Below are 72089 nucleotides of genomic sequence, written 5' to 3'. Positions count from 1 at the left end.
CGGCAGATGACCGTACTGACCGACGCAGTCAAAAGCCTCCAGCAACAACCGGCGGCCCAACCTATGCCTTCCAGGAGCAGCCGCCGACGGCCGCACCGACCCCTGTCGCCTCCATGCGAGCGCTCCCAACAGCGCTCCCACGGAGAGGAGGAGGGGCGACCACGGCGCGACGACCGACGGTCTCAGCGGCCCTCTCCTTCCCCGTTGGAACGGGCGAGGAAGGAAAAGCGGCCGCGCACACCGTCGGCCTCTCTTTTAGAATCCTCCGGAGGCTCCACCCCTGGGGTCTCCCAGCATCGACGAGCGGACGACTACGAGCGACGGTTCGAGGAGATCGACCGCCGACTCGCCCAACTGCAGATGGACGGCCAGAAGTCTTCGAACGACGTCGACTTCCAGACCGCCCAGCCTCTCTCTCGACTGGTCCTTGATGAGCCGATTCCCAGTCGGTTCAAAATGCCGAACGTGGAGCCATACGACGGCTCCACCGACCCAGTCGACCACCTCGAGAGCTATAAAGCTCTCATGACGATTCAAGGGGCAACTGACGCTCTTTTTTGCATCGGCTTCCCCGCCACACTTCGCAAGGCTGCCAGGGCTTGGTACTCCGGTCTTCGATCGGGCAGTATCCATTCCTTCGCGCAGCTCGAGCACTCGTTCGTGGCCCATTTCAGCACCAGCCGAAAGCCGCCGCGAACGTCGGATAGCTTTTTCTCCCTCAAGCAGGGGGAAAACGAGACGCTCCGACACTTCGTGGCATGATTCAACGCGGCCACGCTCGAGGTCCGGGACCTCAACGAAGACATGGCGGTTTCAGCCATGAAGCGGGGCCTGAGGTCGTCCCGGTTTACTTATTCTCTGGACAAGACCCTCCCCCGAACATACGCCGAGCTACTGGAGCGCGCATACAAGTATATGCGCGCGGACGAAGGAGCGTCCGACCGACGCTTGGTCGAGCCCAGAGGTCCGAAGGAGAAGCGAAGAAAAGGTCGGGAGCCTGTCGAACCAAGCAGGCCCCCGGCCAATAGTCGGCTTTCTCCACCCCGACAGATCCAAAAATCACCTCGCCGACAGACTCCGAGGCCGGTGCGTCCCAGGTATGACTCCTACACTCCTCTCTCCGCTCCCCGTGCGCAGATCTTGATGGAGATCGAAGAGGAAGAATACCTGCGACGGCCTCCGCCTCTGAAGGCAAAGGGCCTCGACCATCGGAAGTACTGCCGGTTCCATCGGAGCCACGGCCACGACACCGAGCGATGCATCCAGTTGAAGGATGAGATCGAAAATCTCATCCGCCGGGGGTATCTCGGCAAATTTCGAAAGGGTTCGCCGACCCGACCGACTGCCGATCGACGCCCCCAGCCGACTGAAGAGGCACCGACTAACCAGCCGACGGCTGGAGTCATCAACATGATCTCCAAGCGGCTGGGATCGGGGACGTCTACAGGGGGGAGCCGACGAAAAAGCCGCGCCCGGACGACGTGATTACCTTCTCAGAAGACGACGTTCGGGGCATCCAGACTCCCCACGACGACGCTGTTGTTGTGTCGGCGACAATAGCCAATTATGATGTAAAACGAATTTTTGTTGATAATGGAAGTTCGACAAATGTTTTGTTTTACTCGACCTTCTCCCGAATGCGACTACCGACTGATCGACTTAGTAGGGTCTCCACGCCCTTGATCGGCTTTGCCGGAGACACCGTCACGACAGAAGGAGAAATCACCCTGCCCGTGACGGTCGGCATCGAACCACGGCAAAGCACAGTCTCCCTCATTTTCGCGGTCGTCCAAGTTCCTTCGGCCTACAACGCCATACTCGGGCGACCCGGATTGAACGCCCTCAGGGCGATCGTCTCGACGTACCATCTCTTTGTTCGATTCCCGACCAAAAACGGAGTCGGGGAGATGCGCGGAGATCAACAGCTCGCCCGACGATGCTTCCAAATCTCCGTCCAAAGTGACGAGACAAAGGATCCCCTGACAATCGACAAGCTGGATCAACGGGAGGAGGAAGAGCGGGGTTCGCCGGCCGAGCAGCTCGAGGCGATCCCGATAGGAGAAAATCCCGACAGAAAAGTTTGGATCGGGTCTCAATTGCCCGACACCGAGCGCCACCGACTAGCGGAGCTGCTGACGACCAACGCCGACATATTCGCATGGTCGGCAGCAGATATGTCGGGCATCCTTCCAGAAACAATTACCCACCGACTCAACATCGACCCGACAATGAAGCCGGTGAGGCAGAAGAAAAGGTCCTTCGCCCCAGAAAGGCAGAAGGCCATTGACGAAGAAGTGGACAAGCTGCTCGAAGCAGGCTTCATTCGGGAATCCACGTATCCCGATTGGCTCGCCAATGTCGTCATGGTCAAGAAAGCCAACGGGAAGTGGAGGATCTGCATCGACTATACCGACCTCAACCGAGCATGCCCGAAGGATAGCTTTTCACTCCCGAAGATCGACCAGCTGGTGGATGCGACGTCCGGATTTCGACTGCTCAGCTTCATGGACGCCTTCGTCGGGTACAATCAGATCCGGATGCGCCTGAAGACGAGGAGCACACCGCGTTCGTGACCCCCAAGGGCCTCTACTGTTATCGGGTGATGCCCTTTGGATTGAAGAATGCCGGCGCCACCTACCAGCGACTCGTCAATAAGGTCTTCAAAGACCAGATCGGGCGTAACATGGAGGTATACGTGGACGACATGCTGGTAAAGAGCACGCAGATCCCGGACCATGTTCAGGATCTCGAGGAGACCTTCCGCACCCTTCGACGACACCGAATGAAGCTCAACCCGACCAAATGCGCTTTCGGGGTGACCTCGGGGAAGTTCCTCGGATTCCTCGTTTCTCAGAGAGGGATCGAGGCCAACCCTGAGAAGATAAAGGCGATCCTCGACATGCGTCATCCGAACACCAAGAAGGAGGTCCAATAGCTGAACGGAAGAATCGTCGCTCTTAGCCGATTCATTTCCCGATCAGCTGAAAGGTGCCTCCCGTTCTTCAAGACCCTGCGCCAGACGAATGGTTTCTCTTGGTCGGATGAGTGCGAACAGGCCTTTGAAGACCTGAAAAGGTACCTGGCTTCCCCGCCGCTGCTCGTAAAGCCGCAGGTCGGGGAGACCTTGTATCTCTACTTGGCCGCATCTTCTGAGGCGATCAGTTCGGTGCTCGTTCGAGAAAACGAGTGCCGAACCCATCAGCCCATCTACTACACCAGCAAAGTGCTCCACGGCGCCGAAGCCAGATACTCAGAGACGGAAAAGATGGTTTTCGCCCTGACCGTCTCCGCGCAACGGCTCCGACCATACTTCCAGGCCCACGCCATCGTGGTACTCACCAACCAGCCCCTGAGGGCCGTACTGCGCCGACCCGACACATCCGGACGACTCGCTAAGTGGGCGATGAAGCTTAGCGAGTTCGACATTCAGTACCGACCGAGGCCTGCCTTGAAGGCTCAGGTCTTGGCCGACTTCATCGCTGAATGCCCGACGACCGACCGAAGGTCGGGAGCTGAAGGCCCGGGACGAGATTCGGTCTCTGAGCCAGACCCGATCTCCACCTGGGTACTTCACATCGACGGAGCCTCCAACGCTCAGGGAAGCGGGGCCGGGCTCCTGCTCACGAATTCGGATGGGGTAGTCACTGAATACGCCCTCTGGTTCGACTTCAAGGCCTCCAACAATCAAGCCGAATACGAGGCACTCCTCGCGGGCTTGAGGATGGCGAAGGAACTGGGCGTCGACAGCCTCCGGGCATTCTCCGACTCTCAACTGATCGTGGGGCAGGTCAAGGGAGACTTCGAGGCGCGAGATCCGACCATGATCAAGTATCTTCAGAAGGTAAAGGATCTCGTGGCCCGCCTCGAGCATTTCGAGATCTCCCACATCCCCAGGACGGAGAACGCCCGTGCCGACGCTCTCTCCAGATTGGCAACGTCGGCCTATGATTCTTTGGGTCGGACGTTTGTCGAAAACCTCCAACAGCCGAGCATCGATCGGGTCGAAGAAGTACAGCAGCTAGCGTCTGAACCAAGTTGGATGGACCCGATCGTCCGGTACCTGTCCGACGGGACCAGTCCCGAAGATCCCGCGGAGGCCAAGCGACTCCGATGGTCGGCGTCGCAATATGTGATCATGGACGGCCGACTCTACAAGAGGTCGTTCTCCCTCCCTCTGCTCAGGTGCTTGGGACCGACCGACGCTGACTACGCCCTCCGAGAGGTTCACGAAGAAATTTGTGGGAATCACTTGGGGGGCAAGTCCTTAGCCTTCAAGGTCTTACGACAGGGCTACTACTGGCCGACCATGAGGAAGGATGCGGCAGAATTGGTCCGAAGGTGCGAGCCATGCCAGAAGTATGCCAATATTCAGCGCCAACCGGCCAGCCAAATCGCTCCCATTGTCGCTCCGTGGCCCTTCGCTCAGTGGGGAGTCGATATTCTCGGCCCCTTCCCACCGGCGTCGAGCCAAAGGAAGTTCATCATTGTCGCCATCGACTACTTCACGAAGTGGGTCGAGGCCGAGCCCTTGGCGCAGATCACCGAGCGGAAGATGGAGGACTTCATCCAAAAGTCCATCATCTTCAGGTTCGGATTGCCGCACACCATCATCACCGACAACGGACGACAATTCGACAACCAAGGCTTCAAAGACTTCTGCGCCAGGTTCCACATCCGTCATCGACTAACTTCAGTCGGGCACCCACAGTCCAACGGTGAGGTTGAGGTGACGAACCGAACCCTGCTCCATGGACTCAAGACCCGACTGAACGAAGCCAAAGGTCTCTGGGTCGACGAGCTGGGCTCCGTCCTGTGGGCTTACCGAACGACCCCCCGCGTCCCGACAGGAGAGTCGCCGTTCAGTTTGGCCTACGGGACAGAAGCTATGATCCCGCTCGAGATTGGCCTGCCATCTTCAAGGGTCGAGCAGTACCGCGAGCCGGACAACTCCGAAAGCCGGAGGGCCGACCTAGACCTGCTCTCCGAACTGCGAGATGAGGCTCAAATCCGAATGGCCTCATACCGACAGAGGGTCGCCCAGTATTACAACGCCAAGGTCAGACCAAAGCTCTTTAAGCCTGGCGACCTAGTCTTGAGGAAGGCAGAAGTGTCGAAGCCCTTGGACCAGGGGAAGCTGACTCCCAACTGGGAAGGACCCTACAAGGTTGCTGACACCTTCGGGCCGAGGGCCTACCGGCTGGAGACCCTTGAGGGGAAGCCCATTCCCCGGACTTGGAACGCCGACAACTTGAAGCTGTATTACCCGTGAATTCTGTAATTCAATCGTCGGAATACAAGTTCAGTTTGAAAAATCGGAGTTCTAACTCTTCGACTACTGATCGACGCTCAGCCCCGACGCATCGACGCTGACCTGGCACCGACGACACATCGGCCCCTTACATGGACCGATGCATCCACGATGACGGGAGTTCATACTCCTTCTACGGTCGAATTTTCGGGCAGAATCCATCGGCCGACTGACCGATCGGGCCCCGACCGAAGAAAGGCTAAAAGCCCACGCGGCTATTGCCGCGACTTCCGACCAGGCTACGGCCGGTCGAGGGATATTCGGCTTACCACCGTCTATCATATGACGCGACCTTAGTCGCACCCACTACTCGCCGACCGACCTACGGCCGGCTGAACGACACTCGGCTTGCCACCGTCTGTCAAAGGACATGAAACCCGACGCAAGAGCATGGGGACCCGACTTACTATCGTGCCCCCGACACTGCGCCGGACGATGATCGACTAAGTGCATCTACGGAGGTCCGGCTGCCGAACCTTGGCAGGTTCGGTCGGCTTCCGGCTCGACAGATGGACCCGACTGGCAACTTCGACTACCCGAAGCCGACCTAAAGTCGGGACCCATTCCGCTTTCAGGGCTATGCAAGTTGTCGGAGTCCTACCGACTCACGTGAGTTAGTGGCTTACTTAAGTTAGCAACTAAAGTTCGACATCGCAGCAATGGTCGGCATTACAAACAAGAAGGAAAAGAAGAAAATTTCATTCGTTGATAAAAAGAAATTACAGAGTCGGGACGAAGCCCGATTACATGTATTTTCAAAAAAGACAAAAATAAAGATGGTCGGCAGGGCCGATCACCCATCCTGATCGATCTCTTCGACCGATGGAGGATCAGGGATGATCGGCGTCTCGGCCATAAGCGACGATTGATCGGCCGCCGAGGGATGGGCTTCGGTCGACAAAGGAACTTCGGTCGGCACCTGCTCTGGGACGGCTTCCTCCACCACGATGACGCCTCCCGACGGCTGGTCGGCCATCTCTTCCGTTCCTTCTTCTTCGGCTCCTTCCTCGACGAACGGTGGGACGACGCGGCTGACGTCCACCTCCGGGTACAAGGCATGGACGGCGTCCCGACCATCCTCAAACCCAACCCGGTATGAGGCGAAGCCCGATTCGAGCATCTCCTCCCGGTATCGGTCGGAGGACCGGAAGTCCTCCACCGCCCGTACGGCCGACTCTCTCGCCGACACTGCCTCGTCCTCAGCTCGGGCGAGCTCCTCCCTCGCCGACTCCGCCTCGGCCTTCGCCATTTCGGCGTCGATCTGGGCGATGGACAGCTCCTCTTCGGCTTTCGTGAGCTTCTCCAGGCTGGCCCGGAGTTGCTCGCGTTCCCCTTTGAGTTCGGCGGTTGCACCATCCCGTTCGCGTCGAAGGCGGCGTACGGCCCGGCCTTTGTGCCTGGCCTCCTTTTTGGCCGACTGCAGTTCGGACCCAAGCCGGGAGACCTCGTCGACTAACTTGGCCTCCCGGTCGGCCGACTGCAGGAGTTGTTCGGCCAACATCGCCCTCTCTGCTTCGGCCGCCGCCGACCTCTCCTTGAAGGCTGCCCGAACGTTGCCGAACCTTCGGTACCCGGCCTCAAGTTCGGACATTGTGAAAATCAGCTGCCGATCAAAAAGCTTCGTCAGAATTGCATGATAAGCAAAAATTCCCAAGGAAAATCTCTAAGGAAGAGAGGACCCGAAGCTTACCTCGACCATCGTCGGGTAGAACCGAGACAACATCTCGGACACCTGCCGAGTTCGCAGCAACCCCACATCGGTTGGGAGGAGGATTCCTTGGCACAACCACCTCGCGAGATCGTGGTCGGCCAACGCCGACGAACCCTCGGGGTAGTAGTTGCTTGGAGGCATCGACCGGCCCCCCGATCTATCCTCCTCTGCGGGCTCCATCGGGGCTTTCCCCCGATCAGCTGCCCCGACCGACGGGACTGGCAGCGACGGGACGCTGGAGTTTGATCCGGCGCCCCCGGTTGCGCCGACGGACGCCGCCGGACGATGTTCGGTTTCCCGAACGTCGTCCGGCTCCACCCGCACAGGCGAAGACACCGATACTCCTTCGACCGCCTCTTCAGTCGGCCCCTCTTCGACTTGGACCGCCGGAGCCGCAAGAGCTATGACCGGCTCCGACCGGTCGGTTGCCGACGACTCGACGATCGACGGGGCCGGGGTTGGCTTCTTTACAGGACGCGAAGGGCCGGCCCCCGATGCAGGCCTCTTCCTCTTGGCGAACTGCCGAATCTCGGCATCAGTCGGCCTCATCCTCGGTTGAGTCCCTGCAATACCGACAAAAGAGTTAATGGCTGGACCAAAAGCCGACCAAAAGATGGATAAAAAAGAAAAGCCGGAGGATCGGGCGATACCTATTCGGGGGACCAGACTCAAGCCGGCGTCATAGAGAGCTTGTTCGGTAACAAGCTCCCTCTGCTTCGGTACCGACATGTCCTTCAGTCGGTGGAAGTCCTCCCGGTCGTCCGCATCCACCTGACTGTTTTCGTTGGCCTCGGTTCGGGGTGTACCCCAACGAGAAGGAAAGCCCCAAGAGGAGGAAGAGGAAACAAAGAAAAACTGGTTCTTCCATCCATGAATGGACGATGGAAGACCGGTTATGAAGGCAAGACCCTTCCGGGGGTTGAAGAGCCACCACCCTCGGGCTTTAGGGTGGGGTCGGAGCACAAAGAAGGCCCGGAAGAGGGAAACGCGGGGGTTGGTCGGCAAGAGCTGACACAACAGCGCGAAAGAAATGATTAGCCGGACAGAGTTCGGCGCCAGTTGCGCCGGACAGAGTCCATAGTAATCAAGCAGATTCCGGACGAACTCCGGAATCGAAAGTCGAAGACCCGCACGAAGGTCCTCAACATACAGCGCCAGGTCGCCAGGCGGAGGGTTGTTGACCCGACCGCCGGCCCCTGGAGCGGAGAGCCGAAACTGCTCTGGGATGCGATAGTGCTCCCGAAGCTGATCGACGTTCGGCCCTGAAAGCGAGGAGGCCTCATCTTCCGGAGCCGATCGGGTGTCGTCGGTCGGGTTCCCCGACCGAGCTCCCTGAGTCGGTTTCCTGGTCATTGTGCAGGGACCGAAAGAGGAGAAAGAGAAGAAAGGAAGGAAGAAGAGGAAGGAGGACCACGAACCAGATCCGGATGGACCCTCCGCGGGCGAAGAAGAACTCTGCCCGCGACGACTGAAAAATCGCCCGGACAGAGTTTCCCCAGCGAAATGTGGCAAAAGTGGGTCAGGGTCCGGGAGGTCCTATATATATAGGGCCGACCGACGGCCGAGATCCTTCCGCGCCGACCAAAGTCCTGCAGATGCGCGACGCGTGGCGCCCCCCGGTTGGCGGAAGATTCGGCGCGCCCCGCCCCGGGACGGCCGCACCGCCCGCATTAAATGCCGGAGCGGGCGCCAGCCAACCACCTTGACACGCGGCGCGCGGGGCGCGGTCCCGCATTCACGCACCCACGCCGGTTCGCGTTCCCGATGGGACGCCTGACAGCGGCCCACTCTTCCACAATCGGCGCCGAATATCCGATCGACTGACGCCGTATCGTCCGGAGCCCGATCTTCTGACACCGACGTGACGACTGATGACGACAAGACGTGGCGTCTGACGCCCGACGCCGACGTGACCTCTGACATCGACTGGACGTCCGGATCGCTGAGCATTCATGAGGCATCTGACATCGGACCATCCGACTGTACGGTCGGATCTACACGTGCGACAAATCCACTCCCAGTCGTCCGGGATTGCTGCCCGAATGAAGGCGTCGGCCAGCTCTCCACCCGACTTAGGAGTGGAGGGGGGCAACTGTTGGGGGATACCCACCGACCGACCGACCGACTATCGGAGGGACCGACCGGCTGGCGGCCCGACCGACCAGAGGGCCCGACCGACTGCCAGAGGGCCCGACCGACTACTGGAGGGCCCGACCGACTGCTGGAGGGCCCGACCGACTGGAGGGCCCGACCGATCGGAGGGCCCGACCGACTAGACGGCCCGACCGCCCCCGTTGGACGACTCTGACTGGCCGAAAGGCCGACCGATCGTCGGTCGACCGACTGACGGGACCCATCAGCGACTAATAACCGTCCATCCAACGGCCCATCGCCGACTGGGGGTATGTCGGGCGTATCCATCCCGACCGACCGAACCCCGAGGTTCGATGGCCGACTTACATGACGCTCGCCGACCAATGGAGGGGCCCGACACCACTTCGCTGGCTACCGACGTTGGGTCGGTCGGCTCCTCCAATCGCCGTACAGCCGCCAGACGTTGTCAGCTCTGACACGGACATGCGGCACAGTTACCTAGGGGCATTGTCCCGCCCGGAGCCGGGTCAACCCTGGTGATTAGACGGATACACGGCGACATGACGTTTTCACGGCGGCTCTGACAGCCTACAGTGAGTTGACAGTTCCTCACTTGTCCGCGCCATTAATGACGGCGCCATACCGTGCTCCACTATATATACCGGGGAAGGCAACAGTGCAAAGGATCGATCCGCCCGTCTCTCCCACATACGCAGGCTCGCTCCTCTCTCTCTCTCCCTCTCTCTCTTTCTCAGAGCTCTGTCTGCATTTCACTGTTGCCCAGTCACCTCTCTGACTTGACCGTCGGAGGGTCCCCGCCGGAGCCGCCTTCGGTCAGTGCGGACTTCCTTTTGCAGGTGCACGTTTCCCGGCGATCGGGCGACGAGGCGATTGGCCGCAACATGAACAATCAGAAAATTGAGATGGTGATGAATAATATTATAGGAAGCTTGAAAGTATAGGAATTGACAATCGAATTCTTTTATCCCCCCAGCCAATATGCTATATCATCTCCTGCTACTCCTACGGATGCCCCAACTCCATTTTCTTTGTGAAACATACATTTAAGGGGTTAGGATCAAGGGTTGGTTGAGCTAGCATTCGTTTTTTTACCTTTTTGCATCATGGGCCATAGTTGAAGCATGTATTTTTGCTGCTTTTCGCACTTATGGAACGCATCTTTAGTTTAATGACTGCTCTCACTGCTACTTTGGTGGTGTATTTATTATCTTTATAATCGCATACTTCCACTACTTGGATGCCGGTTGCACTTTTTAGCCCTGGATCTTTGTTTTCTAGAATTCAAATGTTTGTGGTTGCAAGCATGCTTTTTTTTTTTTTTTTCTCATATTCTACTCATATTCACCCCCTTAGTTCCACCTCCGTTTTAGTGTATATTATCTTCTGCTTTTGGGATGACTTCACTGTGTCATGCTTCTCTGTTTTCTAAGTTTCTTGTGCTATGAAGTTTTCATATGAGTTCTGGGTAGTAAAAGAATGCTATAACCTATGTTATTATATTTAATGAAAGTTCTTTTTTTGCCAAAAAAGAATATTCTCTCACTTGGCCTAATATCGCATTCATAGCAAACAAATTATTTCAATTCAGACATCAATCTTTAAAAACTCATTAAAGTGTTATAAAATATGTGCTTCGATATCACAAGAGAATCATTTATTATGGCCTACACTCAGGCACTATTTCTCTCCGTCTCTTTGTGCCTACTTTGACGCTAATTGGGCTGGTCACAAAGATGATCACAAATCCACCATGGCTTACATTATATAGTTCGAGAGCAATCCTATCTCATGGTGTTTATGAAAGTAGTAGTTTGTTGCCTGATCATCCATTGAGGCTGAAGATCAAGTTGTTGCTGCCATGACTTCGGAATTAGCTTGGATTCAGTCTCTTCTACATGAACTGAATGTCTCTATTTCCACATTCTTGACAATTTATTGTGATAATATTTGCCCCACCTATGTTCTAATCCCATATTTCACCTCAAGATGAAATATATTGCTATAGATCACTATTTTCTGCGGGACAAAGTTTACAAAGATTTTTTGAAAATCTCTCACGTATTTGCTTGAGACTAGTTTGCCGATATGCTCACTGAAGCTCTATCATGGAAATGGTTGGCCTTTCTTCATTCCAAGTATATGTGATGGATCCCCTATCTTGTAGGGGCATATTATCGAAATCATTGTAGCTCAAGAATCATAGACATCACGTTGACTAGAGAATTCTTGCATATTGTGCAACAATTCAAAAACTTTCCTCCTTAGCGAAAGCATTAGCTTAAGAATAATGGAGCATCTTATTGACTAACTTGCATTGTGCAGCTAACCAAAAATTTTTCTTATTGGCGAGAATCATGCAGCCCAAGAATCATAGAGCATCATGTTGACTAAGGGATCCTTACAAATTGTGCAGCTATTTAAAACTTCTCTTTACACTATGCCATAGTTTAGGAAAGTATATCTTACTTGTAAATCATTCTTATTTTTTTCTTTTCTAACATTAATCTTACGGGCTATAAATTTAGAAGCAATAGATGAATTATTTGAGACCTTTTATCTTCAATATGTCGTCTCAATAATTTCTTTAGCTTCAGTTTCTACACCATTGGCATGGTGGAAAATGGTGAAGGCAATGAGGATGGTGCAAGATTTTAGTATCATGCACCGTTGATCTTTGTTTTTTTCTTTTTTTGGATTGGAAAAGGAGGTATCAAATGATACCACCACTTTATTTATAGAAAAACTGAGTGCAGAGACAAGGTTTGCGGAGCAGGGAGAAGTTTTCAGAAGGTAGAGGGAGTGAAGTTACAGGAAGAAAATAGAGCAGTTAAAGCAACACGAGTGACAAGGACCAGAGAAACCCAATGGATCGAGGAGGCTTTTGGCACAAAGTTTGTAGCCTTGTAGATAAGCGCATGCGCTGGTCCTTCAGTTTCCTCGACCAGAGTACCTTCCTGCTCTGAAAAGTCCACAAGATCTTTTGAACGATGGAGTATACAGTTCCTTTCTTCTTCAAAAACATTCCAGCGTTCCTCCCACGCCATATCTCCCAGCAGATCGTAGATATCAACTGATCACCAGCTTCTCTGTCCAGCTTACTAAGATTTCTCAATCACCAATCAGTCCATACATCGTGCATAGTTACAGGTTTACTTCTCAACCCCAACCGTGTCTTAAGACGAACCAAATGGTTTTGGCAACAGGGCATCTGAAGAACTTTGATTGACAGATTAATTCCTCAGTGGCTCCACACGTCAAGCATCCATTACTTACATTCCAACCTCCTCTAGCAAGATATCTCCTGTATGCAAACGGTTTCTCAAGGCTAACCAAGGGAAAATTTTGATTTTCTCTAGGGAAGCTGTCTCCCAAATGCAATTGTGGTATGACCATCTAATTCCTCCAAAGTTGATGAATTTATAGAAAGATTCAATAGAAAAAGTCCATTCTGAGGCAATTTCCACACCGGCATATTCAGAAGAAATCTTGTCAGGTTCATGGGGTTTAGTAGGTTAGTAATCTATGCCAATTGGGTCACTCGAGAATGCGATAGACGACTAAGTCTGATACTCCAATTAAGTCCTGTTTCTCCAGTTCCATTGGGGGCGAATAGAAGGATTTTTTGTTGGGGCCCTTTCAAACAAGTCTTCGGACACGTTACATAAAGGGCTCTAGCCAAATCACACGTCTTTCCAGAAGCGCAAGTTCTCTCCATTACCAATGTTGAAAGAGATGCAATTCAAAAAGGCGAAAGAAGATTGTGCGCTGATGGGCGTGATAAATCAAAATCAGAACAATAAGATGCTACTCGCCCATCTTATTTATTTTATATAAAGATATAAAAAACTCTAGTTTGCAGAAAATGATCTAATTAAGTTGTAGAATATGGTGGAATACTTTGTTCATTCTGGAAATAGTTATCAGGATCAACTTTAGCCTTCACTTGTGCCAATCTTTTGAGGTTGTTGGTGTCACGCCCCGAACCCAACACCCGGATCGGATACGTGATGGTCGCACACTCTTTAGAGGAAGCCTTAAAGAATATACAAGGCCTAAAATAATTCATTACAACCTCAACATCCATAATGTCTAATTTCAATAATAATTAGTAAAATTTACATAATTATAAATTAAATTTCTTTAATCCCTTGATCAAGTATCAATGACACTCTATTTATATATCCGCTCACTTGCAAATCTATATCATAGCAAATTATGAGCATCCTGCAATTCTGAAAAATAAAAATAGAGGGGTGTGAGCTTTACAGCCCAGTAAGAATTCTGTATATCACACTAATATAATAATATAATCTGAAAATAAGAATAAGTAATAAAATATAAAATCTCATGTTCAATATCCAGAATGCTGCAAACATTCATAAATTATTTGTCTTATATCAAAAGAGATGCATCACCATATGTTAACAGATGAAACATTTTTATTCAATATTAATTTCATGTCTTGACTTTTATTTCTTTTTTTATAATCACATGATCTTTAATATTTTTTTTTCTGACTTTGGACTAACCAATATTATGCCTCAGTCTCCATCCGATCAAATTTTCAATCATAAGCCTATCAAGGTTGTGGCTCGTACTCCAGCGAGGTGCGGTGGCACGATCGAAAGTCCGACAGTGGCGGCCAACGGCGATGGGGGAAGAGACAGCTGACGGCGAGATTGTCCGGTGAGAAATCAAGAATGGGGCACAGAAAAATAGGGCACCTGGGTTTTCCTTCACTTTTGGTCGTTGACCATTCGCTGGCGGTCATGATCTCACTATGGAGGATTGTGGGGAGGCTAAAGGTTATAGTCTAGGGGTGTGGCATCGCGGGTGGTGGTGCCGGTGGCCGAAAAAATGAAAAAAAGACTCGATTAAAATAGGCAAAATGGAGCTTTGCTTTTTGCTTTTTTTTTTTTTTGGGGTGGGGTGGGGATGGGTTATTACAGTTGGCGAAGTACCTTCCCCCACCCCCCCACATTTAGTGGCTTCAGAGTTGTTATAGCCCGGCCCAATTAGGCCTTAAACCCAGCCCACAAAGCCCAAATGAAAAAAAAAGAGGAAGGGAAAACAGACGAGAAGACTCCTGAAGGGAGTCTTCTTCCTCCTTTCACCGGCTCCCAACCGGAGTCGAAAAGAGCCCCCTCCAGCTCTATTTAAGGAGGAGAACCCTCCTCTCTCCCTCTCATCGGAGAATCCGAAGTCCATTGACGGCAATCGTCGGAAAGCCACTGTGGAAGACCGTCCCTGTGCCCATCAAGATTTTTCATCAGAAAAGCTTCGCCGACGTCGAAGGTGAGCCTCCTCTCCTTCCTCTCTTCTCTTCCTTTCTTCTTGTGCCCGTGTGCACGATCGTCGATGACCGGAGTAGTCGGATTTTGTTACAGAAGAAACCTCTATTTTTATCCTTTTTTCTTTGGTTTTTTGGGCACTGGTGGTCGCCGTCGACCACCAATTTGGGTCCCTCCGAGCCGCCCATCGTTACCCTTTTGTCATCGGCCAGTCTCATGCCGATCGACCACCGGCCAGCCAAATAATCGAGGGGATTATGAGGTCCCCTGTTTCGGTCCAAAGGAAGCTGTGGAAAGAAGAAGGAAGAAAAAGAAAAAAAAAGAAAAAGAAAAAAAAGAAAAAAAGAAAAAGAAAAAGAAAAGAAAAAGAAAAAGAAGAAGAAGAAGAAAAATAGAAAAAAAATATGGACTCTCTCCTCTCTCTCTCCCTCTTTTCTTCTCTCTATTTTCTCTTTCTCTCTCTAGTCTCTCTCTATTTTTTCTCTCTCTATTTTCTCTCTCTAGATTATTTCTCTCTCCTAAGATTTTTTAGAATTTTGAGAAGAATGATGATGAATTTAAATGATCCTAGTGATGGATTTTTGATTTGTGATCACCGGACGGTACACCGGCACTCACTTTGATCAGATCAGGTATTTTTTTTAGATTTTATTTTTTATGATTTTATTAAATTATTCATATAATAATTTCAGTATGATTTGATCTTATCGATCGAATTTATTGAATCATATCGTCTGAAGAGTCCAAGATAAATTTTTTTCTCTAAATTTTTTTCTCTTTAGAATTTTCTCTCTCTAAGCCATTTCTCTCTCGATCGATTTCTCTCTCTAAAAAGATTAGTCAATGAAAGAATTTTTTTTAATATTTTTGATCTGATGAAGAATCCTTTTCTATGATTATCGGACAGCGTATTGACACTCATCTTGATCAGATCAAATATCTTTAGATTTTATCACCCATGATTCTATTGAATTATCTATGTGATAATTTCAGAATGATTTGATTAATTTATCTTGATCTGATCAATCAAATTTGTTGAACTGTATCATCTAATTAGTACAGATTCATCTTCATAAATTTCTCTCTCTAAAATTGTATCTCTCTAAAAATTTATTTTTTTAGAATTTATCAAGAAAAAAAAATTATTTTGATGAGTTTGAATGATTCTAGTGAAAGCATCTTGATTCATAGTTGTCAGATAGTATGCCAGCACCTTGATTAGACCATGAATCTTTAGATTTGATCATCCATGATCCCGATCTAGCCATGACTTGATTTGATCATATTCATTTCATCAATCGAGATATTCGACCAATCGTAATGTTGAATTGTGTCACCTGATCAATTCGAATTGTACCTCATAAATTCTCTCTCCTCTGATTTTCTCTCTTTACTTGATTTTATGAAATCAATGAAGAAACCTTGATCCTATCACTTCGAATCCGATTTGATCTGATAGTCAAACTTTGGATCGTCTATATCTTAATTAGATTTTGATTAGAAGAAATTAAATGATCGGATCCAATCTAAACTGTTGAAATATGATATTCGTATTCTTTCTGATTATTGAATTTGATCTCGTATAGGTATCATTGACACCTAATAATCGAATATTGTGATATGGTTTATGAACTGAAGAATTTTTGAAAAAAAAAAAATAGAATTATGGGGATTATTAAAATACGTTCGAGGTAAGTAATGTTTCACTTTTTTTATATTTATCGATAAATTATAATATATTTTTCTGATATGATTTGTGAAATGATGCATGAATTTGGATATTTTGTTATAAAAATATCTTATTTAAAATGTTATGATGAAGCATGATTGAACATATTAATTTCATGCCATTATATTGATTGATTTCGATACTACATGATTATATATTTTCTTATCAAAATTAGAATATAAAATATGATTTATGAAGAATTCTGATATAAAAATAATATGAATTGACAACCTGACTATGTAAAGGATCCCGTCAATGGAGGCATATACGTTGATAATTGATTTATCCTGAGGGTTTATGTCACCAGAGAGACTAGCGACAAACTGCCAGAGAGACCAGCAGTTCTGAAGGACTTTGTTGCCAGATGATTTGCAGCTCACCGCAAGAAGATATGTGGTGTTATGACCCTGTCACAGAAAAAATATGGTCATAGCTCATGGTTAATGAAAAGAACTTAAGAATGAAAGAAATTGAAATCTCGAAAGAAATTTGAATTTAAAAAAAAAAATTAGTATGAATTATATTGCATAGTCAAAATTGATTTCAAATTGATGAACTCTATATGCTTATTTTCTATAAATGATTATTTACTTTAATGCCTGATAAAATTTGTTGAAAGTGATCATTACTTATTGGGCTGTCTAGCTCATTACCTCCTATTTTATTATTTTTACAGATATTGAGAAAATTAAGATGATACAAGATGTAAATGGAAGATTGATTAGAAGTAGAATCTCTGTACTTTTATTTTAGGTTGAAAGTCTTATTGAATTTGATGTAAGGCCTATGGAACTATGTTGACTTTATTGAGATATTAAAGTTGAAATTTAAATTATTATATTTTAAATTTAAATTATTGACTAATTATTTTACTATTATTTTAGGATAGCATGATAAGATGCCTTGCATGCTTATGAGAAGAGTTTTCTATGAGTATGCGGTGGTTGTCATGATCCTCGATTCACAATCTCGGATCGGAGGCATGACAATTAAGATGGTATCAGAGCATTAGTGGATGAACTAAGATGTGTATAGAATGAGTGTCAATGGATAGACAATAGTGACATTATAGTGTAAATCTTTGATGATTATAGTGAGAGAAATCTTTATAATTTTTGATTAAATATTGAAATTATGTATGAAAAGATCATAAGAGATTATGACATATAGAGTTTGAAATATGATGGATGATCTATAGATCATGATATGATTAGTTAGATTTTGATCGAAAGTAATCACGAAAGGATTGACATGAAATTTTATTGTGCATTATGGTTATTAATTTGATCATTAGTTATTCAAGTGAATTGTAAGTTCAAATTTGATGTGAGAATAATACTATGATATTACTTCTAGTTGAAAAGTTGACTATTATTGGCAAGATAAAGATTTGATGATAAAAATATTTTTCCAAGATGGACTAAGAAGATCTTTTATGATGCTTGATTAGAATATTTATCGAAATTGAACTTGGTATGTGGATCATATATAAAGTGACATATTAGGATGAATGCATATTGGGAGATATTGCAAATAAGCCTATTTCTTATTGATGAAATGGATTATGAGATTGTAGGATATTCATTGTACTGAAATTTTTAATCATCATCTTTGGATCTAAATAATAGATCTTATTATATCTCTTGGAAACTATATGATGTGTATAAAATTTTAATTTAAAAATTTCGTATCTAAGTTGATTAAGAGATTTTCTGATATTATTGTTGAGGTTGTTAATAAAAAATTGATATCTTTAGATTAAGAAAAAAAGATTCGATTTATATTTATTTGAGATTATGGGATCCATGTAAATTTATAATTTAAAAATTTTGGATTTAGAAATTGATATAGAGTTCCTTTACTTTGGTTAATGAGGTCCCTGATTGAATCTATTAAGTGGGGATTTGATTTTTTTGAGGCTTGTATGATTGTTATGAAAGGATACTTGATATATATTGAAGATCTTGATGATAAAATTTTTTTAAAAAAAGATAATGATTTGAAATTCTTATATGTTCTGATTATGTCCTAACTTAATGGACCATTGAAGGATTTTCTCATTGATTTGATTTATAAAGATTTTGATTTGAAATTTATCTAATTGAATCGATATGAAAATTAAGATTTGATTCATATTGATTATAGTAAATCTATATGATGGTTTTAAATGTGATATTGAACTCAAGAGTTAATCAAGATTATTGTATACCAGTAAAAGTATGAATGAGAATCAGAAGTTAATCTTTGACTTTAATTGAAATTTAAAATTTTAGATCTTTTCTATTAATAAGATAAAAAAATAATTTGATTAAAATTTTTTGGTGAATCTAAAAAATTTTGATTGTTAGAACAGAGTGCGCAGTGGAAGCATGGTGATCTGGATTACTTTGAGTAAGTTAGGAATGTTGATTCTTTGAGTCAAAGAATTATGATAGATGATATGGTTTGATACAAAAAAATTCATTGACATTGATAAGAATAATATTTTTTTTAAAAAAATTTGGATATCCTTAATGTGATTTTTAAAAGTAGTGCTTCTACCTACTATGCTAAAAAAATATTTAGCATCCTAATTCTAGGATGAGTGGATCCTTGATTTTTTATTTTAGATTTATAATATTTAGAGATAAATTTTCTCTATCCTAGAATTAAATTTTATAATTCTCTATTTGTTAGAAAAAAAATGAGATTGTTTATCGAAATAATGATTTTGATCTTAGATTATTATACTCAAATATTTATTTTCAGGGTATAATAAAATTTGAAGTTTGAACTCTTTTGATCATTATTATTTCTCTGACTGAATAGAAAAGATTGAGGTTATCTATTGATATTGACGTTTGTTCTACAAAAGATGGATTGGAGTTATTTATAATTTAATTTGATAATGAATTGATTAATTAAGAGTAGTTAATATTTAGATAAAGAAAATTGATTTACTTACTTAGAATAGAGACATTGATTTTGATTATAAGAAAAAAAAATAGTTTTGATTTAGATCAACTTTTGAGTTATTGATTTTTCTTATGGAATGACTTAATGATAAAATTTGCTTCAAGAATTAGAATATTTAAGAGTTTGAGGGTTTGAGTAAGAAAATTTCGATGACTAGAAATAGTAGTTTTGATTCTAATCAACACCGGTGATATTGATCTTTTCTTATGAAATGACTTAATGATGAAGTTGCATCGAGAGTTAAAATATTAAAAGTTTGAGAATGAGATTAAAAAGATAAATTTTCAACCTTTGAAAGTATGAATAAGAGAAAATATTTTTGAATTTTGATTGATTGGGATGTCATTGTATGATTCACAAAAGTATATTTTTTTCCTATCTTATGATGGGTTAAAATTAAGAGCGGCTAGTATTTAAAAATAATAAAATAAAATTCTTATTCAAAAAATTAAGATATTGATTTTCTTCTATTTACAAGAGATAAGTTTGATTTTGATCTAGTCATGAGGTATTGAACATTATTTTATATGGTATGAGAGCACAATTTTAAAATCTTAAAATATTAAAAATCTTTGAGATGTTGATTTTGATAATAAGAAATGAATGGTTTTGTTTCAGATCGATATTTAATGTATTGACTTTTTTCTTATGAAATGATTTAAGAATAAATTTATATCAAGAATTAGAATTTTAAAATATTTGAGGATGAGATTCAAGTAAAAAACTATGAAGACACAAGCAAGAAAAATTTCGAGGATAATTTTTTTTTTAAAGGGGAAGAATGTTATAGTCCGACCCAATTAGGCCTTAAATCCAGCTCACAAAGCCCAAACAAAAAAAAAAGAGGATGGTAAAACAGAGGAGAAGACTCCCGAAGGGAGTCTTCTTCCTCCTTTCACCGGCTCCCAACCAGAGTCGAAAAGAGCCCCCTCCAGCTCTATTTAAGGAGGAGATCCCTCCTCTCTCCCTCTCACCAGAGAACCCGAAGTCCATCGACGGCAATCGTCGGAAAGCCACTGTGGAAGACCGTCCCTGTGCCCATCAAGATTTCTCATCGAAAAAGCTTCACTAGCATCGAAGGTGAGCCTCCTCCCCTTCCTCTCTTCTCCTCCTTTCTTTTCGTGCTCGTGTGCACGATCGTCGGTGATCGGAGTCATCGGATTTTGTTGTGGAAGAAACCTCTATTTTTATCCCTTTTTTTTTTATTTTTCGAGCACCGGTGGTCACCGTCGGCCACCAGTTTGGGTCCCTCCGAGCCGTCCATCGTCATCCTTTTATCGTTGGCCAGTCTCATGCCGATCGGTTGCCGACCGATCGACTAATTGAGGGGATTGTGAGGTCCCCTATTTTGGCCCAAAGGAAGCCGTGGGAAGAAGAAGGAAGAAAAAGAAAAAGAAAGGAAAAAGAAAAAGAAAAAAAAAGAAAAAAAATAAAAAATAGAAAAAAAATAGAAAAAAAAATATAGACTCTCTCCTCTCTCTCTCCCCCTCTTTTCTTCTCTCTACTTTCTCTTTTTCTCTTTAATTTTTCTCTACTTTCTCTCTTTAAATTATTTCTCTCCTAAGATTTTTTAGAATTTTGAGAAGAATGATGATATATTTAAATGATCCTAGTGATGGATTTTTGATCTGTGATCGTCAGACGGTATACCAGCATCCACTTTGATCAGATCAGATATTTTTTTTAGATTTTATTTTTTATGATTTTATTGAATTATTCATATGATAATTTTAGTATGATTTGATCTGATCGATCGAATTTGTTGAATCATATCATCTGAAAAATCCAAGATAAATTTCTCTCTCTAAAATTTTCTCTCTTTAGAATTTTATCTCTCTAAACCATTGCTCTCTCGATCGATTTTTCTCTCTAAAAAGATTAGTCAATGAAAGAATTTTTTTTTAATATTTTTGATCTGATGAAGAATCTTGATCCTTGATTGTCAGACAGCGTACTGGCATCCACCTTGATCAGATCAAATATCTTTAGATTTTATCACCAATGATTCTATTGAATTATCCATGTGATAATTTCATAATGATTTGATTAATTTATCTTGATCTGATCAATCAAATTTGTTGAACCATTCGTCTAATTAGTATAGATTCATGTTCATGAATTTCTCTCTCTAGAAGTTTATTCTTTTTAGAATTTATCAAGAAATTTTTTTTTTTTGATGAGTTTGAATGATTCTAGTGAAAGCATCCTGATCCGTGGTTGTCAGGTAGTATGCCAGCACCTTGATCAGACCATGAATCCTTAGATTTGATCATCCATGATCCCAATCTAGCCATGATTTGATTTGATCATGTTGATTTCACCAATCGAGATATTGGACCAATCGTAATGTTGGATTGTGTCACCTGATCAATTCGAATTGTATCTCATGAATTCTCTCTCCTTTGATTTTCTCTCTCTACTTGATTTTATGAAATCAATGAAGAAATCTCGGTCCTATCACTTCGAATCCGATTTGATCTGATAGTCAAACTTTGGATCGTCTATGTTCTAATTAGATTTTGATTAGATGAAATTAAATAATCGGACCCAATCTAAATTGTTGAAATATGATATTCGTATTCTTTCTGATTATTGAATTTGATCTCGTATAGGTATCATTGACACCTGATAATCAAATATTGTGATATGGTTTATGAACTGAAGAATTTTTGAAAGAAAATTTATAGAATTATGTGGATTATTGGAATGCGTTCGAGGTAAGTAATGTTTTATTTTTTCTAGATTTATCGATAAATTATAATATATTTTTCTGATATGATTTGTGAAACGATGCATGAATTTGGATATTTTGTTATGAAAATATCTTATTTGAAATGTTATGATGAAGTATGATTGAACATATTAATTTCATGATGCATTATATTGATTGATTTTGATACTACATGATGGTATATTTTCTTATCGAAATTAGAGTATGAAATATGATTTATGAAGAATTTTGATATAAGAACAAGATGAATTGACAACCTGACTATGTAAAGGACCCCACCAATAGGGGCATATACGTTGGCAATTGATTTGTCCTGAGGGTTTATGTCACCAGAGAGACCAGCGACAAACAACCAGAGAGACCAGCGATTTTGAAGGACTTTGCTGCCAGATGATATGCAGCTCACCACAAGAAGATACGCGGTGTTATGACCCTGTCACAGAAAAAATATTGTCATAGCTCATGGTTGATGAAAAGAACTTAAGAACGAAAGAAATTGAAATCTCGAAAGAAACTCGAAAATTTGAAAAAAAAATAAATTTAGCATGAATTATATTGCATAATCAAAATTGATTTCAAATTGATGAACCCGATATGCTTATTTTCTATAAATGATTATTTACTTTAATACCTGATGAAATCTGTTGAAAGTGATCATTGCTTGCTGGGCTGTCTAGCTCATTATTTCATATTTTACTGTTTTTACAGATGTTGAGGAAATTAAGATGATACAAGATGTGAATGGAAGAGTGATTAGAAGCAGAATCTTCGTACTTTTATTTTAAGTTGAAAGTTTTATTGAATTTGATGTAAGGTCTATGAAACTATGTTGACTTTATTGAGATATTAAAGTTGAAATTTAAATTGTTATATTTTAAATTTAAATTATTGATTAATTATTTCGCTGTTATTTTAGGATAGCATGATAAGATGTCTTGCATGCTTATGGGAAGAGTTTTTTATGAATATGTGGTGGTTGTCATGACCCTCGATTCATAATCTCGAATCAGGAGTGTGACAAGAATAGCTCATCTTACCTATCTTATTCGTGCCTAGGTCTATATCCCTGTAGTTTAAGTAAGCAGCTCTTGGATTCTTAGGGACATTTAAGGAGCCATGAAATCGTAAAGGTTTTTCATCCAATCCAAGTGCTTCTGGCTATCCTCGTTCCCAGGCCAGTTCAAGTGGTGCTGGATATTGTACAAGTTCCCCTTCCTACGAGGAAAAGGAAGGGCAGTTTCTTCCAACTCATCCATCCTCCCTTTCAAAGGATCCAATATCATTAGTAGGGGATCATCCACTGCTTCTAATAAGAACTTCCAGATCTTCTTCAGACCCTCCGCAGGGATGGGCTCCTTCATGAAGTCTGACTTGATCTTGAAGGTGCTGTTTGCATATGGTACCTATTCAACAAGAAGGTAGGGTCCAACTTAGGGGCTAGTGCGAAGTAGAGAGTGGAGTTTATCCAGCTCATCTCAGCGCAGTCTTTGGCCTCCACTCCTAACTCAGGAAAGCTCTTGTCGAGTATGGAGAGAAGCTCCTCGCGCCCGCCAAGGAACAAAGACTCAAACGAAGCCTGGATCGTGCGGTTCCCCTGCTCCTTTTTGCCGATGGGATTCACAAGAATTCTAATGAAAAGATTGTCATCAAACTTCGGTGCCACTTCCTGCCACCTCTCGACCAACTTAGTTGCCCCTTTGCCTAGGGTTTTCCGAACCTGAAAAATAGTGACTGTGGGGGGAACATAGACTAAATTGATCTTGAACGAGAGGACTACACCAAAGCTGCTTGCACCTCCTCCTCTTTGCTTCCACGGCTTGGTTGTGGGTGGTATTTATAGGAGGAAGAATGGACTCGCTAGAAAGAGTGTATCTGAGTGTATCATGCATGATTAATTGCATTCCATGATTTCGAAAAATAAAAAGAGAGTCAATTATGTTTTTAGTTCATGATATTTAATGTATTTCTTAAAATGGTCCTTGAAGTTCAAAAACCTACAATTTGATTCTACTAATTTCTGAACCATTTTAATTAATATGGTCCTTCCTCCATATTCCAGCTACTAATTTTTCTTATTGGAAATTCTAATAATCGGTACTTATCTAGCAAAAACAGATGCTTATTTGGCAAAAACTATCAAAATAGATATGACATGGCATTAATCATGGTGACATGTTGTAGATGATGTCGCATAATAGATAAAAATTTTTATTTTGATGATATGACATAGATGATGATGTGGAATTTTCGATTCAAAAGTGTCCAATTAATGAGTACCACATCATTATTTATACATCATGTTATCATCCATATGGATGATGATATTGCATATAGGTGATGATGTATTATATAAATAATGATGTGGTATATGCTATGAAATTTTAACTCAAGAGTATCCAATTACCGAGTGCTACATCTGGGAGTGCAAATGGGTGGACCAGATCATGAGTGATCCCAATCCAATCTGATTCTTTTATCGGATCTTAATATTGGATCCAGACCCAATCCAATTAAAAATTGGGTCGGATCGGATTAGCTCCATGATCAAAAAATCTATCCCATTAGATCATTTGGATCAAATTAGATCCTCATATAATCCGATCCCAATCTAAAAATTTTAGATCCAGTTCGGATCTAAATTTTGGTTGGGTTTTATTCATATGATAGACCAACATATGCAAGGTTTATAACAAAAGAAAATAAATATTACTTTATTTTAACTATTAATTTATAAGTAATTTCTCAAAATCTTATAGTTAAATTGAGAAAAACTGTATAAAAAATAATAATACTATAAATATATTTGGAATTCTAATCCTACTCTATTTGCTCTATAGTTTACATGTTGGATTCTATACTGAATTCGGGTTGGATTATGTTGGGTCCGAATTCAGTAAATCTAGATCCGATCTGGAATATTGAACGGATCTAATTTTAGAATCCAATCCAACCCTATGGATCCTTTAAAACAGACTGGATCGGATCTAAGCAGGTCGGCTGGTTCGGGTCACGAGTCAACCCGATCTATTTGCAGCCTTAGTTACATCATCATCAATATATCATGTCATCACCTCTATGTTATGTTATCATCTATGTATAAATTATGTTTTTGATTCTCTAAGTTTCATAAATATTTTTATATAGTTCTTATATTTTAAAAAATATGTAATTAAATTTTTTGATTAGTGTGATTTAATTTAAAATATGATTTCGATAATTAAAACTAATATGAAGAGGTAATACATATATTCTAAATAAGAAAAAAATTATATTAATAATACATTATTATGTTGCTAATTGTACTCTATCTTCAATCATATTCTTAATCTGATCCTCTTTTTCTTTCTACCTTCTACGAGAATAGATATAAATATATACAAAAAAATTTATGTCATCATGACTCAAATATAATACCCCATCACATGTTATTCATCTAACTGTCCATTCCATCCAACCATCCATTCCATCCCTTGATCCTGATTTTCCTAAAATGTAAATATAAAGAGTTCGATTTGAACCCAAATAGAATGAAAAGTAAAATAGGATATACAAAAGAGAAAAAAATGATTTATACTTTTAATTCATTTATTCTCTTGACTTATCCATTCTACTTTAATCTGAGCAAATGCCCGAGATCTTTAGTTGCATTGCCTATGATTACTAACCTATTCTTTTTGAAGAAAAAATTCGGTAGCGATAGCGAGTACAACAATAAAAAAATTGAAAATATCGACTTTGCGTACTTCTCCGCCATGACCACCATGGCCATGGTGGTGGTCTTTAGATCCCCAAACTTGACTTGCTTTCAGACCATCTTTGGGTCTGGATCCAATCTTTCTATTTTGAATATCGTTATTATCTCTAGTCTTTTAAATGCATCCATCAGGCTAGAGAAGTTAAATTAAATCATACTTGATAATTAAAGGACCTAATTAGAGATTTTTTTAGGCTATAAGGATGATGCAAAAATATTTATAAAATCTAGAGGACCAAAAATATAATTTATTGTACATTGGTGATGATATAGTGCATGGATGATGACGTGATATATAGGTGATGATATAGCATATGGATGATAATATGGTATTCAATAATTGGATACTTTTGGGATAAAAATTCTCTAATATATATCACATCATCATCATTTTTATGCCATCTCATCACCCATATGACATATCATCACCTATATGCCACATCATCAACCATATGGGTGATGATATAGCATATGGATGATGATACAACACTCAACCATTAAATACTTTTGTGTAGAAAATTCTTTAGCACATGCATGCTGCATTATCATCCGTATACCATGTCATCATCCATATAATATATTATCATATATATGCCAATGATCACCCATATGGGTGATGTATGATATATGGATGATGATTTGGGCGCTCGATGATTGGATAGTTTTAGATAGAAAATTTCATAGTACATTCCACATCATCACCTATGTCACATCATCATCACTTATGCAACATCATCACTCCTATTGGTATGATATGGCATTTGGCGATTGGACATTTTTAGATAGAAAATTTTATATTACATATCATATCAGCATTCATATGTCACATCATCACTCATGCCACGTCATTAGAATAAAAAATTTTATCTATCCTGCCATGTTATTGCTATATGCCACATCATCCATGCCATATCATCTTGGTTAATGCCACATCAGTTCTATTTATATGGTTTTCACCATGTGGGCACCGATTATTACCATCTAAGATTTCTGATGAGAGAAAGTGACTGGAATCTAGATGAAGGACCATATTAAAATGGTTCAAAAATCATAGGGATCAAAATTCAGATGTTTGAAATTTATGGATCATTTAAAAAATATGCTAAACTTCAAAGACTAAAAGCAAAATTAACTCAAAAAAATAGCTTATGATTTATTACTTTATAGATTTGTGTATTAGTTAGTGCTTACCAGAAATCAAAAACATGATGTGAGAATACTTACCAAAAATTAAAAGTATGGTATTCAAATATTTCCTTAGATAAAATATGGAATATTCTGACAATAACCACTATAAATAAATATAGGCACTGTTTATATGGACTTTGAAGTGGAAATATGTGATTTTCTTGAGGAGATCTACACTGTATTGGGTTCAATGCACGTAAGACTAATTGATGGAAGAATTACTTTCAATGGTTATTCAAATAACTTATGATTTATTACTTTGCATATTTGTGTACTAGTTGGTGCTTATCAAAAATCAAAAATATGGTATGAAAACACTTGCTAAAAAAATGGTATTAAAGGGATTACATGTTTCCACCACCATATCTTTGAAAACACGCTACATGGTAGGTTGAGTGAGTCGGCAAGTGGCGTTAGTCAAAAGTGACTTCTATAGGATGATAGAAAAGACTATGACATGACTAGGTTGTCAAAAGATGGACAAATAAGAGGCCAAATAAAATCTAGAAGGATATTGGCTTGAGACCAATCATTTTATGAAGAGAGCCAAACTCAATTGAAGCCAAAAATCCGAAGTTCAAGCCTATAGGTGATAGAGCCTCAGTAGTAATAGGCAGGAAGATTAAGCGACTTGTATTCAACATTAGTTAATAGTGGCTATATAAGAGATAACTAACTAAAACATGCAAGTAGGAAAGGACCTGAGTTTGAGAGCATGGACTATAAAAAGAGGGATTGTACAAAAAGAAAGGACCTATATCCGGACAATGAATGAATCTTTTGTCTTTCGCGGTTTTATCTTCACTTGTTGTAGTTTTAACAGTAGATTAGGATTAGGCTGTATTCCTACAATTGAAAGTCTTGAAAGTTTCAAGACACTCAAGCCTAGCATTGATTCTTCTCGATTCTATCAAAAAGTCGGTGGCACGTTGTGTAGTTGTTCGATTGGCCATTAGCATGCTATCGTATTTTGATCAGAGACTAACCAAACCAGTTTTTAGCATGCCCAGTAGGACCCATCATATGGAATACCACCAAAGAAGAGACTTGATGTACGATCTTCCAGCGTGGTTCAACCTGAGAACCCTGTGGAACATACTGCTGCCCTTGATGAGGAGCAGGTGTCTTGGGTTGAATTAGCGAAGAATACCCCACTAACATAGCAGCCTCGAGTTGCTAATGAGGGAATCTAGCAACTGCACTAGGATCTTGGCCAGGAAGACTAACTTCCTTATGTAGGATTGTTCCAATGGATGATGGGATAGTTACATGATGCTGTTACACAGTTTAGATATAATTTGGATGAGAGTCAAAAGGGTCTGCTTGAAGCTATAATGAGTCAGGTTGCAATGGTCATAGGGCTCTTTGTCAATGAACAAGAGAACTCTTCCACTTAAGTAGCGAAGCAAGTAGAAAGATTGGGTGCAATGTTGGCTGACCAATATCGCTCACCCCATCCATTTTGCAATACATCACCATTCTAGCAAGTATACTTAAGGGCATCTCTCAAATTGCTAGTAATTCTCCATTTCAGGATTTGCAATAATGTGAAAATTTTAGCACAATTCATGATGTATGATAAAGGAACGGCTTAATTTTATCCGAGCAAACTTTCTGGAATGAAGGTATGCCCCAAGATAATAGCATATGTTGTCAGTCTTGCCCATCAAAATGTGGTACTATATCAGCCACCTAGAAGCCAAACACGGTTATTGGAGGTGAGCATGTCATATTGATCGCTGTTGTTGGATGGTCAAAATTAAAAATCTAACTCAAACTATATAGATAGAGTGAGTTCGGATCGTATCCTCAGGAACTTAGGGCTAAGTTGTGATTATAAAATGAATTAAAGTGAAGACTTATTATTGCACGAAAAGAAAAGTAAACAAAAAATAAGCTATTCTAAAAGTTAGATAAAATAAAAAAATAAATATCTTAAAGGTTATGAGTTAATCTTGCACTAAACAGGGTTGTATTTCTTTAATAATATTAGTACTTGTAATTAGGCCTTGGACATAGCTTATCTCCATTCAGCATGATCCGTATTCTTATATCACGGCTCGTCCCTTCAGACATAAGCTATTCTAGAATTTTATCCCATAAATAAAAAAGAAGTAATAATAATAGATCAAAGCTCGGCATGCCTTGTGTCCGTAGATCACAGCACGGCTCTGAAAAGTATGAGGTATGCAACTCTTCTTTCCTCGACACGTCCTGTATTCGTAGATTACGGTGCGTCTTCGGAAAGTAAAAATTGTCCTAGTCTTAATCTAGCATGTAAGCATAAAAGAAAGCAAATTAAGAACTCATGACACAACAAAATTTTGAAACATTACAATCTGCTTTGTTTCATTACAAGATCTCCTCTTCCCTGCCAAAGCTGATGGATTAGCCGCTCATAGGTTGCTCCCTTCTTTCTCTTCCTCCTTCGCAAGGCTTTTGAAGGATTCCAGGTTGATTCTCAAGGTGGAGGTATGGAGGCCTCTTTATAGGTATTAAGAGGGAGGAAGTTTTCATGTCTTCTAGATGTGGGACTAAAGAAAGAGGATAGATGAATGGCTAGGATTTTATTTATAAGAGATGAATGGATGGATGGATGGACGATTAAATAGAACAGAGAGGGAGAGAGATGCAAGAGGACGCCTTCTGTTAAAATAAGAATGTTAGATCCTGTGTGCGGCTTTTTGGCCATTGGATTGCAATCAGACGCCCCAAACACTGCAAAAAGCTGCTGCTCAGTGCCTAAATAAGATTTCACTATAAGAAATTAAGATATTAGCGATGGTCATTGGCGATGGCATATCTGCCATCGCTAATAGTCTTTATTAGCGACGGCATTATCGATGGCAATATCTCTATTGCTAATAATATTTTTATCGATGGCTATTAGTGACGATATTTTTGTCATCTCTAATAATCATTTTTACTATCAAAAAATCATGACCAAAAAATAAGCCATCGTAAAAAAAAATATTAAAAGAAAAATTTTTATTTATTAAACTTATTAGCAATAGATTTTGCTATTACAAAAAAAAATTATTTATTAAATTTATTAGGGACAACCAAAAGATTATTAGTGACAAATTTATCATCGCTAATAATCATTAGTGACGGCACTATTAGCGATGGAATTCACCGTCACAAAAAAATAAATTTTTTTTATTTATTAAACTTATTAGCGATGGCAAAAAGAGTATTAGTGACAATAAATTTTTTTTATTTATTAAAAAATCATTAGCGACGGCACTATTAGTAATAGAATTATCATCGTAATTTTTTTTTATTTATTAAATTTATTAGCAATGATGAATAATTATCTTCACCGTTCATTATCTAAATAATTATTGTTAGAGTACCATTACAAAAGATCACCTCGATCCTGTAGCCCTAACTATGTCGATCAATAAATTTGATTTCGACAGTCACGAACGACTGTGTGATGATCTGATAGATAGAGACCATTGATAGATTTAAAAACTAACAATGATGATCTCGATGATATTTATAGTATACTATTAAAATTTTACTTCAATCGGATATCATTATCATGATCATTTTGGCATGGAATGATTTAGGTCGTTAAATAAAAAATGAATGATCAAAAGGTCAAACGGCATCCAATTATAAGGTGATTTTTACATAATGATCTTTGCTACTTCTTTGATCATTTGTATGATGGTGATCATAAAATTCAAATCGTATGTATATGAACCATTCACGTTAAGCAGTTCTTACAAAAGTATAAGTATAATTAACTAAAGACTTTAAGAATGAGTATCAAGAGACATATAGTTTTAGATCGTTCATATATATATGATTTAAATTTTATGATCACCACCGTATAAAAGATCAAAATAGTAGCAAAGATCATTCATCTAAAAAATCACCTTATAATCAGATACCGGTTGGCCTTTTGATCACTCATTTTCATTTAATGATCCAAATCATTCTGTACTAAATTGACTATGATAACGATATCCAACTGAAATAAAATTTTGATAGTATGCTATAAATATTATCAAGATTATTATTATAAGTTTTTGGATCCATCAATAATTTTTATCTATTAGATCATCATGCGGTCGTTCATGACCATCGAAATCAAATTTTAATGATCGACATATCTAGGGCTACCGAATCAAGGCAGTCTTTTGTGACGATACTCTAGTGATAATTATTTAGATAATGAATGATGAAGGTGGATTTTAAATTTTAAAATTATACCATATTTAGAGAAAAATAAAAAAATTATAATTATAATAAATTATTTTTTAAAAATTTTTTATTTATAATTATAATTAAATTAATTAATTATTGATGGTTATGAGCGATGGCTAAATTTTTTGTCGCTAATAATTTTGAAAAAAATTATTTAAAAAATTATAAAAAAAAATATTTTTTTGATAAAAGTATTAGCGACGGCTCTAGCGATGAAAGATGCCATCACTAATACTTTTACGGAAGGCATTAGCGATTGAAACATTACCATCACTAATAATTTTGAAAAAAAATTATTTAAAAAATTATGAAAAAATATTTTTTTCTGATAAAAGTATTAGAGATGGTTCTCCTTTTTTAGCGATGAATTTTGTCGTCATTAATATTTTTACGAATCACATTAGTGATAGCCACTTAGCTGTCACTAATACTCCCACATATTACCAAGCACGGGGAAAAAAACTTTCGCTCACGTGCTCTCCTCTCGCCGACATCCAAAACCCCCTCAATGCCCCCCAACCCTTCTTTCCTCCCTCCTCGCCTCGTCCCTTCAGCATCCCATGGCTCCAGTGTGCTCTCCTCTCGTCGGCATCCAAACCCCCTCAACCGCTCCAACTCCCCTTTCCTCCATCCCCACCTCGTCCATCCCCACCCTGTCTCTCCAGCATCCCACGGCCCCGACACGCTTTCCTTTCACCGACGTCCAAACCCCCTCAACCCCCCAGACCCCATTTCCTCCCTCTCCGCCCCATCACTCCCTGCCCTGTCCCTCCAGCATCTAGCGGCCACGAACTCATATCCCTCCATGCCTGTGGTTGCCCCGAGCCCACCGGTCCCGACGTCGCAGGCTTGACCCCATGGCCCCACGCCCGCGTCCCTCCATGCTCGTGGTCGCCCCGACCCCACAGGCCTCGACATCACCAGCCCGACCCCATGGCCCCTGCCCTGCCGCCCCACCTCACTGGCTTGACCTCGTGGCCCCGACCCACGTCGCTTTCCCGCTGCCTCATCCCTGTGCCCTCATCTCCAACGTCGCATCCCTGAGCCGGTGTCCCGTCCCTAGCCATCCTCTCGCCCTTCAGTTCTTGTGCACCAGCTCGTCTTCTATTGTGAGTATTAGCGATAGCATTAGCGATGGCTAATGTGGTCTCTAAAAATTATTTTTTAATTTAAATTATGTTAATTAAGTTTAATAATATATTAAAAATTAATTAATTAAATATTAATTTAATTAATTAGTTAGATGTTTACTTAATTAATTAGAAGCATGAGACTTGGGTCTCGACATGTAGAATGCTTAGACCGAATGAAGGTGCTGGGCAGCATTGCAAACATGGAGCCAGGATGTGCCCTGCATGCTTAGGTCTCGAATCTCAGCTAACGTCCAAGACATCCAGCCCCCACATGCCCTGCGCACTCAGATTGAGGAAAGGTATTGATCAGCATGCATTGCAAACATGAAGCTATGGCATGCCCTGCATGCTCGGGCCTCGAGTTTGCCATGGTGAGATGAGGGTAGGGACCGTCATGGTGAGTTTTCGAAAGTCAAGATTGGTAATGATTGCACCAAAGAGAGTCACTTGGTGCGGTTCTTGAGGCGGCAAAAAATTGAATCCAATGGAGGTGATGGAGGAAGAAGGTGGCTGGAAGTGCTTTTACCCATGTCATCATTTTTTTAAATATTTAAATCTAATTCAGCAAAGTACTCCACATAAACATCAGATTTTTGCCACATTAGATTTGCGATAAGAGAAAATGGCCGAAATCGTACCTGAGGATAACATTAAAGGGGTTCAGATAGTTAGAGGATTATAGTTTAGGATTTTGTAGTTTAGGGACCACTTAAAAAAAAATTGATTTAGTTTAAGAACTAGGAACATAATTTATCTAATATTTTATTACTAATTGATATTTTGTTGTACTAATCATTCCAAACTATGCAATGCACATGGTTCATTAAATAGGATAGAGCATTTGACGTTGACTTGGATTGCATCAATCATAGTTGTTTGCAGTAAATCCAATAGAAATTCTTCCTAGTATATTGATATAGCGAAATTCTTTGTGCACCATGGGTGGTGTAGAAAATCTGACGTGGAGTACACCACCTCGTCTAATTGGTCCACATAGTCACCACTTTCAATGCGTATTTAATACTTATAGGTCGATTTTTTCGTTTAAAAGATTTTATATGATAAAAATGCTCCTATCTTTTGAAAAAAATTATGATATTCTATATCAATATTATGACATCCTACGTCTATAATATGTACAGAATGTCATAATTTTTTTTTATAAAATATAGATATTTTTATTATTCAAAATTTTTAAATGAAAAAGCTGACCTGTAGACATTTAATGTGCATTAAAAAGTGATTGGATAAAAATATCCCTCTCATATTATGATATCTTAGGCTATATTGTGATATCTTGGGCTATATTATGCCACAAGATGTCATATTTTTTTTCAAAAAATAAAGATATTTTTATTATATAAAATTTTTAAATGAAAAAATCGACTTGCGGGCATTAAATGCGTGTTAAAAAGTGATGACTATGTGGATCAATCGAACAAGACGGTGCACTCCACATCAGATTTTCTACATTGCTCGCGGTGCATAAAGAATTTCTCTATTGATATATAGTCAGCCTCTCTATTGAGCAGATTGCAACTTTTAATCCCTATTAATTGACATTTTAACATCCGCTCCTAATTACAAAATTTTTTAAATTCTTGATCTCCATCAGCTCTACAAACTTACCTCCAATATGTACACAATAACAAGTAATTATCTGCACATAAATATAAATGTGTGTAGATATAACAAATATATTTTTCTTTCTATCAATATATATAATAAAATTATGTGCAGCAAGTACTGTAAATATGTCTGCAAAAATGCATGACCTTGTGTGAAATATGCAATAGGGTGCGACAGCCATCTCATGCAATTTTAAGAGTACAATGGCACCTTATGTGTTGCATCTTTTATCATATCATATATATATAAAGTGATATTCAACGGAGGAGCCTTGGGTTGTTGCCAGTACCTCCAAGCATTGTAGTGTTGCCAACTTAGATTACTGAAGTGTGTACTGATGGTGCAATTGGTGCTGACTGTGCTTGCTGCTCCACTCCTCTCAAAATACCACATGGCATCCTTGCTGACATGTGCAATTGGTTCACTGTATAGGTAGCTGGTATGCGTTCTCCCGTCATGATGTTCGATGAGCATCGGATCTGTGGATGGAAAGAGAAGAGAGGAGAGGGGAGAGCATGTGGAAGAGGTGCCTTACCTTTTTATTAGGAAAAAAAAATTGGATAAAAGAAAAGAGAGGAGAATAGAGTAAATCTTTGAAAAAAACATCCAAATATATCTGAGAGAAGGATTGTTGCCTTACCTATTTATTAGGAGGGAGAGAGTTACATAATTTGAATGAAGAAGAGATGACTGTTCAAAGAGAGAATTCAGAGATGAACACGAATCTGTGGATGGGAAGAGAAGAGAGGAGAGGGGAGAGTATGTGGAGGAGGTGCCTTACCTCTTTATCAGGAGAAAAAAAATAGGACAGAAGAAAAATAAGGAGAGGGGAGAGCAAGTGGAGGAGTTGCCTTACTTTTATCTTTGAAAAAAATATCCAGACATGTCTGAGAGAAGGATTGTTGTCTTACCTATTTATTAGGAGAGAGAGGGTTGTATAATTTGAATGAAGAAGAGATGACTGTTCGAAAAGAGGATTCAGAGATGAACAATGGAGTTGTCAAATCCAAGTCATTTTTTCTTTTCATTTCACATCCATTGTTCTATATATATATATATATATTATCAGGAGGTTGAAGTGTTTGGATAGAGTAGCGGAAGAAGAGAGACTGAGAAGGCTAGCAGAAAAAAAGAGGAAGAAGAGTTGGAGATCAGAGGAGAAAAGGCACAGAGTTCTGTTGAGGTCATTTCAGAAGAGTATTCAAGTACATTTTTTTCTTTATTATCTTAGATCTTTTTTCTCATCAGTTTAGATTAACTATTATGACAAATCATAAAATACTAGAACTTTCTTTAGATAAGAACATTATTTGAGGGATATTAGGATGGTTGCTGGTGCTGATGCTGTAGCCGTCTAGTCATAATTAAATGAGGATCTGAGAATTGCTTGGATTATCCAAACAATCTTTAGTACATATTAAAAAAGAAAAACTAGAAAGGATAGGGTTGCTACTGCGGATGTAGTAGCTATTCGCTATCAATGAAATTAAGCTCTCAAGGTTGCTTGGACTGGCCAAGCAACTTTCTGTAGAGACAAAAAAGATTTGGTAATTAGGAGATGAAAGAAGAAAGAACAAAGATAAGGAAGAAGAAGAATGCAAAGAAATACCATTGGTTGAGGGATCGAGAAGAAAGGAAAAAAAAAACAGAGAAAGAAAGAAAGTAAACGGAAGATGGAAGAATACAGGGGAGAAAAATCGGTTAACGGGTTTCAATTGTTGGTTAATAGGTTGGTGGGTTTCAGTTATCAAATCGGGTTTATAGGGTTGGAGGCTGAATCTGACCTTGATTGAACATGGGTTAGGTTTGAAATTAGTTTGGGTTACCTTTGAAATGGATTTGGGTTAGGTCAGATCGACATCTAGATTAGCATTACAGGGCTTGGATTTGGGTTAGTAGGTTTGACTTGGGTTTGGGTTAGGCCAAATCAGCATCTAGATTAGGATTATAGGGTTGGGCTCGAATTAGACCAGATAATTAGGAACAGGGTTAGTTAGATCACATAATCAGCTTTAGGTCAGATTAGGGTTACAGGAGTTGGGTTAGGATGGTGATGAAGAATCTTGAGAGCAAGGAGATAGAAGAAAAGATGGAAAAAAAATTCAGCATCCGAACAAAGCATAGGAAGAAGGAATAATGGGAAGGTATGAGAAATAGGATACATTCTAGAAACAGTGAAAACAGCAAGAAGAAATAGTAAGACCAGCAAGAAAAAAATACTTACCCATGCCGGAACAGAGCGAAAAATCTGAACCTCACATGAACGGCACTTGAAAATGACAATAATATTTCAAAACCTTCCGCTCTATGGCTAGAACTCTCATCGACAGCCACATCTCCTGTCCTTTTGAGCAGAAGAGTGAAAGCCGGTGATGGACAGTCGAAGATGGTGGGGGGAGGGTTGGCGGTAGAGGAGATCTAGCGAGAGTTGGTCATAGAAGGGATTGAGGGACGGTGATAGAGAAGATGTAGGAAAGGAACTAACCACTTTCAAAAGAGCAGGCGGAGAGGGGGCGAGTTGGTGATGGAGAAGGGAAAAAGTGCTGGCGGCGGCTCTATATGGTGAAGGAGAAAAAAATTAGTGTTAGAAGAGTTTTGAGGAGGCGACGGTAACGAGCTAAAATGTTTAAAGAGAGGAGATGGACACGGAAGAAGGTCTGTGATGGAGAAGAGAGCTGTGCCGGTGGTGAGATGGAAGGAGAAAGAGGGTGGGTGGGTCCGTACCATGAAGGAGAAAAAAAAATTAGGGTTAGCATGTATATAGAGGAAAATGGAGAGTAGTTTTGAGAAGGTGGCGGCACAGGGCTGAGCCATTTAAGGAGAGAACATGGCCACGGGGAGGGTTGGTGACGAAGAAGAGAACGGTGCCGACAGCGAGATGGAATGAGGAAGAGGGGAGGTGGCTAGGTATGGTGAAGGAGAAAAAGAAATTAGGGTTAGGATGTGTGTGTATATGTGTGTGTGTATAGCGATTGCATAGAAAAGTATATGGGGACTATCGCATAAATAACATGTCATACCATTTTTTATGGGATCATGCACATAAAAGTTCTATGCGTCACTCATCCACATAGAAATTTTATGCGGCCTGGTTGCATAGTGAGAGTAGATGATGTTCCATGCATGTGTCCGCATACATTTTCTATGCATGAATTGACAAAAAAACCCTAAAAATTAAGGAGAAACTTGGAAAATGAGTTTAAAAAATATTTTTTTTAAAAAAAAAAGCATATGAAAATTTAATTGGACCTTTTTTGGGGAAATTTTTTTAAAAAAATAAAAAAAGGCATGAAAATTTAATTGGATCTTTTTTGGAGAAAAATTAGTGATTAAAAATTTTAAATTTTATCAAATTTTTTTATTAATTAACTATTTTCTAAGTTGCTATGCAAATATTACAAAAATTGATATTGAGGAACAATTTTTTTGTCATTTTGGTTGAAAAGTATCATTAATTGATAAACTATATTTTGGATCTTAAAAAAAAAGAAAAAATAGGAAATTAACAATGTAAAAAAAATATGTAATAGGTCTTTATATTTTAGGTGTAGGTATTTTTTCTATCTAAATAATTTAGAATGTATACAATATTTTTTTTTATTTTTTTATATATTTATTGTAGGAAAATGGTAATTCTTAAAATAACTCCCATAGCCATAAGGAGTTCGCAGCAACATATGCATGTCAGAGAAATGGTGAGGGAGCTGAATGAATATACAATGGAATCTAATATTGATATGCTTGACCACATCAAGATAGTGAATGGAAAGATTCAAAAATTATATTTGCGGGACATATGATGGCCGAGGAAGAAAGGTTTTTGGTATTAAGAGCAACTTTATCTTTACTTTAGCAGCATCTTTTAGATTATTTTTGGAGATTATCAGCACCACAAAAGAACTATTCCTGATTGGTAAAGAAATTTGTGAAGGAGTACATGAAAAGGAACATGATCCGATCAGGCATTCTCTCTTTCAATCCTAATTTTCATCATTATGAATATGCTATATTAGCTGATTCATGCCTATCGAAAGCGATGCCTACGCATGTCCTTAAAGAAATTGAAGAATCTATCCCAAGAAGAGTTTGCTATCTGCATTGTTGACTTTTTGTATCAAAAAATCTTTTATCATAAATGTTCCTTCAATAGTGTAAAATTTGCTTACAATGTAAATATATGTATGTTTTTTTCCATCTATGAAATGCTATCTATTATGTGATACTTGACCCTATGCTAAGCCATTTATATTGCATTTATTATTCATTTTGTTATGAAAAGTTGTGAAAAAAATAAATATGACTATCATTTCCATCTACTTACATCTTCACAATAAAAGTCGAAGAAATATTATCTGATCTCACCAAAAAACATCATTTCAAAAAAGCTATTGGAGGTAAATTAATCTTTTTTTGAGAAATGAATTTGATAAAATTCTTGATATATTCAACCCCCAAGAAGAAACAAAATTAAGCTTCAAATCACTGATGAATACTGATAAAATTATTTTTTATTATATTGAATTCTCTATTACATTTTGGTCCACTCTATACTGACTATATCACATTATTTTTTTCATCAGTATAAGCACATCAATATTTCTAACTATCAAACATTACATGTTATAATCTTGCAAACAACAACATCTAAAAAATTATTTTCGTACATCCAGCCCCATCATCGCCGGCATTGATCTTCCCTTTCAATTTTCCATAAGTGGCTAAGATCATTTTTTTAAAAAAATATATGTTCCAAAAAATATTAATTTTATTATTATTATATTTTATTAATTATTTTAATTATCATTTAAGTAGAGTCTGTTGTATAGTATGGTATACTTTTATTATTATTATTTTATTATCATTTTCATGATCCAAAGTAAGTCCTCTCCAAAGATATTCCATGTTTTATAGTGGGAAGCTATATATGCTTCTTTCTGTTTGTAGGATGAGCTATCTCGAGATGTTGCGGTTCATTTTATTTTCTCTAAATATTATTAAATCTTGATTGAATGTCTGGCTATGAGATTATTTCAAAATAATTTGGTAAATGCTATCTTGAATTAATTTACTCCTATTTTTTTATTCATAGTTTTTGGAAGAAGATTTTGGAGATGTTAGCTCAGCAAATGCAGATCCCAACTCCTCTCTCTCCATCGCTCTTTGGCCACCATCCCTACCGCCTCCCAGGCACCATTGAGGAGTTCCTCGCAAGAATATGCCATGACAAATCCCCCCTCCTCCCGATGCCATCTCCTGGAGGGAGTTGACTGCCTTCGGGGAGGAGGCTTCTCTTCGAATCTTGCATGAAATTTATGTCGCTAGGTGTGTTAAGAACTTATCTAGCTTCATTGTTTACATGGCCAAGAACTCTCCTATCGCTTTGGCCTGGAACACCAAGGCGCTGTCCACCCAGGAGAGTGCATGCTTCTCAGGGCTATCTTTTCCTATCTTTACATCAAACAGAGATAATTCTTCTCATTATTGAATTTAAAAAGAACAATCTTTGTGTAGTACTTTGATTTCTTTTATGCTAATTGATTTCAAGAACCCACTTTTTGATTGAAAGATTTGATGAATATAGTTGTGTTTGGTTTTTTTTATAGATGATTCTACTGCGTGCCCATCACGAATTCTAAGATAACATATACATAGAAAACTATGAAAAATTTTATGCAATACTTACTTGCCAATGTATCTTAAAATCAAAAAAACTTTTCTGAACTCTAGTTCACCCAATGCTTCCATCTGGAGGCTTGCCGTCTGTCTTTGAGGTATCTCACAATCTAATAGGCATGCAGTGGAATTATCTGTAAAAGAAATCAAACATAAAACTATGTTCACCAAATTTTTCACTCAAAAGATGGGTTTTTGAAACCAATTAGGATAAAAGAAATCAAAGTACTACATAAAGATTGTTCATTTTAAATCCAAGAATGAGAAGAATTACCTCTATTTGACGTAAAGGCAGGGGAAGACGGCCCCCAGAAACATGCACTCTCCTGGGTAGATAGCGCTTTGGCATTCTGAGCTAAAGCAATAGGAGAGTTCTTGGCCATGTAAACAATGAAACCGGATAAGTTCTTAACGCACCTAATGGCAGAAATTTCATACAAGATTTGAACAGAAGCCTCCTCTCCAAGGGCAGTCAACTCCCTCCGGGCGATGGCATCGGGAGGAGGGAGGGATTTGTCGTGGCATATTCTTGTGAGGAGCTCCTCAACGATGCTTGGGAGATAGTAGTGATGGTGGCCGGAGAGCAACATAAAAAAAAAGGGAGAAAAAATAGAGATTTGTGGGAAGAAAAGTACCTTGACAGATTCGGACCGACCGAATAGAGAAGTTTAGATTTATCTCAATCGAGTGAAAGGCTTGAAGTACACGAGGTAACTCTCTCTCTCCCTCTCAATAAAATTTATTAAATTTTTTTATAGATTATTTTGTTACTATTTTTGATATATAATTTTAAAAATTATTATTATATATCTTGATGTTAATTTGATTTTAAGATTGGATAGCTTGAAGGTAATTAAATGATGATTAAAAAATTATTAATATAAATTTAAATTAAAAATTATAGATTTTTCTACTATCTCAATTGATTTTTTAGCAATGAAAGTAACTTTTATGGTATTGATATATTTTTTTGTTAGAAAAAGAAGTGGATTATATCTATCTTTTTTTTTTGTAGATGATTTTGAAGTTTTCGATCCATCTATTGAGTAGATATTTTTAAAAAGATATTCATCATATTTTGCCCCATATTAGTTTATTGATAAATAAAAAATATAAGACTTTTAGCTTCTATTTTATTAAAATTTATTATTGAAATAAATTAATTGAGTGATTTTTTTTTTCATGTTCTTATGTTATTTTATTGATTTAGTTATGTTTCCTCATATCATTTAACAATGTAGTATTTGATCATTGAGATGATTTTTTTTCTCCTATTGTATTTAACTTTTTAAGTCTATTTAAATAGATTTTTAGATCAAAATAAAATATTATTCTAAAGAGACATGATGTATATGATGTTAGGCAGGTTTAAGAAAAAAATATATCAAATTTTAAAAATTTTTAAGATATTTTTGTTGATTTTAGCTCATAACCATATAAATATTTTAAAATATATTTAAGATTTATTTTCAATTAGTTATCTCTTAATTATAATTACATAAATAGATATTGTAGAAATTTTATCAGAAAAAAATTTAGAAGAAATTATTAAGAAATTAGAATTGCTTAAATCAATATATGAAATTGAAGTTCAATGCAACATAATGATGTTATCGATTGCACTTATCAGATAGGACTGTGAATCTCGTTATTTTTTTTTGGTTATTATTCTTTTATTAGATTTCAAGAATACGTTACTAATTTTATAGCATTTGGTTTGTATCAAAATGAATTTTAAATCAATATTGGAAAAGATCTTGCCTTTTCATTTTTTTTTCTTTTTTTGTATTTTTCTTTTTTTGTATGTTTTTTCTTATTTTTTTCTTTCTTTTTTTCATTTGCTTTTCTCATTCGTAGGAGTCTCAATTTGGTGGGAGGCTTGAAGTAGCTGAATAGAAAAGTTTAGATTCATTTGAATCGGATGGAAAGTTTCGAGCTGACTATGCACACACGTGGCTGCATACTTCTTTTTTCGCTCGATGCGCTGTGGACCTCTGAAGCTTCTTGAAGCCTTTTTTTTTTCATTCCATGGGTGTTTGCTGTCGTTGTCCTCCCAACCCCCCTCCCCTCCACTCCCCTCCCCTAGCTCGGGTGCCATTAACCCCCCTCGCCTCCCCTCTCTGGCCCTGGATGCTTGATGTGCCTTCCGCATCCCATGCGACCACCCCCTGCACCCTTCGTGGCCTTGCCCAGTTGCTGTCCCCTCCCATTCCCTCCCCCCGGCCCCAACGAACCCTCCTCCAGCTTCACCGGTGTTCTTACCTCCAAATCTGGTCTTTCTTCATTTAACAGCTCTTAATTTCATTTAAGAGCTGTTAATTGAATTTAGGATTCATGTTTTTCTTAATTGAATGCAAGTAAATTAATTGTATATTATTTTTTTTCTTTTTTCATGCAGGAGCTGAATAAATTGTTGGTTTTCTATAGAGTTGGAATACGAAAGATTGTATCACATTAAAGTTTTTTCTTATTGATTTCCAGTTGTTATATTCTTTTACATTTATTGCCACTAATTTCAAATTCTTTAGTTTAGTTGTATGTGATCTCAATTTTTCTAGTTGGAAACTCAAAGATTATTTATTTATTAACATTTGTAATCCATCAAAAATATATATTAACTTCTATTTAATAAATGTATGATGCTTCTTCTTCATATATAAAATATGAAATTATTTTTTTTATTCACTGTTGCTCCTTTTTGCATTGTTGTAGATGTCTGTGTTTTCTTAATTTCATGTTAATTAGTTGTTTCACATTATTTTTTTATCAGTATATGCACATCAATAGTTTTAACTGTCAAATATTATATATTATAATTCTATAAATAACATCTGAATAATTAAAAATGAAATAATAATATCTAAAAAATTATTTCATATATCTGAATCTGTGCAACATGCGGGTCTTTGACTAATTATTCAATTATTTCAAATCTCAGAGGTCCACGGAGCAGCTCGTGAACCTGCTTACATCCACTTTATGTTGACAAACAGAAGTATAAACAGAAGAAGAATAGAAAAGAGGGTGAAGACGAAGATTTCAGAGGAAGAAGGGATACTTCTCTAAGACCAAACGGGCCCTTTTTATTAATTTTCATGGGCTTAATTTAAGAATTATACAAATATATTTTTCTCTAATTAGACGATTGCATTTCTAATCAGAGGGATTCAATTTAGGAATTATACAAATATATTTTCCTCTAATTAGATGATTGCATTCCTAATCAGAGGGATCTACAGCTCATTTCAACACTCCCCTTCAAGATGGGTTATAGATATCATAAAGATCCATCTTGTCACGAATAAATGAAAAAGAAGGCACACTAAGATCTTTAGTCAAAATGTATGCTAGTTGACTAGCAGATCGCACATAAGGCATACAAATGATTCTGGCATCAAGCTTTTTCTTGATAAAATGTCGATCGATCTCGATGTGCTTTGTCCGATCATGTTGTACTGGATTATTAGCAATATTGATTGCTGTCTTGTTGTCACAATATAGCATAAGGAGCGATGACTGATAAAGGCCTAGATCCAATAACAAGATCCGCAACCATAAAATTTCGCACACGCCATGTGCCATAGCTCGATACTTTGCTTCAGCAGTAGATCGAGCAACTACATTCTGTTTCTTGCTTCGCCAAGTGACTAGATTACCTCCAATAAAAGTACAGTAATCTGAGGTAGAGCGACGGTCATCAAGTGATCCAGCCCAATCAACATCTGTATAACACTCCACCCGTAGGTTGCCATGATTAGAATAAAGTAAACCACGATCAGGACAGCTTTTGAGGTAACAAAGTATTCATGTCATAGCATCCATATGAACTGAACGTGGATCATGCATAAACTGACTTACCACACTAACGGCGAATGCAATATCAGGCCGTGTATGAGATAGATAAATCCAACGTCCTACCAATCGTTGATAACGTTCTCGATCAATAGGGACACCGGTATCAGCTACTAGTCGATGATTTTGTTCAATAGGAGTAGCAATAGGTCGACATCCCAACATACCGACTTCTGTAAGAAGATCTAGAATATATTTTCTTTGGGAGAGAAAAATTCTGTTTGAAGAACGAGCAACTTCTATCCCAAAAAAATATCGAAGATGTCCAAGATCCTTCACCTCAAATGCCTGTGCCAGCTGAGCCTTCAAATGAGCTATCTCCTCAGAATCATCTCCTATGACCACAATATCATCAACATAGACAATCAAAATAGCAATCTTACCCTTGTTGTGCTGAAAGAAGAGTGTGTGATCTGCATTGCTCTGTTTATACTCCATCTGAATGATTGCTTGTCGGAAGCGATCGAACCAAGCACGAGGTGACTGCTTTAAACCATAAAGAGATCGTCGTAACTGGCATACTTTGCCCACTGTTTGAGCAGTAGCAAATCCTGAAGGAACATCCATATATACTTCCTCCTGAAGTTCTCCATGAAGAAAAGTATTCTTTACATCGAGCTGGAACAGATCCCATCCGAAATTAGCAGCATATGATATAAGGGTTCTAACAGAGTTTATTTTTGCAACAGGTGCAAAAGTTTCATCATAGTCGATGCCATAAGTCTGTGTATATCGTTTTGCTACCAAGCGAGCTTTGTACCGTTCAACAGTACCCTCAGGTGTCTGTTTAACTGTAAAAATCTATTTGCATCCCACAGTTTGTTTACCAGCTGGCAAAGGTACAAGTTTCCATGTATTATTTTTTTCTAGTGCTTGCATTTCTTCAAGCATGGCGGCTTTCCACTTGGGATTTTCCTTAGCAACCTTCCAGTTCTTGGGTATGGAGATAGAGGACAAAGAAGCTATAAAACTCTGATAAGATGGAGAGAGAGACTCATAGGATACAAAGTTAGTGATGTCATATTTGTACCCTACTCCATCCTTAAGTTGAGTAGGAATACCAGCATGACGAGTAGGTTTCCGTAAAGCAATAGGAATATTTAGATCATCATTATCTAATGTAAAATGGATGGGAGGTACAGGAGAATTACCATTAGTCGTAGAAGATGAAACCATTGGGGCAGGAGAGGAAGACCTGGAGACTGGAGAATGCGTAATAGACTCTGAGAGAGGAGATGAATCAGATAAAACAAGCTGTGGGAGAGTCTCAGATGCAGTTTCAGATGCTTCTCCTTGAGTGTCAGATGCTTCTCCTTGAGTGTCAAATACTTCTCCTTGAGTGTCAGATGCACCATTTGTACCAACATCCACAGTAATAGAACTCCCTCCAGAAGACTCCCCCTCTCGACCAGTTCCAGAGATAATGGGAGAGGAAGAGGACACAGAAGATATATAGAATGGTTCAGACTCCCGAAATGTTACATCAATGCTGATAAACATCTTCCGCTCAGTCGGACACCAACATTTGTATCCTTTTTGAGTAGCTGAATATCCTACAAAAATACACTTGAGGGCACGAGCGTCAAGCTTGCCAACCGAAGGTCGATGATCCCGAACAAAACAAACACAACCAAATACCTTGGGGGGAATTATAAAAGAATTAGTTCCTTGCAGGCATTCAAGAGGAGTCTTGTAGTCCAAAGTTCGAAGTGGCATTCAGTTAATCAGATATGCTGCAGTTAATACTGCTTCTCCCCATAAGAATTTAGGAACATTCATAGAAAACATCAAATATCTTGTCACTTCAAGAAGGTGTCTATTCTTTCTTTCAGTAACTCCATTTTGAGCCGGTGTGTCAACACGCGTCGTTTGATGTATAATTCCATTATTATGTATATACTCCTCAAATTTTTTATTAAGATATTCTGTCTTATTGTCAGAGCGAAAAATCTTAAGAGTTGCTCCATATTGAGTACCAATCATTTTATAAAAATCTCTAAATGACTGAAATACTTCATTCTTATTTTTTAATAGATAAACCCAAATGCAATGACTAAAACAATCAATAAAAGTGACGAACCACCGATGATCAGAAATAGTGGTGGTCCCACAGGGTCCCCATACATCAGAATGAACTACCTCAAATATTGCTTTACTACGTTGGCCTGAGTTTGGATAAGTACTTCTAGTGTGTTTAGCTAGTTCACAGGCATCACATACAAGCTTCTCTTTATATGTTTCAAAAATAATTGAAAATATACGAGCTAAGAGAGTAAATGAAAGATGACCAAGCCTGCGGTGTTGGAGCAACAGATCTTCCTTTTGTGAAGATGAAACAGTCAAACTGGTTTCTGAGTAGCCTTCAGACATTCCTCCCTCCAAATAGTAGAGCCCATTACGCATTATGCCAGTCCCAAGTTTCCTCCCTGTCTTTGGTTCCTGAAAGACACAATGTGTTTTGAAAAAAGTTATGGCACAATCAAGATCATTTGTAATAGCACTAATGGATAGGAGATTTATAAGAAATCTTGGGACATGTAGAACAGATGATAAGGGTAATTCGGAAGTGCATTTGATAGATCTTTTTCCAGAAATAGAGGTAAAGGAGCCATCAGCAAGACGAACTTTATCACGACCAGAACAGAAAATAGAAGACACAAAATCTCTAAAAGATTCAGTCATATGATTGGATGCTCCAGAATCAACAACCCATGGAGAAAAATTACTACAGTTAAGAGCATGAATTTGATCACTGATACCTATTTGGGCAAAATTATCCTGAGAATTGGCTGGTTGATTTGAAGAATCTTCTGTGGAAGTGCTGCTTTCAGAAATATTTACACCAGATCTGAATTTTTTCAAAAGTTGCATTTCTTCAACTGATAAATCTCCCATAGAAGAAAAATGAGCCTGATTATACTGACATCGGCCTCTACCAAAACGACCACCTCCACGACCACGGCCTCTATTTGGACGACCATGTAGCTCATAGCAGTAAGCTTTGATGTGGCCCGGCTTATGACAGTGGTCACAAATTTTAACCCCATGAGGTCGAGGCTGAGTTTCTTGAGCAGAATTAGGAGAAGAGCTTTCAAGAGTATTAGGCTGTACCACAAGTGCAGATCGTATAGCTGTGTTTATAGAAGAAGACATAGTGGTTAATCGAGTTTCTTCACTAAGAACCAAAGAAATAGTTTCATCAAGAGTTGGCCACTTCTATGTACTAAGAATAGAAGAGCGTCGATACTCAAATTCTGGGTTTAGTCCATCCAAAAAATCCACAAGTCACTGTTGCTCTATCCATTTGCGAAACACATCAACATCACCAGGATGAGTAGGGGTAAAGGGACTATAAAAATCAAAATCGTTCCACAATCTTTTTAATTCTCCAACATACTCTGTTACAGATCGGAAACCCTGATTAAGTCCTCGAAGCTCTCGCTGGATCTTATGGGTATGCATATTATTGCCTTTATAAGAATAAGTTGTGGCTACAGCCTGCCATAACTCATAAGCATTCGTTAGTGCCTCAACCGTATGAGCAACACTTGGTACCATAGAGGCAAGGAGCCATGCTACCACCCGAGAGTTATTAGAATTCCACTGTCTAACAGCTATCCCATCTCCTTCTGGCCTTTTTGCAGTACCACTTATAAACCCCTCAAGATTGTGAGAATCCAAAATTAGACGAACATGTCGCGTCCAACTTAAGTAGGTACCCGGCCCATCCAATTTGACCGGGTTTGTTTCTAGGGTGATATTTGAAAACTCACTATCCGAGATATGAGATTCCATCATCCTAACCATTAACTTTTCTAAATCCTCCATGGTTAAAGGAGTTTTATCACCCATAAGAAAAAAAACTTAAATGATCAAGTAAACAAGAATAATCTTGAGGGAGGAAATTGAAGTTTTCTCACCAACAATCTGAGATAAACTCAGATGACGAAAAAATATCGAATCTCTACTTCCATAAAAGGTGCCTTGATAATATTCAGAAACTCCAAAACAGGACGCTCCATTGTTGCTCCAGAAAAAACGGCATCTACAATTGGAGACACATGTGATAGCAGTAGAGGTTCTCCTTTTTTTTTTTTTTTGGTATTTAAAAAATACCTAATAAGGGATGAGAACCGTTTTCAACCCCGTAGTTCTTGGGTGGAAACAGTGGTGGCGTCGATGGCAGCGGCGGTAGCAGCGACAGCGGTGGCGATTGCAGTGGCGATGGTAGAAGCAGCGACAGCAGGGGCGGCGGCGACGATGGCCGCGGCAGCGGATGCGGCGATCATAGCAGAGGCGGTGATGAAGATGAAGGGATGCTAGAGAGAGAGTGAGAGATTTAACGGAAACGGAGAATGGCTTTCAAGGTTTGCAAGGATCCACAGAGAGAGCAGCGGCGATGGTTTGAAGAGGGAACAGATCCCACTCTGTTTGAGAGGAGAGATTTGAGTTGTGGACGATCGACGGTTGAAGAGGCAGAACAGAGCACTCTGTTCTCTAAATAGGCTCTGATACCATGTTGACAAACAGAAGTATAAACAGAAGAAGAATAGAAAAGAGGGTGAAGACGAAGATTTCAGAGGAAGAAGGGATACTTCTCTAGGACCGAACGGGCCCTTTTTATTAATTTTCATGGGCTCAATTTAAGAATTATATAAATATATTTTTCTCTAATTAGACGATTGCATTCCTAATCAGAGGGATTCAATTTAAGAATTATACAAATATATTTTTCTCTAATTAGATGATTGCATTCCTAATCAGAGGGATCTACAGCTCATTTCAACACTTTATTTAGTAGTTTACCATCTCCCAAGAGTCCAATATGCTTGAAACCTCGCTTGCATGGACGAACGCAGGACCTTAAGGGCAGAAGGTGAGCTGATAGTTGGTTCCATCGGGGCAGATGAATTGGGTGTTGGTATAATCATCCGGATCGCTAAATGCGTTCAGGCACACATTCTTAAAGAACATGGAATAGGTGGTCGGCTCATAGCTAGAGCCGCTAGGGCAGCAGTATTGAGGAGTGTTGAAGATGGTGAATGGGTCATCGCAGCCGCCGGGCACTTTGAGCGCGCTGGGGCACTGCCCAACGACGTCGGCACTGCATTGGATATCTTGGCTGCAGCTGGCCGAGGTGGAGCAGAAGTCCATGGGCACGTTGAATCGCGAGGGAGATGTCGATGAAGTCGAGGTTCTGGAACTGGTTGAGGGCGAATTCGGCAAGGGTGTTGGATGGGGAGCCGTAGGAGGTGCAGGTGAGTTTGCCGCAGTCGCCGGTCTGGCAGTGCCCGTTGTCGTTGCCGTCAAAGGAGCAGCCAGTACGGCACCAGATGCGGGCAGCGGCGGTGCCGGGGTTGACGGTGACCATCCAGGTCTGACCCTGGTTCAGCTGCTGGCCGCCACCGTTGTTGCCAAGGTCTGCCCATGCGGCCCACACGGTGTAGGAACATTGGTTGACGACCTTGAAGGTGGCGGCGTGGGAAAGGGTGAAGAGGAGGAGGAGAGAGAATGAGGTTGGGGAGGCCATTTCGGGATAAGGAAGAGGGGTAGTGGAGGTCTATGGGGTGTGTTGTGTAGGCCTCGGGGAGGGGGATGGAGGTATTTATAAGGAGGGAGTGTGGAGTGATATGAGGTAGGATGTTGCCCGCGTTGCAGTGCGGCATGGGGTAGGATTTTGCCGACGTTGCAGAGTGATCGCTGGGAAATTTTGGGACACGGAGAAAGTTCAATGATTGTAACTTGATGGTACTAGGAAGGGAGCAGATAGAGGTGGCCCAGGGATGTTAAACCCAAGTTTATGGGAAGCTAGAAGGATTCGCATGGGCTCTTCTATAACCTACGTGCCTAACATGCCAACGGGCTATAAGACTAAAGGCATATATCACTTCGGAAACTATAAATTAGTATTTGATTTCACAAAATTCAGACCATTGGGGTACGTAACATAATTAGTAATTAAACATAGCATTTTACAGTAATATAATTTAATTTTGTAGAATGTTTGTCAACATGCTTTGGTTTGTTTGTTTTTTTCACACGTCCAACTGGTATTCTACTAATTTCAAACGGGTTTTTTTTTTTTTTTTTTTAACATCAAGAAGAAGAAAACTTATAATTTGTACCTGTTTACATATCTAGGCTACATCATGGACTAATTTCAAATGTCGATTTGATTGAATCTTTAATGTGTTAGGATTTGATATCTCGAAATTCGATCTATACTAAGCCCACAGCAAAGTCCGCAACAACGAACGGAGTCCAACGAGCCTTAGATCACTCCAAATGAAGTTTGGATGAAGGATATCCACTCGATAGAAGATGATACGAAAATCTGAATGGTGGAGGCTGGTGGGGGGCCGGCAGTGGGTCGGCGGAGGTAGCGATGGCACAACTGCACGCAGCAGCACACGGCTCGACCGCCGGACGTACAGGTGCATGCGGTGCACAGGCCTAGGCCCAAGCGCACGCGCGGTGCGCGGTCGAAGCCGAGGCACATAGGCACGACCCAGGTCCATGCGGGCACATGCGGGCATGGGCCGTGCGTTATCCTTCACACGATCCATGCATAGCGCATGGACCAACGATCCACGGAGACCTGCGTAGATCGAGAGGATGTTTCGCCTCGGTTACTCACGGTCTACCGTGGATCAGCGGTCATTTTTCCTCGGTTTCTCATGGTCTATGGTGATTTTCATGGATCATGTCGCGATCAGACTGCTTGGAGCACTGTCGGTCGTGATCTATGGGTTCAGGGAGGTTTTTGGGTGCTGTGAGAAGTCTATACTCCTATTTTCTCACGGATTTGAGGCTTTAAAAGCCCTGTTATGTGAACAGAGATGAGCGTGCGTGTAGTTTTGTTTGGTTGAGAACCCAGAGAGCAACAGAGGTGAGGCACCGACAGGAGCAGGAATAAGAGGCTTCAGGCATATTGTTGGACAGCGGACAGCGATCGCTTTAGAAGTTTAGGGGATCTTTATAAAGAGAGAACTTTTGTGAGGGAGAACTTCTTATGAGGAAGAGATTGGAGTGTACGAGGATTGAGGGTGTTATCTCTTATAATTTTTTCTCTTTTCTTATAGTGAAACTTGCATGTCCCATGGAGGCGAGTCTTTTTTAGGCTGATATACGTATTTGATTATTTCTGTTTTATTTCTTCTCTCTTCCTGCTGCAACATACGGTATCGAAAAGATCTTGGAAGGTGGTTTCTTAGTCAGACATCTCCAACATAATGCCACATTATTTTCTTAAACATAGGAAGCAATATTACTTTGTCCAAACAATGGCCTCCTTTCCAATGATTAAACTAACCGAGCCACTATATGATGGAGGGTCATATATAATCTACCAAGGGGATATTTCTTGCTCGTGGGTGTTTGTTCCTTTTTTTTTTTTTTTGTTTTAGAAATTTAAACCTCGATAATGATACTATTTAAAGCATTGAAAATTCTCAATTCATTGGAAAATGATGTCACAATGAAAATATTCCATGGAACATCAACCATAATTCTGAGATAATGGTGTAGGGGTGGGCATAGAATAGTTCTGAAATAATGGTGTAGGTTTTGGGGGGGCGGGCGGGGAGGGGGGGGTGTGTGGGGGGTGTTGTGGGTGGTGGGCATAGAATAATTCTTGGAGTCTATGAGCTGTAACATGGACGTACTCGTATCTACACCTATCATCATAAGCTGTGCTTCTCTTGCGTGAGGAGTCAGCATCGTTATAGCGTTTGTGCTGATCAGTGTCTAGATTGCTGGTGCCAATTCTTCCATGGACGTGTCCCATACGCCCAATCTGACCATGATGTCCTTGGATGATGGTCCAAGGTCGGCCTGATAAGAAAACTAGTCTCGCAAATTATGGCGGTCTTCGAACGCAAGAAATTCTTCATCTCGCTGGCCTGTGGAAAATCTTCCATGCGTCACCTTCCAAATTAAATACGCATGGCTATGAACGTGCAAGTCCATCTCCAAAAAAGTCATATGCACCATTATTATTATTACTTTTGGTTGAATCATATGCACAATTTGTTAGGATAATGATGACAACACTTCAAGTCCGTCGGAGGATAAGGGTGGCCTTGCTTCATCAAGGCCACGTGGAAGTTTTTCTAACCTGTTACACAGCAGAAGCGGACAGTTGCCAATCTAAATACAAACACTACAAAAAATTGAGACTTTATCAACGAAATATTTACCTATGAAAAATTTTGAATAGATAAAAAATAGAATTAGCTACGCACGACAAAAATATTGGTAAAATGACTATAATTATTATGCTAATTTCTAAAATATCAGTAAATGGAATTATTGATATAATAGTAGGGTCGGCATTTAAAAAAAAGTGTTGGTAGTGGATTGTTTAAATTTTTTTTTCGAAACTTCTTTATCGTTGCTAAATTTGCATCGGTAATATGCTTAATTACCAATGCTTAATCAATTGCGTAGGTAATTAATCTCATTACTGGTGCAATTTTAGCATTAGTAAAGGGTGTTTTTTTGGGGCACCGAATCTCTTTACTTTCTTCAATTTTAGCATTAGTAAAGGTTGACATAATTGGGACATAATATTCACAAAATAATCAAAAATGGGTTTCAACTCTTCATCCAGGTAAGCTTTCTTTTCCTCTAAATTTGCTTTTTAGGACATTATTGCATCGACTTCCTTTGACAAGGAAAGCAAAGATTGTTAAGTGTCGACCGGAGTAGAGAGCTTCCCGATTAAAGCATTAGAAGCTTGTAGAAGAACATCGATTGCTAATAGAGCCTCGAGCAATTTTGAAGAAATAACGAGGTTGTTTAGAATGGCCCCAATAAGACTCCGAAGCATATGATAAGTTTTCAAAGCCCCAGTAGATAATTTAGATAAAGTCTGGTCATTGGAAGAAGTTAATTAGGAAGATGCGGCCAACTTCACTTTTATGCTACCAATGGAACTGAAAAAGGATCAGGATAGATTCACAGTACCCTGCAATGAAAATCTAAGTGAGAATACTACTAAGGAAGGAGAAAAGCTAAGATTGCTTATCTTCTTACTGGTGGGAGCTGAAGTAGAAGAAGATGGCTTAGCAGCTGCAATAGGAATAGAGAATTTGATAATCGGATAAGAAAGCAGTGCAATCATAGATGGGAAATCCAATGCCACCCTAGAAGTTTCTTGAAAATCATAAGGTGGTGTTGTTCTTGTGGGATGAAAGTAGACTCCAAGACAAGCTCCTCGGATGATCCTAATTGCACCAAAAGTCCTTCGACCTAATTAAAGACTAAGCTCCGGGAGGAGACTCTTTTTTTTCTTGCTTGAGATTGATTTCAGTATCTTTTGGAGAAGAATATTTGGAGCTACCCTTGGCATCATATTAATGCAGGTTTTGTTACTTCAAAGTTTTTGCCCAATAGAGAGTTGGAGAGGCATGTATCACCAAGGCCTTCTTTCTTTTGGAGGAAAAAGGTTTAACTTCGGCCTTGGGCTGTTTCACTAGAATGGCTTCATGAAAACTTGTTGTGGAGAAAAGGTGTAGGTTAGTCACCAATCTTATTAAACCCTTAAATTCTGGATCTACGGAAACTGCTCTTTGGACGGCTCAATATTCTAGGTTTAAACAATAACGCCCAGTCCAGGTGACTTTGACACTGGCAATAAACTCGACCAGAGCTACTAGATTGACTAGGTTGAATCCAGCAGTCGGCACAAGAGGTTGATGCTTTTCCGGCCATTCATAAAACTACCTATAGTAGGTCGACCAATCTAGGTGGTTGCCTAACATACTTCTAATTACGTTACTAGATTGAAATCTAAATTTCTTCTTAAAATCATCCAACATTTAGTCATGGCCCATCCGTTTTCATGGCTTGTTGATATACCCCTTTCGTCCAGCATATTTAATTCCATAGAATTTCTTGTATTTTATTTAATTGATTTATTTAATTTTTTAAGAATACCACTGTCAGTCGGGAAGGTCGATGCCATGTATCTCTCATGCTGTAAAGAAGGAGGAGCTCTAAGGGCATGCAACGTTTTCTAAACATCTATTTTATCACCAGAAGTTAGCTTTAAGAGTCATATATATTATTTTTTGCTATAAAAATAATTTTTTTATGATAAAAGCACTTTTGTCATAATATATTTTGGTGATAATTTTTTTCATATAAAAATTATGACAATAATATTTTATCAGTCAAAATCAGACTATTTGCTTGTATTTGACCGAAGATCCATTTCAAATATAGATAAATATATATGCTTATAATTTTAAATATGGTAAAGAATTTCCTTTATATATATACATCTCTGTACAAAGGATCAAATCTAAGATCTCTTAGTTTATTACTCAGTCACTACGACAATAGTAGGCTATAATATAGAGTTATGGTTTATTATATTTATTCAAAACTTATTCATATTATAAAATATACTCATTTCAAATAGATAATGATATTTTATATTTTAACAATCAATTATTTTATAAAAAATCAATCATGTTCTTTTTGATAAAAAAGGAAAAGTAAATAACTTCATTTTATTTTTTGTAATAGTTTGAAAACTTTTATTTAAAATATTTAAAATAATCTCAATATATTTTTATAATTGTATATCCATTTTCTAAAGTCTTTTAAAAATAGATAATTTATGATTTTTAATTCATTTTATAATTAAAATATAATATATAATCAATTTTATTAAATTTCTTTCTAATAAGCACCACATGGTAGAGATTCTTTTTTCTTGAGAATAGATAAAAGATCTTATGCACCATTCTATTTTAACAAATTATTTATCATACACCTTTTATTAATTAATAAACATGAATTTATATATAAAAGTATACCAAATAAATCGGTAGAAGTTATGAATGGCATATTTAAACTATTAAAATAATTTTCATATCCACAAGTATATATTTGGAAATGATTTTAACATCGTCATTAAAATTAACAATCAATTCGTGAATAAAATATATGTTCACTAAAGTTTATAGTATTTGTGTCAATAATTTTTTATTGTGAAGACATAATAATTTGTTACTGAAAGATTTCCATCAAAAGGTTGGAGTGGAAGTATTTGGTACCAAAAATTTGGTAATAAAAATTAACAATAAAATATAATTTTATTAACAAGAATATTATTTAAATAATATTTTATGATGGATTTTTTATTTCGTTGCTTCATGGTACTTATTAGAGATAAATTATAATTTATAGTAAAATATTTTATCGCTAATTGATAATCTTTTGTGCTAATTATTCCTAACTATGCAATGAATGTGGTTCATTAAATAGGATCGGGCATTTGATAGTGACTTGGATTGCATCAATCATGGTTATTTGCAGTAAACCCAATAAATATTTTTCCCAGTATGTTGGTGGCCGGTCTCTTCATTGAGTGGACTACAACTTTTAATCCCTATTAATTGATATTTTAACATCCTCTCCTAATTTCAAAATTTTTTTAATTCTTGATCTCCATCAGCTGTACAAACTTATCTCCAGTATACAATAATAAATAATTATCTGTACATAAATATAAATGTGTGCAGATATAATAAATCTATTTTTTTTTTATTTTTTAATTTTTTATCAATATATATAATAAAATTGTGCGCAGCAACGACTGTAAATATGTGTGCAAAAACGCGTGACCTTGTGTGAAACATGCAACAGGGTGCGACAGTCGGCAGCTCATGTGCTGCATTCTTTCACACAATTATTTCAAATCTCAGAGGCCTAGAGAGCAGCTCGTGTACCTGCTCACGTCCCATACGCTTGAAGCCTCGCTTGCATGGGCGAACGCATGACCTCAAGGGCAGAAGGTAACCTTGTAGTTGGTCCCCCCGGGGCAAGTGAAGGTGCTGTTCTGGTCGTCCATGGGGTAACTGTACGCATCCGGGCATCTGTCCTTAAAGAACCTGGAATAGAAGGTCGGTCCGCAGCTCCCGGAGTTGCAGCAATACTCATTAGTCTTGAAGACGGTGCACGGGTTGTTGCAACCGCCGGGAGCTTTGAGCTCGTTGGGGCACTGCCCGACGATGTCGGCCGTGCACCGGATCCCTCTGCTGCAGCCCGAGGTCGGGCTGAAGTCCATCGACACGTTGAACCTGTCGACGAGGGAGTTGTCGGTAGTGTATTGGATGTATAGGCTGCTGCTCTCCGAGGTGGAGCGGAAGTCCATGGGCACGTTGAAGCCGTCGACGAGGGAGATGTCGATGAAGTCGAGGTTCTGGAACTGGTTGAGGGTGAATTCGGCGAGGGTGCTGGGCGGGCTGCCGCCGTAGGCCGTGCAGGCAAGTTTACCACCGCAGTCACCGGTCTGGCAGTGCCCGTTGCCGTTGCCGTCGAACGAACAGCCGGTGCGGGCCCAGACGCGGCCACCGGTAGTGCCGGGGTTGACGTTGATGGGCCAGGACTGGCCGCGGTCGAGCTGGCGACCACCGCCGGGGACCGCAGCGGCCCAGACGGTGTAGGGGCAGTTGTTGACGATGTTCAAGGTGGCGGCGTGGGAGAGGGTGAAGAGGAGGAAGGGGTAGAGGAGGAGGAGGAGGAGAGAGAAGGAGGTTTGGGAGGCCATTTTGGAATAAGGAAGAGAGCTAGTGGAGCTCCATGGGGTGTGTTATGTTGGCCTCGGGGAGGGGGAAGGGGGTATTGATAGGAGGAAGTGCAGAGTCATTTGAGGCAAGATGGTGCCCACGTTGCAGTGTGGTCGCTTGGAAATTTTGGGACGCGGACAAAATTCAAAGATTGGAACTTCGTGATACTAGGAGGGGAGCAGATAGAGGTTAAACCCAAGTATATGGGAAGCTAGAAGGCTTCACATGGGCTCCTCTGTCACCTACGTGCCTAACATGCCCACGGGCTATAAGACTAAAAGTTACATATCGCTTTCGATACTATAAACTTGTATTTGATTTGACCATTGGGGTACGTAACATACTTAGTAAACATACCATGTTCCAGTAATATAATTCAATTTTGTAGAATGTTTGTCAACATTCTTTGGTTTGTTTTTTTCAGACATCCTACTGGTATTCTAATAATTTCAAACGCCTTTTTTTTTTAAACATCAAGAAGAAGAAAACTTAAATTTACAAATCAAGTCTATGTCATCGACTAGTTTAAATGCCGATTTGATCAAATCTCATGCTAATGCCATATTATTTTCTTAAAAATAAGAAGCGATATTACCTTGTCCAAACAATGGCCTACTTCCAAATGATTGAGCTAACCGACCCACTATATGTAGGAGGGTCTCATCTAATCTACCAAGGGGATATTTCTTGCTCGTGGGTGTTTGTTCCTTTTTTTTTTTTTTAGAAATTTAAACATCGGTACTGATACTATTTGAAGCATTGAAAAGTCTCAATTCATTGGAAAATGATGTAACAATGAAAATATTCCATGGAACATCAACCATAGAATAATTCTGGGATAATGGTGTAGGGGTGGGGGGCGGGGAGGTGGGGGACCATATTGGGCCTTGTTCACATGCATTTCTCACTGAAAAAAAGCGTGACATAATTGTGGCTTTATGTCTCTATTCAAGTTGGAGTTTATGAGTGCTAACACGGACGTACTCATATCTACACCTATCATCATGAGCTGTACTTCTCTTGCGTGAGGAGTCAGCATCCTTATAGCATTTGTGCTGATCCATGTCTAGATTGCTGGTGCCAATTTTCTTCCATGGACGTGTCCCATACGCTCAATCTGACCATGCTGTCCTTGGATGATGGTCCAAGGTCGGCCCTGCTAAGAAAACTGGTCGAGCAAATTATGGCGGCCTTCGAGCGCAAGAAATTATTCACCTCGCTGGCCTGTGCTTGTCCGCAGATAAGACGGAATTTTTCATAATGGCTTTGTAAGGTCTTCTTGGGATAAGTCTTCGTATTCCCTCCCGATTTTCTCGTGATTCTGTTGGAGTCTTCGGATCCCAACAACGGGTCCAAAACGGGAGATTAAAAAATGCCGTTATTGTTGGAAAATCTTCCATGCGTCACCTTCCAAATTCAATACGGATGGCTAAATCCATCTCCGAAAAGTCGTATGCGCCAGTTGTTAGCATAATGATGACAACACTTCAAGTCTGCCGTAGGATAAGGGTGGCCTTGCTTCATCAAGGCCACGTGGTAGGTTGTCTAACATATTCCACAGCGAAGCGGAGAGTGGCCAACCTAAAGACAAAGCCAAGGAGAGCAAGAGTTTATCTTCATTTGATAGACCTTAGGATATCTGTTTTTATCCGAGAATTCTTCTCTCTCTGCTGTTTTTTTTTTTTGATTGGAAGGTTGGATTAACCACCCGATTAGTTTATCAAGGAAAATGTTGTAGTACTCAGCCAAAACAGGAAAAGCCTCCCAAGTAGTAGGCTATTAGGGATAATCGAGATCTCCTTGGACTGTAGATTAATTAAATATGTGTTTCTGCTCACAAAGAATTGATCAGTTGTAAAACTATTGAAAGAGTCTTGAGGAATGCTGATCTCAATAATAATAGCACGCTCCAAGATATTGAAAAGGTCTCAAATTACTAAAAAAATTATTATAACTAGTATATTTCATACTATATTTAATAGACAGAAGAATAATTAAAAAGAATACAGGGTCACATATATAATATACTTGTGTGAAATGCCATCTCAGGTCATGTTTACATTTCCAACTCCAAATGAGCTGAAGAAACATCAAAGCAAGATTTTAAGCTCAAACATGAGTAAAAAGTAACTAATCCACATATTTGTGTAAAAGAAAAACAAAAGCTCGAGATACTCTTGATGTCATATAATGTTGCCGATCCAAAAACATTGGTGTGGACTGCCTCCATAGACTTGCAAGATAACAGACGAAGGGTGAAGGCTCTCTAGATTGGCTACAGTCAAGCAATCCAATCTTTAAGTTAGCAAAGATTTGTGGATTGAAAATGAAGAAGACATAAAGAAAATTAATAATTGAGAGGCAAAATCTCCCTCAGCCAAGTTGATTTTTTGATTCATTACATTTTCTTAAGAGCTATTGGATGTATTTATAGCTGAAGTCCGAATCCTTTAGAATTGCATTCTAACAAACTCGAAATTATTCTATATATAATAGACTACTGACATGGTGCAATAACCCTAGGGATATGTCACAACAACTTGGCATCCAATGGGACTAGGCACATCTTTGAGGTACTGGAAGTTGAGCTGCTCCTTCTATGGGGAAGCTTTGCTTAGCATGAGTTTGATGTCTAGGTGGTGGAGCTGAGCTTGGAGGAGATCAACCTTAGGGGTCGAATGATTTTGGTTTTTTTTGGGCCTGTTCTCCATAGCCACTTAACTGAGGAGACAGCAATGTGCTAGACAACATGGGCCATGTGCTGGACAAATACTTAAACGCCACATCAAACTGATTATTAATTTTTACAATACTGGGCCCTCACTTTTGATCTAGAAGTGTTGTCTTCGTTCAATCGAAGGATATTTTATCACAAAATATAAAAATTTTATATTTTATTAAAATATAAAAATTTTATCACAAAAATATAATATTTTTTGCAATCAAAATTTTTTTATCGCAAATGATTAAGTTTTAGAAATAAAAAATTTATTTCGTCACAAATAATTTTTTTTGGAATGATGGTGGTGGTGGAAGGAGGACGACGGTGGTGGCCTCAATCAGAGAGGGTTTCAACCCGACCGGTGGCGCGCTCGATCGGAGAAGGAGGACAATGGCTGGCACGGTAGCATGGAGGGAGGATGATGGCTTGTACGGTGGCGTGGAGAGAGGACGCCGATCGGGGAGGGCTTCAACTCAGTTAGTGGCACACTCGATCGAGAAGGGAGGATGACTGACGGCCGGCACCGAGCTCGATCAGAGAGGGAGGGAGGAAGAAGACCAATAGCGCTAGCGAGAGAGAGCGAGAGGGCGACTTGGCTGGCACGATGGCAAGGAGGGAGGACGCCGATCGGCCGATGGTGCACTCGATCGGAGAGGGAGGACGACGGTCAGTGCCTAGCTCGATCGGGAAGGGAGAGCCGTGTCGGTAGTGTGGGACACCAAGAGGGTCTCTCTCACGTTTTGGACCAAAATTTTGCCTTAAAATAATTTTTATTTTTTTTCAATAAAATAATTTTTAGCGATGAAATAATTTCATCGTCAAAAATAAAAATTTTATCTTAAAAATATTTTTTTTACAACGAAAATAATTTTCATCACAAAAGATCAATTTTTAGTGATGAAAATAATATTTCATCATAAATATTTTTTTTAGCGATGAAAAAAATTCATCGCAAAAAACTAAAACTCTAGCTACGAAAAAAAAAATTTATCATTAAAAAGTATGCTTCTAACAATAAAAATTAAAATTTTATTATAAAATATTTAATTTTTTTTAATAAAATAATATTTAGCGATAAAAATTTTCATCACCAAATATAAAAAATTTTGTCGTAAAAACTATAATTTTTTGCAACAAAAAAAATTATCGCAAAAAAAGCTAATTTTTTGCGATGAAATTTTTTTTCATCGCAACAAATTTTATTTTTGATGACGAAAAAATTATTTCATCACAAAAACATAAAACTCTAGTGATGAAAAAAATTTCATCGCTAAAAATTAACTTCTAGCAATGAAAATTATAATTTCGTCACAAAAGATGTAATTTTTGCAACAAAATTTTATTTCATCGTAAATACTTTATTTTTTACAATAATTTTTTTATTACAAAAACATACTTATTTGCGATAAAAAAAAAATTTGTCGCTAAAATTTTATCACTAAAAATCTAATTTCTTGTGGTGGCATCACACCATTCTTTATGTTACATTGCTTCCATATAAGAACTTGGCTCTTCAATATGAGTAAACTGGCATTGCTCATATATTTCTGTCAAGGACCTCATATTTCTTGGTGGTGATATAGAGGAAGATGAGGAACTTGAAGAAGACAAGGAGGATGACGAAGATGGGGAAAAGGTGGAAAGAGTGGATCTTCATGATCCTCTTCTCCCATCAAGTCTTCAGCCTCTTGGATTTGACAAGGTGCAGGTTCTAAATCTTTCCACTCATGCATTTTGTTCATCAAAAATCACATCTCGACTAACTATGAGTTTTTTTGTTAGAGGATCGTAAAGGCGATAGCCTTTTGTTTCAATACTATAACCAACAGATATGCATTTCATACAGTTATTATCTAACTTTTGTCTCTTTTTAAATGGAACATGAATATAAGCAATAGAGCCAAATATTTTCAAATGAGTTACCTTTGGCTTCCATCCACTCAATGCTTCAAGAGGAGCTACGCTTCTTAATGATGATGTGGGGCTCCGATTGAGAAGATAAGCCGCAGTGTGAATTGCATCAGCCCAAAAGCTCTTAGGAAGACATTTTGCTTTCAACATATTTTTGCCATCTCTACTAAGCTTCTATTTTTCCACTCTGCCACCTCATTTTGTTGTGGTATGTAGTATGCTGTCAACTACCTATGGATGCCATTTTGTTCACAAAATACATCAAATTTTTTAGAAAGAAATTCACCTCCCCTATCAGTATGCAAGGTTTTAAGAACATAACCACTTTGTTTTTCAACATAATTTTTTAATTTCTTAAAAATAGGCAAGGCATCTGATTTCTCCTTAGCAAAGTAAACCCAAGTCATCCGTTTAAAATCATCAACAAGAACAACAAAATATTTACTGTTGTTAAGTGATGGCATTTGCATAGGGCCGCATAAATCTACATGTACTAGTTCAAGGGGTTCAGAGGCTCTCCATGCCTTTCCTTTTGAAAAAATATCACGATGTTGCTTTTCAAGAATTCAACTTTCACAAATATCATCACCATGCTTAATTGGAGGTAAACCATATACCATATCTGACAAGACACTTAAATTTTTGAAACTCAGGTGTCCAAACCTATGATGCCATAGCCACTTTTCATCTAATAAGGATACTTTTAATGCATGATTTTCACTGCAATCAAGACTAAGAGGAAAAATCTTGTTCTAAACCATAGGAATTTATGCTACCAACTGAGTTTTTGTTCTATCCTTATAGACACAGCATTTCAAATCTTCAAAAACAAGAGAGTACCCCTCCATCAAAAATTGTCCAACACTTAATAAACTCGGATCCAAATCAGGCACATAAAGGACATCCTTAATTGAATTCATGCCACACGAGTTTAGCTTCACAATACCTTTGCCTTGTGCTTTACGAATGTCTCCCATCTTCACTTGACTGGATACTAGTGATTTGTCCAATTTCGTAAAAGCCTCCATGTTTCCTGTCATATGACTACTGCATCCGCTATCTATATACCAAATAGATTTGTTAGACTCCTTGGAAGAACTTGCAAAAAATAAATACTCATTCTCAACCTTTCCTGTCTCTTCAACAAATTTGGCAAGCTTTTCTTTGAACCAACAGTATCTTTCTTTATGACCATATATACTTTTTGCAATAGTAGCATTGGGGTTTTTGACTTTCAACTCTGTGATTGCTTTCATTGGGCTGTTGACCATCACGACCTTAATGAGGATGAACACTAAATCGTCCAACTCCTCTTCTACCTCTGTAGGCACATCCTCCGCATCCTCTATTGAGGGGAATTCTGTTGCTCATATCACCTGTGCTTCCATTTTCTTTTGACAAAGACAACTTAGTATGAAATACATTTTTAATAGAATTTTCATTGTATCTCTTCAGTCTATCCTTATGAGATTGAAGAAATCTGTTGGGTGGATGTCTGACCGGAACACCACCTCCCAAGATCTTTTCAGTACCACGCGATGCAGCAGGAAGAAAGAAGAAACAAAACAAAAGAAAAACAATCAAAATACGTGGATCAGCCACAAAAGGGCTCGTCTCCACGGGGCATGCAAACTTCACTATGAAAAAGAAAATTTTACAAGAGGAGATCTCACCCTCAACCCTTGTACACCCAATTCTCTCTCACCTGAAGTTTCCCTCATAAAAGCTCTCTCTCTCTTGGAGACCCCCTGAATCCCTGAAGAGCCTGGCGACCGCTGTCCAGGAGCCTCCTGCTCCTTCTCTCACAGCGCTCTCGCCTCTCTCTCTTCTCGGGTTCGTACGGCTCCGTACGATGCGAAAAACCGAACCTCTGCACTTCTCTGTTTCATCACAGGGTTTTATAGACCTTAATCACGACTTAGATCGTGATTAGGACTCCTTAATCAACCCAAATCACATCCCAGACCATCCGATCAAGATCGGAAGCCACCCATGCCGTCGGATCGCGCTCCGGTCCATGGAATAGTGCCGTGGACCGTGATAAACACGTGGGAAACGCCCACGCGGTCCACAGGCCCCGCCGTGGACCTCCCGGTCCACGGTGGACCGGGGCAAGGGGGCCAGCAGGCCGCTGGCTTGGGCCGGCCCGCGCGCGCGGGCCTGGGCCGCGCCTACGCGCGGGGCTGCGCGCGCTTGGGCCGTGCGCCCGCCTGGGCCGCGTGCCAGGCTGGGCTGCGCGCCGGCCTGGACCGCGGGCCTGGGTCGCGCGTCCCGCGCCGGCCTGGATCGTGCGTCCCGCACGCCGCCGCCGGTCCCCCACTGCCTCGATTCTCGTGCCAACTTCAAAAGCTCGTATCTCCTCCATCCGAGCTCCGTTTCAGGTGATCTTGGTCTCGTTGGACTTCGTTTTTCGCCGCGAACCTCATTGTGGGCTCAATGTGGGCTGAATCTTGAGGCATCAAATCCTAACAATCTCCACCTCGACTCGATATTCGGCCTCCTCCAAACTTCGAGAGCTTCTGGATCTCCTCGCCCCCATGCCCTGGGGCAATCGCCTGCTGATCATGGATGGGCAAACATGGGAGTCGAGCCAGGCTGCTCGATCCCATCTCCGTCGTATGCTGTGCTCCTCCTGACCTGAGACCTGCTCGGGGCATCATCCTGCGGCAATAGGAATCTTACCTTGCGACGTCGCCTCTCGTCCTCCCGAGTCTCCTGTCTCGTGCTCGATCCGCCTCCTGGAGCTCCACCTCGCTCTGGGCTCCACCTGGCTCCCGATGCTCCACCTCGCACTGGGCTCCCTGCCAGGTAATAATGTCCTCTGCTCTCCTTCTTCCCCTCCAGCACAATCCTATCGCCACGTAGCACCCTCAGGATTCCTCCATCAGCTACCGTCCTGTAGCCTCTCAAATCCAGTATGCTAAGTGAGTTAAGATTCCGCCTGAAATCGGATATGTATCGGACCTCCCTCAATCTCCTCACTGCACCGTCATGTGTCCTCCAGCTGACCGTCCCAATGCCTCTGATCGCACAGCTCGATCCATCCGGCAGATATACAGTGACCTCACTGTTCTCCAGGGAGTCAAACTACTCCTCTCTGCAACATACATGATAGGGGCATGCAGAATCTAATATCCACTGCTGGGAAGAAGTAGATACCTCATCAGATATCTTCAGGACATCTCCATCTGAATCACTGCCGGCCGTCGCTACAGCAACCACCGTCCGATTTTTCAGTTGAGGGCAATCTCTGGCTAGATGCCCCAACTCCTCACATCGGTAACACCTGGTTTTGCTCAAGTCCCTCCTGGACTTAGACCGCCCTCGTTGCGATCTCCTGTCGCTCCACCTACCGCCTCCTGCACCTCCAGAAGCCACCAAAGCTGAGCTACCGCCACCTGAGCTCGAAGCTGGGTTCTCCCTCCTGAGAACCTCGTTCTGGAGTATCGCCGCGGTGACCTCGTCCATCTTGATAGTGCTCTTCCCCACTAGAAGAACAGTCACCAAGGACTCGTACGAAAGGGGAAGCGACGCCAGCAAAACCAGCGCCCTGGTCTTCTCCTCAACGTTCTCGCCAACGCTGAGAAGGTCGGTGAGGATCTTCTGGAAGTGGCTCAGATGCTCCTGTACGCTCTGTCCCTCAGTCATCCGCAGTTGGTAAAACTGCCCCCAGAGGAAAAGAGTGTTGGTGAGAGACTTCGCCATGTACAACTCCTCGAGCTTCGACCACAGCACCGTCGGAGAAGTCTCGCTCAGCACATGGATCACCACCTCATCCGCCAGGTACATGCGGATGGTACTCACCACCTGCATCTGTAGCCGTTTCCAATTCCGCACCTCCATGGTGGTCGGCTTCTCATCGCACAAGAGAGCATCGATCAACCCCTGTTGGATGAGCACGTCCTTCACCCTTGCCTGCCACAAGGAGAAATTGCTCTTACCATCGAACTTGTTGATCTCTATTTTGATTGTTCCTGTTTTCTCCATCTTCAGTCTTGCTCACCACCGCTGTAATCTGCGTCCTTGTACCGCCTTGCTCTGATACCACTTGTTGGGTGGATGTCTGGCCGGGACACCACCTCCCAAGATCCTTTCAGTACCACGCGATGCAGCAGGAAGAAAGAAGAAACAAAACAAAAGAAAAATAATCAAAATACGTGGATCAGCCACAAAAGGGCTCGCCTCCACGGGGCATGCAAACTTCACTATGAAAAAAAAAATTTTACAAGAGGAGACCTCACCCTCAACCCTTGTACACCTAATTCTCTCTCACCTGAAGTTTCCCTTACAAAAGCTCTCTCTCTCTTGAAGACCCCCTGAACCCCTGAAGAGCCTGGTGACCGCTGTCCAGGAGCCTCCTGCTCCTTCTCTCACAGCGCTCTCGCCTCTCTCTCTCTTCTCGGGTTCGTACGGCTCCGTACGATGCAAAAAACTGAACCTCTGCACTTCTCTGTTTCGTCACAGGGTTTTATATACCTTAATCACGACTTAGATCGTGATTAGGACTCCTTAATCAACCCAAATCACGTCCCAGACCGTCCGATCAAGACCGGGAGCCACCCATGCCGTCGGATCGCGCTCCGGTCCATGGAATAGTACTATGGACCGCGAGAAACGCGTGGGAAATGCCCACGCGATCCACAGGCCCCGCCGTGGACCTCCCGGTCCACGGTGGACCGGGGCAAGGGGGCCAGCAGGCCGCTGGCCTGGGCCGCGCCTGCGCGCGCTTGGGCGGCGCGCCCGGCTGGGCCGCGCGCCAAGCTGGGCCGCGCGCCCGCCTGGACCGCGGGCCTGGGTCGCGCGTCCCGCGCCGGCCTGGGTCGCGCGTCCCGCCCGCCGCCGCCTGCGGCCGCGCCGCAGCCGCCCGCCGCCGGTCGCCGGCGGTTCTCTACCTCCTCGATTCTCGTGCCGACTTCAAAAGCTCATATCTCCTCCATCCGAGCTCCGTTTCAGATGATCTTTGTCTCGTTGGACTCCGTTTTTCACCGCGAACCTCGCTGTGGGCTCAATATGGACTGAATCTCGAGACGTCAAATCCTAACAAAATCCAAACAACTCATCAATAGAAAAAGTAGTCAAGTCTTTAGATTCTTCGGTTGTAGCCACAACATGATCATGTTTCATAGGCAAGCTTCGTAAAATTTTTTCAACAACTCTTTCATCAGATAGGTTGTCCCCATACAACCTTATTTGACTCACAACTTCTACCACACTTGAGAAGTAATCTTGCATAGAATTACTATCTTCCATAATCAAACTCTCAAATTTCCTACGAAGTGTTTGAAGTATGACAGTCAGTACCTTAGCAGTACCTTGACATCCTTTTTGGAGTGCTTTCCAAGCTTCTTTTGCTTTAGTGGCTGCTGAAATTTGAGGAAAGATAGTCTCATCTACCGCTTGCTGGATGAAGAAGAGAGCTTTAGCATCCTTCTTCTTGATGTCTCTGAGAGCTTCAACATGAACCTCAGCTTCAACGTATCCTTTCTCCACCAAATCCCACAAATCTTGTGAGATAAACAGCATCTTCATCTTCATGCTCTAGAAATCATAGCCGCTCCCTTTGAAAATGGGAATCGTCGGCTGTGACACATTCATCCCGTCGGTGTTGTTCACCATTGGAAGACTCGAGCTTGCTCTTCTTGGAACCCGCACTCTAATACCACTGTGTTACTTCAATGGGGACACGGTGAGGTGACTAAAACTCTCTTTTACAATGATTAGTTTGGAGAAGAGGGATAGGAGAAAAAAAATGTTGGATTAACAAGAAAAAAAATGGATCCAGAGATTTTTTGTGGAAACTCTATCAAAAAACTTAACTTCATTCTCAGTAGACTCGAGTATAAATACACGCTAGACACAACCAACACCCCACATACTAGGAACCACAAACAGCCACCATGGCAATTAACACCCACTACCCACTATAAACTAGGACTTGTTTATGGATTCCATAACCCATGATCAACGCCCCACCTCCTTGAGAATAGGAGGAAAGTGACCACGGCCACATGCCCATGATCTGCATTATCTTCACTAGTCATCCCAAGAAAAGGAGTGACTCATTGAACAAGAACCCATCTTTGGGGCACGGCGAGTAGACCTCTAGACGGATCAACTTGCCTCTTTCCCTTCTTCTTCTTTTTTTTTTTTTTCTTGGTATGCTGGCTTGATCCTAGAACTGTCATATAATCAAAGATTATAGATGAAATGAAAAAGTTCTTATGTTTACCCGTCGGTGTTGTGTAATGCTTGATCCCGTCGGTACGTGTTGTGTAATGCTGAGCATAATTCTTCCTTTCATGGAAATGATAGTAAAATGGATGTTGAGCTGACACATACTGGCAGAAATGCAGGTGACACAGTGCAGAAGGCTAGTGATGCACTACCTACCATGGAGCTAAAGGACCATGGGGAGTTCCAGCACGTTGTCCATGGCCTTTTATGTCCTAACGCCATTTCTGATTCAAAGGTACGTATCTAAGGAAGCATTGTCAGGAGGGTCTGACAAGTCATTGCTTTCAGGAAACACAAATTATAGATTTTCAAAATTCACATTGCATTCTCAGCAATTATGTGAGAATTGGTATATGCATAATTTTATTCCAAAGATACATAATTTAACAAGTAGTGAATGTACCAAATGGAACCCGTGGACTGACTCATGCCACAGTTACAACTTCCACATAAAATCATATTGAAGGCAAAGGAGAAAAACATGATGGTGCAGTTGTTTCTCAAAGTGGTGAAATGATTGGTAAGCCTAATGCACAAATTTTTTCACCCATTTTTTAATTTGTGCTTGGGTTGTTTGTTAATTTGTGCTTGGGGTTTTTTCCTTGTAAAACAGATAAAAGTTCTGATATGAGCAAAATTGTAATTTACTGGTCTCAGAATGTGCTGCAAAGACAGAAGCTTCTAAATCAATGCCTGTGTCCACCATCAGGAAGATCAATGATCTATGTGGAGACAGTGATGGACTTGAAGTTGAGAAAATTCCCAAGTATTTTGTTGTGTTCTCAAATATGGATGATTCCAGCAAAACAAGGATATCACAATATAGCAAGACTGTTATATCTCAAGGCTGCATGGACACCCAAGTGCTTCGTGCTATAGCTATGGAACCAGAACTTTTACCTAAGTAAGTGATTTAATAACATTATTCTTTTGGAGGTCCTTGGAGGTTTAGTTTGTCAGTGTTGTAAAAACAAGACATGTTAGAGTAGTATGACTAAAACTTGTTTTATTTAGTTGTTTGGTTGTAAGAATGAAGAGGAGGAAGACAAAAGGATGGATAGAAAAAGTGGAGGAAGAGGAGGGGTGAATCGAGGGAAAGAGGGGTAATGGAGGAGTGAGGTGATAGTCTGGCCTTCTTTTGACATGTCAGGATGTGACTGAGAGATGTAGATCTGGTCTCTGAGAAGGGTGAGATTTTATTTTAGAATAAACAATTTTTGAGAAAAAAACATGGCTCCCTGCATTTGTCATACTTCTCTTTTTCTTAAATCAAAACTTGGTTTAGCTAAAATCTGATTTGGATCTCCTCAAACATATGTGTTTGCAAAACCTTAAAATTTAGATATGTGAAGCCTTTTTTCCATAAAACTCAGAAACTTAGCAGGCCCAATCTGTTTAAATCTTTCATTACAATAAAATAGAATATTAGCGATAAAAAAAATTCATCGCTAATAACTAATTTTCATCGCTAATAGTTATTAGTGATAAAAATTTCATCGCTAATATTTAGTCATCAATAATATCATCGTTAATAATTTTTTACAATGGAAAAAAAATTTTGTCGCAAATAATCAATATTATCGATGAACAATTTTCATCGTTAAAAAAATTATTTTTTCGAAGACTATTTATGATGAAAAATTATAGTCATAAAAAAAGATAATTTATGATGAAATTAATTATTTACGATGAATTATATTCATCGCTATTAATTTAATTAAAAATTTTTATAAAAATTAAATTTAAAAAAAATATTAGCGATGTAAATTTTTTGTTGCAAATACCGTAATTTTTGATAAAATTTTTTATCACTAATAAATATTAAATTAATAACGATGAAATTATTTTCATCACTATTAATTTAAATAAAAATTTGTATAAAAATTTAATTTTAAAAAAATTTAGCAACATAAATTTTTCATCATAAATATGGTTATTTACGATGAAAATATTAAATTTATCACTATTAATTTAATTATTTTTTTAAAAAAAAATTAAATTTTAAAAAATATTAGCGACGTAAATTTTGCATCATAAATCTTTCAAATTTTAATATATATTTTTATATCTATTAATTTAATATAAAATTTTAATACTTTTAAATTTATTAAAAAATTTATTTACGATCAATTTTTTATCACTAATATATTTTTTGGGGACCAATATTTCTTCTAGAATAATTCCATCGCTAATAATTTATAGATATTTTTTTGAAAATAATTTATGAATATATTTATTTAATTTATATTTATAATATTTTTTATAAATTAAAAATAAAAAATTAAAATAAAAAATTTACACAATAAGCTCAAAAATAAATTTTATCATTTTATTATATTATATTAAAATTATAAGAGATCTAAAATAAAAATAAAAAGCTACACAAATAGGCTATCAAGTGTTGGCATCTGCAGAAGGAGAACGGGCTGGGGAAGGAGAGCACTCAGATAGCTCGGACTGGCCTGTTGCTGTCTCATCAGCTACATCATCTACTCCATCTACGCCAACTGCTCCATTATCTAGATTTGGAGCTGTTGGTACTCATCGACGCATGCAGTCAACTCATCAACTCGCTGCTCAGTCTGCCTCTGCACCTCCGTCAGTCGAGCATCACAGACAGCATGGATGTTAGCTCTATACGAGCGTGAGGATGAGGGAGCAGTGATCCCATGCCCTAGATCTCTAACATAACAGGATCTCATCCTAAGCATCTGATCACAAATCTCGTCATCTGTAAGTGCGATCGAGCCCTCAAGGGTAGGTTGGAATCTGATGTCTATCATACGATCTTGAAAAATTAAAGTTATAGCTATTTTAATTTCATACTGAAAATCAAATCATGAATGAAAAAAATAATTAAAAAAAAACTTACAAAGAGCTCCTGGCTCTCCATCGTCCACTCCCCTGACCGTCACTGGTGGGTCCATTGGTAGATATCGATCCTACCAAGAAGCTTGCCACTCTTAGCATCTCTCTGTAATTTAAGAATAATTAATTAAAAAAATTTTAAATAGCTAAAAAATTATATACTAATTAAAAATTACTTACCATCTGCTCCATATGACGAGTAAATGACCTCGAACCCTTATAATGCAGTACGGTCTGTCTAGTCTGATTCGTGATATTCTGGGCACATCTTCTCTGTACAGTTAGCAGTCAAATTAGTAGGTAACAAACTGAATTTAAGAATAAATGATTCAATCATTAAACTTTAAAAAAAAAAATTGGATGTATAATCTGATATGCCGGATCCTCGTAATGTCGGTATATGACAGTCCAATTATCTATAGTAATGCTGTCATAGGGCCACTGTCGTACTGCCTCCACCCCATGATCCTACATTATATGATACCAATGCTGATGGATGTGGTGGTGATACTTCTTGAATCATAAAGATAAATGAGCATCCACAGCTCGCTGCACACGATCCTTCTCAAAATCAATAATATCAAATACACCCTGCCAATAACAAATATTAGAAGAATACCATGCTAATTAAATATTCACAGTATAATTTATTTTACCTGTAACTGGATGTAGAAAACTTCTCTCTGAGCCGATACAACGTGACGCCAATCGAAAAGCATCACAGGGGCATAGTTGCGACATATGATGCCCAACTCGATCTGCTATGGCTTGCACCATCCCTTAATGGGCTTGGTGTAGTCGGGTGGTATCTCGATACGGAGACGCTGTCCTAGGTACTCGCGTCTTCGATGCTCTAGAGTAAGGTTCTTTGATGGACCTCGCCCTCGCCTCAATATTGGTAGAGACTGGCCTAAAACAACAATAAATAAATCATTAGTATGATAGCTATCCAAATAAAAAAAATCAAATTTTATTATATGAAAAGTATAATAATATCACTCGGATCCATCTCACTCGAACCCATCTCACTGGGACTTGTCAATGCAGGACCCTCTAGTGATAGAGTTGGTGCGACACTGGAAATCGGTGAAGGTGCCTCAGCCTTTAGGGTAGATAGCGAATACGAACATCGTCATTTGTCTCCTGGTGCCATACCTACAATTCTTGACATATAAATGAATATGATATTGAATAATAATAATAAAAAAATAATAATCTTATCATTATTATTAGTTGATATTTTATTTCAATATTGTAAAAATTTTAGCAGTATCTCTCCATAGTTCTCCAAGTATACGATGTGAATATGGTGCCTACGCACTCTATCCACCATATATTCGGAGAACAGTGGACAGATAACTACTGAGTAACTCTTCGTTGAAATTTTTTCATCAAAAATTTTAGTAAAGTTTTTTTTAAAATAAAAATATTTTTTATATTTAATTATAATAAGCAAAAGCATACAAAACAGCACATAAAATAATTAAATTATAATAAACAACAGCAATGTGCATTGTGCTAGTGGAACAAAAAAATTTTATAAATTCTAACAGTAACACTAAAAAATTTATGCAATAAATATAAAATAAACTATAAACAGTTGAGCATGCAAAATAATATTAATATAAAATAATAACATAAAATCTAATCCCGAGGATCCGATAGTTTTTTATTTTTTAAAATATTTTTTAACTAAAAATAATAAATGATATTTTATTTTTTAAAATATTTTTAGCCTAAAAATATTTTTTTTTAAATATTTTTTTCCTAAACGAGCTCCGGACTCGGCCTCCCACGACCCTGCTCCCACGATGCCGGCACCGTCATACACCCTGCACTGCCCGAACTCGGCCCCCACGAGCTCCGCTCTCGCGGTGTCGCCGCCATCACCCACCCCTTGCAAGCCACCCCCTGCAGCGCCACTGCCCTCTCCAACCCCTCGCGATCCGAATCTCAATTCAGATCCTGATCATATCTCGATCTGGATCCTAATCCAAATCAGGATCTCGACCCAGATCTCAATCTCGATCCAATTTGGATCGTGATCCAAATTTTATTTTTATTAATCAAATAATAAAATATTTAATTAATATTTTATTTATTTATTTTTTTCTTTTTTCCACCCTCGTTTCTCACTTCCCTTCCTCCCTCCCTGCTGTCACCCACCCCTCCCCGACCGACCCCCTTCCCGCCGTCACCCACTCCTCTCTGGCCTACCCCCTCCCCACCGTCACCCACCCCTCCCTGACGGACCCCCTCCCCGGTGGACCCCCTCCATGGCCCCATGGCACTGCCGTGTCGCGGCCGACCCCCTCCCCACTCTGTTTCGCCCCCGACCGCCCCCCGACCCCATCTCCGCCGGCCCCCTGACCCCATCTCCACCGACCGACTCCCTCTCTGGCCCCGTCGTGCCACCGGCTGCCCACGCCCTCATCCCCACCCTGTCTTGCCCTTGGTCACCCCCCGACCCCAACCTCACCCCCGTT

General features: G+C 40.3%; 3 protein-coding genes and 3 pseudogenes across 4 annotated transcripts; 1 reads left to right on the top strand and 5 right to left on the bottom strand.

Moving 5' to 3' along the window:
- Window positions 1-13005: 13005 nt before the first annotated feature.
- LOC105033354 (berberine bridge enzyme-like 3) lies at window positions 13006-40025 on the bottom strand (annotated as a pseudogene).
- A 1507-nt stretch (window positions 40026-41532) lies between these two features.
- On the bottom strand, window positions 41533-46440 carry LOC140855196 (uncharacterized). Its single transcript, XM_073251072.1, has 5 exons — window positions 45823-46440; window positions 45427-45726; window positions 44131-44925; window positions 43455-44088; window positions 41533-41714 (listed from the first exon to the last, which is right to left on the bottom strand). Exons 1-5 carry the CDS (start codon window positions 46438-46440, stop codon window positions 41533-41535), a joined length of 2529 nt encoding a protein of 842 aa, XP_073107173.1.
- A 1639-nt stretch (window positions 46441-48079) lies between these two features.
- On the bottom strand, window positions 48080-48837 carry LOC105033171 (protein P21-like; annotated as a pseudogene).
- Window positions 48838-51254: 2417 nt separating this feature from the next.
- On the bottom strand, window positions 51255-56017 carry LOC140850906 (thaumatin-like protein). 2 transcript variants are annotated; one of them, XM_073251504.1, is made up of 2 exons: window positions 55029-56017; window positions 51255-51448 (listed from the first exon to the last, which is right to left on the bottom strand). In XM_073251504.1, the coding sequence occupies exon 1, from the start codon at window positions 55847-55849 to the stop codon at window positions 55082-55084; it is 768 nt and encodes a 255-aa protein (XP_073107605.1). In that variant the 5' UTR covers window positions 55850-56017; the 3' UTR covers window positions 51255-51448; window positions 55029-55081. The 2 variants fall into 2 exon arrangements, with proteins under 2 accessions (XP_073107605.1, XP_073107604.1); XM_073251503.1 differs by having other exon boundaries at window positions 51255-51403.
- A 5251-nt stretch (window positions 56018-61268) lies between these two features.
- LOC140855195 (uncharacterized) lies at window positions 61269-61772 on the bottom strand. Its single transcript, XM_073251071.1, has one exon. It carries the CDS (start codon window positions 61770-61772, stop codon window positions 61269-61271), a length of 504 nt encoding a protein of 167 aa, XP_073107172.1.
- A 4295-nt stretch (window positions 61773-66067) lies between these two features.
- LOC140855194 (uncharacterized) lies at window positions 66068-67643 on the top strand (annotated as a pseudogene).
- Window positions 67644-72089: the final 4446 nt, after the last annotated feature.

The sequence above is a fragment of the Elaeis guineensis genome, chromosome 2 (assembly GCF_000442705.2).
Source record: "Elaeis guineensis isolate ETL-2024a chromosome 2, EG11, whole genome shotgun sequence".
Taxonomy (NCBI): Eukaryota; Viridiplantae; Streptophyta; class Magnoliopsida; order Arecales; family Arecaceae; genus Elaeis; species Elaeis guineensis.
This window is presented reverse-complemented; position numbering and strand designations above follow the sequence as displayed.

Excerpts from the sequence above, each read along its gene's own strand:
- LOC140855196 (XM_073251072.1), bottom strand. The coding sequence starts at position 46,440 with ATGTCTTCTTCTATAAACACAGCTATACGATCTGCACTTGTGGTACAG. Across the intron at positions 45,727-45,822 it reads CCTTATCATCTGTTCTACAT|GAACCAAAGACAGGGAGGAA; the intron begins GTCCCAAGATTT and ends TGTGTCTTTCAG. Across the intron at positions 41,715-43,454 it reads AGATCTTCTTACAGAAGTCG|AAAGACCAGATTTGGAGGTA; the intron begins GTATGTTGGGAT and ends TGTTAAATGAAG.
- LOC140850906 (XM_073251504.1), bottom strand. The coding sequence starts at position 55,849 with ATGGCCTCCCAAACCTCCTTCTCTCTCCTCCTCCTCCTCCTCTACCCC.
- LOC140855195 (XM_073251071.1), bottom strand. The coding sequence starts at position 61,772 with ATGGTCAACAGCCCAATGAAAGCAATCACAGAGTTGAAAGTCAAAAAC.